Source organism: Benincasa hispida, chromosome 2 (genome assembly GCF_009727055.1).
Source record: "Benincasa hispida cultivar B227 chromosome 2, ASM972705v1, whole genome shotgun sequence".
In the NCBI taxonomy this organism is placed as follows: Eukaryota; Viridiplantae; Streptophyta; class Magnoliopsida; order Cucurbitales; family Cucurbitaceae; genus Benincasa; species Benincasa hispida.
In genome coordinates, this window is record NC_052350.1 from 36,277,438 (window position 1) to 36,349,526 (window position 72,089).

The 72,089-nt window shown below is 34.6% G+C and overlaps 3 protein-coding genes and 1 long non-coding RNA gene across 4 annotated transcripts; 2 read left to right on the top strand and 2 right to left on the bottom strand.

Moving 5' to 3' along the window:
* Nucleotides 1-9,170: 9,170 nt before the first annotated feature.
* Nucleotides 9,171-11,723, bottom strand: LOC120070792. The gene is made up of 3 exons (XR_005480024.1): nt 11,607-11,723; nt 9,582-9,686; nt 9,171-9,308 (listed from the first exon to the last, which is right to left on the bottom strand). It is a non-coding gene; the product is annotated as an uncharacterized LOC120070792 (long non-coding RNA).
* A 28,897-nt stretch (nt 11,724-40,620) lies between these two features.
* Nucleotides 40,621-48,349, bottom strand: LOC120071134 (dnaJ homolog subfamily C member 8). The gene is made up of 9 exons (XM_039023212.1): nt 48,018-48,349; nt 43,663-43,753; nt 43,485-43,545; nt 43,229-43,306; nt 42,392-42,465; nt 41,970-42,083; nt 41,760-41,867; nt 41,225-41,263; nt 40,621-41,138 (listed from the first exon to the last, which is right to left on the bottom strand). Exons 1-9 carry the CDS (start codon nt 48,119-48,121, stop codon nt 41,052-41,054), a joined length of 756 nt encoding a protein of 251 aa, XP_038879140.1. The 5' UTR covers nt 48,122-48,349; the 3' UTR covers nt 40,621-41,051.
* Nucleotides 48,350-56,659: 8,310 nt separating this feature from the next.
* LOC120072068 lies at nt 56,660-57,532 on the top strand. The gene has a single exon (XM_039024490.1). The coding sequence runs from the start codon at nt 56,660-56,662 to the stop codon at nt 57,530-57,532; it is 873 nt and encodes a 290-aa protein (XP_038880418.1).
* A 4,014-nt stretch (nt 57,533-61,546) lies between these two features.
* Nucleotides 61,547-62,016, top strand: LOC120072070. The gene is made up of 2 exons (XM_039024491.1): nt 61,547-61,746; nt 61,833-62,016. Exons 1-2 carry the CDS (start codon nt 61,547-61,549, stop codon nt 62,014-62,016), a joined length of 384 nt encoding a protein of 127 aa, XP_038880419.1.
* The last annotated feature ends 10,073 nt before the right edge of the window (nt 62,017-72,089 follow it).

The window sequence follows — 72,089 nt, forward strand, 5'->3', positions numbered from 1 at the left end:
TTTGCTATATATAAAAACAACCTTAAAGTAAAATGATAAATTTTAGAATTAATTTTGTTTAAAAAAATTGATAAATGTTTTATATTAGGCTTTTAATATCTTAACTTTTGACATTCTTAACATTTGTACATTCTATGGATGGGTTTAGTTTATTAGTTTCAATGCACTTTTATAAACATTATTTTTAAAAATGATCTAACCATAAAGATTTTAAAATGTTTAAATTTAAATTGCAGTTAATAAGTAAAGTATTTAGTTTTAGAATTATTTAAATACAGATATGTGAAAGAGTTTAATTAAAAAGAAGTGGAAAGGATTATTTTTTTAGGGAATATAGAAAGGGTCGTATTTAAATGTGGGTGGAAGGTTTTTTTTTTTTATAAAATAATTTAAATACCTATTTATGACATTTTGTGTTGAAAAATGGAAATAGTTTAATTTAAAAATAAAATAAAGTAAAGTAAATATGAAATTTATTTTATTTTATTTTTATTTTTTAAATAATGTGAAACAAATCTATTAATTCCTGTATTTTAAGAATATTTTCTTTATTGCTTCTTGATTTTAAGAAAATAATTTTTATCCTTATCCTTATTTTCGTAAATTGTTTAGTAAAAAATGACACAAGCATTTGTTCGTTGATTAGTCTATATGTATAATATATAAAATATTTAAAATATTTAAAATATTTAAAATAACATATGTAAAGACTAGGTACCGAAAAAAAAAAAAGGATTAAATGAAGATTTAAAAGAAATTAACGATTAAGATGCATGAATAAAAATTTAGATGAATAGAAGTAATTTAAAGACGAAAAGATTAGAAGAAAGATGAAATATTTAATTAGTTATAAAATACTCATTATCTTAGAAAATAAATGCAATCTAGAAATATAGGATTGTTCGGCCCAATTTAAAGTGGATGGAGTGGACTATTATAGCTCACTCCATATTCTAGGTTCCAATTATAGTTTGTGTTTTTGACTATTATAACCTATAATTTATTAATATTTCAAATACTTCTTTGTTACTATATTTATTATTTGTTGTCGTGTTTACTATTCATATTCACCATATCTTATCTCTTTCTCTCTTTATTACATTGTTTATTATTTCATACTTAAACTAAAATAGTCTACATCTCAAACAATATTATTATAATTCATACTAAAATAGTATTTATTCCGATAATTCTATCTTTTTTTTTTTTTTTTTTTTTTAATTCTTTAGCTACTAAACTTAAGTTTTTTGATATAAAAATGCTTACATTTAGTCTTTTCATAGAAAAATCAAGCTTAAAATAGTAAATAATTCATAGATAACATTTTTTTTAATCTTAGTTGTGGAAGAAAAGTTGAAGTTAGTAAGAAACTTTTTAATTTTGGTATATTCTTGCCGAAAAATCGTTGAAGCCAAATTGCTGCAGCAAAAGCAAAATTAGTATAGCAGTTGGCCATAACATAAACTAATTTTCCATATTCGATTTTGGTCTTAATTTTAAGATTTTCTCGACCAATCTTGGCAAATTAGGGCAACCCATGAGCCCCATCTTCAGCAGCAACAACTCTATAAAAAGACTCCAAGACTCTCCGAAAGGATCCTCCATTCTTCATCCATCACAAGGAAAAAAATTATGCACTTTTGTTCTTTCATTTTAGTTATTGTTTTTACCTTTTTTTTTCTTTTAAGGAATCGATCTTTATCCACGCATAAATCCGATTACATTTGAAAGTTGGGATTGCCATTTTTTGATTCATCTCGACAAAAGATAGAATCAAGAAAGATACGAGGTTGCACCTTTTATTCTTCAAGCTTTTGATTTCTTTGGTCTTGTTCTTCTTTGTGTTTACTTTAGTTTCAGTTTGATTTATGTATCTCATTCATTTTATCTCAAATTTTCAACAACTTAGTTTACATTTGTCCATTCATTTTATAACAGTTAATTCAATAAATATTAATATTGTAAGTTCAAGTTTCTATTTTTATTTTTGAATTCATCTTTCCCTATCTACTTTTCTTAATATAACTATTTCATATGAAAGTTGGAATTTTAAAGCTAAGTTTAAAATCCAAGACCGATTGAGGTGGGTGTACGGGAATCTCTTTTTAGTGTTTGAATTAATTAATTTTTTTGTACATTATTGCTTAATTCTTCACTGATTTCCAGCACTTTAATGCACTGTTTTGGTTGAAATTTTATCCCTTTTCCTTACAAATAATTCCTAATTATGCACTACAATTTATTTCTTTAAGTTTGACTATCATTGAGTTATTTCTTTACCATATAGTTTTCCATTTAAAATTTATTTATTATCATTTTTCCTTCCTTAATAGTTTTTTTTTTATTATTTTTATCTAGCATTATGGTGTTTTGCTTTTCGAGAATACTCAATCAAATCTTTCTTACTTTTGCCAAATACATTAGCATTTAACGAATGATCAATCTTTTGATGGGTCTCGAAAGGCTTGTAATGAAACGTTATAGCACAATTAGCATTTTTGCGGAAGTCCATCTCACTACGGATTGTTTTCTTACTTTCACCCACAAAGACTATCAAGCTTCTTGCTAGATCACGATCATGGAAATGCAAGCCACCATTGTGGTAGATTCTACCACGAAAATCCAGAAAAGCTGGTAAATAAAATTGATAGCCATCGTAAGCTTTTGCTAGATTGAGCATCGATTTCTCAGTATGAATTTATATAAAGTTTGTACTAAGTTGGTATAACTACATACTATTTAAATACTATTATCCATCAAATAGAAATTTCTAAGTTCAACATCTTGAATATTAATTGAAGTCAGAATATTTGGCATGAGTAAACTGTTTGAAACAAAGGCATTCATATTATCCATAATATGTTTTAACAAATTACTATTGATTAGAAAGGGCTTGCAACGTATTCATAACTCTACATCGTCTTGATTTACATCCAATTTGCATATAAAAATTATTAATGTTATCGAAACTTAACAAACGGAAATGATCATATATATCTCCCCTTAGGGTACTTAAGTAACCCCCAGCTAGATCAGACAGACTTTGAGAGAAATAATTACATGTGTTTTTTTACACCCCCAATCTAATGGTTTACATACCATAGGAAGGTTGAATTTGATCAGAAGTAATGAAACATCAAAGCAACAAACAACATAGAGATTCTTCGGAATGAAATATGAACCATTCCTTTTCATCAGTACATAATTTTGATCTTGCAATTTGATCAATTTCCTATCTAACATGAATGTAATTAAGTTGGATCCGGTAGAATAGATTTCTTACCATTAATTTGATCAGTAGATGAAGCGTTCTGATCATAAAGTACCTTTTCAGATGAAGTAAGGGTCTCAAGAGAGTTGGACAACTAAAATAAAATAAAAGTCACACAACTTTTAAAGTCAAGGAAAACCAGTCTTTTCGAATAACATATCTGGCACATGCTTTAATTGAAAGCATATTTCTATTCATCATTTAAATATGTTTTTTATTCTTCCTTTCTTAAGAGACTCCTAAGTCTCAAGCATCTGGTTACCTTTTTGCTGACTCCCTCGCAGCACTATTTCACTTATTTAATCTTTGAATAAAAGAGATGCGGGTTTTCCGGTGTCAGTCTTGCTTCTGCTGGGCTAGCTCTTCCCCGGGAGCTGACCCGAGAACTCTAATAGCTCTATCTTAGTGAGTGTTGGCTAAGAAGCTCTATTCGACAACAAAATAATACTCCTATTCATTCCTATTCTTTCTCGCTGCTTTTCGATAGTGTAATTTCGTACCTAAGGGAAAGACTCTCTCTTGTGTTATTTCATCATAACCTTAACCTATTATGCTTCTCCCACTTAAATGATTTAGGAATGACTAGCAGTGCAATAGCAAAGGAAGAACAAGACTCTACTTAACTATATGTTTTTATCTATACCAGGTGAAAAGCCAATAGACCAATTCACTTTAGCATACCACTATGGCAGAAAATAGTCTATTTGCCATAGGCGCCTTGTAAACTAGGCACTCTCCAAATGATACAGGATTGAAGCTAGTTTACATTCAGCCTTTGGAATTTCACAATGACTCCCAGACTTTGCAAAAGCATCAGGTCTCCCCATAGTTGGCATAAAAGTCAACTCTTCCTTTCTAGGAAAGGAGTTGACAGACACTTTATTTCAGGAATTCTTCATCTGATTAAGTCAGGTTAAGGGGCTTGACTTGGTTCATCCTCTCTGGTACATCCTAGGACATTAGAATGAGATGTCGGTCGTTCCACTCACGAGTAATAAATCTTTACCACTACTACCTACTAATTTCTCGCCTAATCCCTAAAAAAAGTTGACTGACTAAGGCCACTTCAAAGCCGGACGGAGGATCACTTTTTTTTTTTTTTTTTTGAATGAATCTTGCTCTCTTATCTGCTTTTCTTTTGTTGATAATTCATCTGTTGTCGTAGAGGGAAAAACTGGTCTTACAGGGCCTTGAAGGGTCAATGCTTTGGATTCAACTCTTCTTATGGACTTCCCTATCTCAGTTTATGTCTAACTGGGGGTACTCGACCTTTCATCATTCCATTCCTTACCATCTTTCGGTAGCAGCATCCGGAGCAAGAACTGGTAGTCTCCCATGGTCTGGGGGTTCGTCATTTGTTGACGAATTTTTCTTTTGGAAGAGAGATCAAAAAACAAAAAAAATTTCTTATGATAGATAGTTTTTTTCTCTAAAGCTTATGTCGTAGAAGCTGACATAAGGCTATTGCCGTTTTATCTGCATCTTTCTGACCAAGACTCAGAAAGAAGAGGTTTGCTTTGTTTGGGATGAACTCGCAGAGACTCGACCCGGAGACTTCCCTCGTAAAGTGTCATCTTTTATAAGACTCGACTTTCCTTGAGAAGTGGAACTCAAAGCGAACATAAAAAAAAAGTGTTTTAGCTTTTTTGGTTGACTTCTAGCCCTTTCGATAGAGTGGCTATCCGCATGTATCCCAAAGTGACTTCCATTTTTGGTAATGGTATACTCAAGAGAAAAGTTTGGAATTCGACCTCTCTTTATACATTGGGTCATGGACTCCTTTTTAGTTTAGGATCCCTTTTCGACATGAAATTCTTTATTGAGCTTGGTGTGGAATCAAAATCACTACACATTTATTGTTGGTCTGGCTGCTAGTTTAGCAATCCTTCCTAGCCGTCGTCGTCAGTGCAGCTTGCCTATTGAAGACCGAACTCAGTTGCTCTATAAGAGGAAAATGAAAGCAAAATTCGTTCGAATCCTCCCAAAAGTTCAATCTTTTTTTAGCGGTTTCCTCTACATATTCTCTAATTTATTTTTGTATTTTATCATTTTAATTATGAACTAACTTAATTGTGGGGATTTAAATATGTGACTGCCAAAAAAATCTAGAGTAGAAGCCTAATATATAAAAGACTAATTAGAACTTAATTTTTTAGTACTAGGTTTGCTTTTATTGATTTATAGTTTTATTATTGATTTAGATTGATCATCGAAAGATATTATTTGGATGTAAAGCATATTGAGAAAAAAGTGTGCACAAATATCATTGACACATTATTTGATATTTTAGGAAAAACTAAAGATGGATTAGAGATGAGAGAAGATTTGGTTGATTTAAATATTAGATCAAAATAGGCCCCTCAAGTTAAAGATAATCGAATTTTCATACTTCTAACATGTTATACATTTTCACGTGCTCAGAAATTAAGTCTATGTAAAACTCTAATAGAAATTAAGGTGCTTGAAGGATATTCATCAAATATACGAAACTTCATGTCCCTTGCAGACTTAAAACTTTATTATCTCAAATCTCATGATAATCATGTTCTCATGAAACAGTTGCTGCCTATGGCAATTCGTGTAGTTTTACCTAAACATGTGAGATATACTATAATTCGATTATGTTTTTCCTTTCATGTTATATGTCAGAAGGTGATCTATTCTACAAAGTTTCATGAGTTGTTGTTTATTAGAAAAATATTTTCCACCACCATTCTTCACCATTATGGTACACCGTACAGTGCATTTAGTAAGAGAGTGAACTTTGTGGGCTAGTTTACTTAAGATGGATGTATCTATTCGAACGATACATGAAAGTATTAAAAGGCTATGTTAGGAATAGAAACAGATAGAAGGGTGTATTGGTGAGTGTCAAATTGTTGAAGAAGCAGTAGAATTTTGTTCTGAATTTTTATTCGAGATCTAATTGGGTTAAGCTCTAGTCTTAAAGAAAAGTCTGAACAAAATAAGCCATTATCAACTCCTTATATATAACCAGATAAATAACAACTAGATCAAGCTCACCTTTATGTTCTAGAAAACGCAGAGAACGTGTTTCCATTTATAGAGTATGTACACATCCTTCATCTATTAACATTTAACCATGCAATTGCTATACTTATTTAATAAAATAACTTGTATGACATCATTGTAATAGGTAACCCAAGAAATTTTTGTTTACAATCAATGCAATAAAATTTAGAAGTCTAAAGTAGGTGGAAGAGAAACACAATCACACATTCATATGTTGGCCACGTGAGAAAGTAACGTTTCTCGAACATAGATTAGAATGTTTGTATTTAATTATATCTTAAATTGTAGGATAATTACAGGTTACACTTGCACTTGAGGTCCCAAACAATTTCATATCACCTACTTTGAAGTGCTTAGCAAGTGACCTTCAACCAAATGTGTTCACATATGTTGGGTATATAGTGAATGGTTATCGCTATCCCACAAAAGGGTGCAATGGAGTAAGAAATTTTTAAAATATTTGTGTAAGCTTAGTAGCTAAAATGATTTAAGTTTCAAATGTGAAAGACAAAAATTCTATTATCTAAGACATGGTTTTCTATGGAATAATTCAGGAGATATAGGAGTTAGACTATTATAGTTTCAACCATGTTTTATTAAAATGTGATTGGATGGATAACAATAAAGGTATTAAGGTAGATGACCTTGGATTTACATAGTGGATTTCAATTGATTAGGACATATATCTAATTCATTTATCTTGGCAACTCAAGCAACATAAGTGTTTTATGTAAGTGACCCTATGAATCCTAATTAGTCTATTGTACTTACCCCACCTCAACGAGACCACAAAGATGAGTCTAATGATGATGAATTGGGAGACATAGTTCTTGGTTATTACAGGTTATTGAAATCAATGCCTAATATTGATACACTCAACGACATAAGTGAAAACTTTCTTTGTATACTAAAACTAATTGTGACAGTACATGGATTGACAATAGATAGCATTATTAATAAATGTACATGGTTAAATATTTATTACATGTTATCTTTTCAATATGATTGTTATTTTTTCATACTACTAAACATCATATTCTTATTTTGTCTGTGCAGGTTTTCACCATGGCCTCATCTAGTAGTAGTAATGATGATGAATGGACTGTGGTCATTCATGTTAGGAGGGGTGCCATAACCATGCATGGATTAGCTCACATGATGGATGAGGGAAACATAGAGATTATTCAATATAATGAGGAAGGTCGGGCTGTTGGAGAGAGGGCAATAAGGATGCAAAGTTGTATAGGGATTTGTGTATGGAATCAAATCCCCATCACATACTAATAATGGAAGCACATACCACATGATTTGAACGATAAAATCTTTGACTATATCGAGGTAAATGTTTTACACAATTATACATTTATGTTGTTGTATATATATTATTTTGATTTGTTCATAACTTCAATATCATTGCGAGATGTCTTTTGAATTAGATCCACGTTCAAAGCATTCCATATGAGAATCAGTTGGTAAGAAACTTCAAATATTCAAACATAAATTAACTCAAAAGTATGTTATGCTATTCAAGGATGATCCTTCTTGTTTGGTCAATTCACCAAAAAGTATTCCCAAATAGAACTAGCGGATTGGAATGCATTCATTCAATTTGGACTTTCAGATGAATTTGAGGTAACACTCATCTTTGAAGCTTTGATTTGCACAACGTTTTAAATCTTAATCACATGCATGTGAATTATTTTTGTTTCCAGACACTAAGTCATGTGCACAAAGAATGAAGATTGAAAAGAATTATAACCATCACATATCGCATAAAGGGCATGCGAATTTGGTGAAGAGTTGGTAAGTCTTTATTGTTGTAGGACATGATGTTTGATTAAAATTCTTTGCTCAAATAAGGCACATTAATAATTTTTTTATTACAAAAATATATTGAAAAGCCTCTCAATCGTGCAAATTTATGGCTTCATGCAAAAAAAACAAAAAAAAAAAAAAACAAAAAAAACAAAAAACAAAAAACAAGAAAACCAACGATTTTTTTATGAGTTCACAGGCAAAGTTGTGCACAAAATTGTGAGTTTCTTGAACTAAATTAATAGCATATTACGTGGTTATATATATGATATATTTAAACAAAAATATATGACTTCATATGCAATATAATAGGAAGAGTTAGAAAAGGCTCATGAAAGCCAAGATGTTTTAGCTCAAGCATTGGGACATCCGAACATGTTGGTCGAGTGCATAGAGTTGGGGATTTTGTGTCACCCATAACATATTTCAATGTTGTGCGATCAAAGGTAAAGATAGAACAAAACCAACCTTCAAAAACCTCAAAAAAATGAGAACACCCAAGAGTCATTGCCACTCGTTGAACCAAAAGATGAGGGTATTATAAAGAAGAGAAGTTAGAAATTGTATTGTAGCAAAGAGTTGAAAAGGAAGAATTGCTTGAATATGACCAAGAATTCATTTTTCACCTTTAAATGTCCAAGTGTGACAATTATGAAAAAATCGAATTCCTTAGCAGAAGCGTGTGAACGCATGTGCCTTCGGAATTTTTTTTCAAAATTTCATTCATATAATTAATATTTTAATCTTATTCAAATATTTATTTCTCTCATTCAATAAAGTATAATTTTGAATCTTATTCAGAATTAACTTTATATTATAATATCTATATATATTAAATTAATTGCATCTAACAATTAATTCCTTTATTTAATTTGAACAATTAAAATTAATTCAAAATAAATTTATTCTTGTTTTATCTTTAGTGAGCTAGCAAATGGACCTTATGAACCTACGCTCTAATGATACGAGATTAATTAATTAAACTATTTAACTAATTAATCAACATTAATTAATTGCACGTTGAATATACCAATCAATAATAAGTTGACCCTTTACGAATTGCCCATAGTTACAAATTCCAAAACATAACATTTGACTAGACAAAGATCAAAATGCAGAAGCTCGATTCAATTAGTTCCTGACTCATATAATAGCATCCTGTCTATCGCTTTGCATGTCCTTGCCTTACCTGAGAAAAAGAAAAATGAAAAGGGTGAATATTATAAAAATACTTAGTGAGAGACCCCACCATACACAAATGCGTCACACAACCAAACAGATGTGTATGACACAAAGTTTTATAAGACTTATTGAAGGAACCTGTGAAGGCCCTGAGTGAAAACGGGGACATCGTCCCAATTTTATCTTCACATAAAGTAAGTTACAGTACAGTATTATGTAATAAAACATAAATTTACAACATGCCAAAATAAAATAGAATAGTGTTAGAAGGGAGACTTACCCTTGAAGAACGCACAGTCTTCATGAAAATCCTCTTCTCCAAAATGGCTACGAACAAATCACGAACAATCTCCAATGGTCACCATCAATTAGAATCTCCTGTATTCTTTTTAGGGATGAGGATCACAAGAGTGGTGGACTATGTGAATTTTGATAGAGGGAAATGATTGAGAGGAAGAGACGGAGAGAAAATAAAAACTTCTGGGAGATTTTCTTCAACCAATCACACATACACATACATTTTGTGTTGAAGAAAAAATATGTGAAAAATTGCAAGCCTACTCCCAGAGAGCATTTGAGAGACTTGGGGGGAGTTAGTTGAGTTAGTTAAACTAACTCCCTCCATTTTAAATTTCAAATATTTAAAAATATTTATAAATAAATTAAAAACATATTTAAATTTCTATTAATATATATATAATATATAATATATTATATATATATATATAATATATATTATATATATATATATATATAATATTATATTATTATACTATTACTATATGTTATATCCAATATAACATATAACCTATAGTTTACATCGTATCAAATACAATATAACATATAGTTTGAATTCTCTCAACAATGCATGAAATTTAATGTAAATCACATATATACTAAATTTAATTATATGAATCCAATTCACATAACTAATATTTGAATCATATTCAAATATTTATTTCCTCTCAAATAAACTTTATATTATAATGAATCAAATACCTTATATTAATTATATCACATATAATTAAATTATATTAATTATATCATATATAATTAATTCCCTACATTAATTTGAACAATTCAAATTAATCCAAAGTTGATTCTCATTTAATCCCTGTTGAGCTACAGAGAGGACCTCATGAAACTGTAGCTTGAAGCTGCAATGTTACTTGAATAATTAATTCAAACTCCTTTAATTAAATTATTAATTAAATTATTCAACATCCATTAACTGTTAGACACTCCACTAAAGACCGACAGTTGCACTCTTCGCACTATAGATATATTTGTTTGTCCATTGGATATAGTTAATAGTGCGATGACCCTTCACAAATTGCTCGTAAGTACAACTAGGCCAAAATTACCGTTTTACCCATGTAGTTACATCTAACTAGTACCATTGATACCATTGATCCTTCTAATGAATAATAAGTCATAGTCCAAATATGACCAAACCCCAAATATGACCAACCCTTCTCAGGTTAGGAGAGGGTGTGACGCCACATTGTTTAAGTCCCAGAATTAGCCCTTTAAGGAGCAATTCATCTACTTACCTCGATATCGGGGAAGAAGTGAATTTCGTCTTGTGTAGTTGTGTTCCTAGCTCCCCAATAGACGAATCCATAAAATGGTAGACTTATCGAGTCGGCGATCTGGCCACTCTCACCCATACAAATCAAAGGACCGCCTTCACAGACAGGAAATCACAACTCACTCAGGATTCAGGTAATGTCATCTATGGTCATCCTGGTGAAACGTAAGTCTCAATTATGAACGGTGTTATATAATGAGACTAGTCATTTCGTGGTCCAATCTTATACAAACTCATTTGTATAGAATACCCCGCTCACATGTCTCCACATGAATGATCAGGATCAAATCATTTGTAGCAGTTTACAACAATTGTAACATCTACAAATCGGGTTGTATTCGTAGTGTCACCATGATAATAATGTATTTAGCCTTATCCATCTACTACAGACCATTTAGATTATCACTTAAACATGATCCATCTGTATGATTACACAAATTGGTACACATAACCCACTGCAACTCCCTAGATATGACATGAAGTCACACAAACTTATCAAATAGATTGGTATACGTATCCCATAGCTTGGGGTCGTGTCATGCATATTCGCATCACAGATTCATCACACAAATCATCAATGTGCACAACACGCTTCAAACAAATATCATCCATATATCAAAATCGCAACAAATTAATCTATTGATACTAAGTTGAAATCAGTTATGAGCAATACACAACATGCCATTCTATATTCATTGTTAAGAAATCGCTTACCTTGAATCGACGCAAAACCAACGGAGTGACCGCTTCTTTTTCTATCAAAAAACGGAGTGACCACCTCAACCTTATACAACCCACGTCTCGATTCCTTAATCAAACATAGAGATAAAAAGATCCAAACTCACATCAAGAAACCACTTAAATTCCATCATCAAACTTTAATTCCAACTAACATATTAACCTTAGGATGCTTAGAACAGTCATCCAAGAAATCTCTTGATTTGCACCACCAAAATTCCACCAACTATAACTTGAATCTAGGCATGAACAAGGAATTTAAAGTTAACACAACAAAATTCCAGCAACAATAACAAGATTAATAATAAATTCAGAACCAAAACACTTACCGATTCGTCCCTCAAACATTTTTGAACTGTTGGATAGCAATTGTAACCTTCATCAAACTTCAATCCTAACCTCAAACACCAAGAGTGATTTATTAAGCACTGACCCATACCACAAGATCAAGTGCACACAAAAAAACACCCATAAAATGGTACCAAAATTCACTTTAATAGATGCTGGCTGGAACTTTTGGCAACCAATCGGCAGCGACGGTGCGAGCATTAGCAATTGGATGAGTATAATGAACAACAACGTGAGTGACAGGTGTTACACAAACTGTAGTGAGAGAGAGACGTTTATAAAGAGAGAAAAAACCAGAGAGAGATGGAGAGAGAATGAGAGAGAGAGACCCGACGCTTACCTACAGTGGCCACCGGCGGCGCGCGCGACGATCGACATCGAGCGATGGTCATTGAAGGGTGGTTGATGATGGCAGGTGGCGCCCTCTCTTTGGCGACTGATGTTCCAAGCCCAAAACCTCTTTTCAAGCCTAAATTTTCCTACCAAGATTTTAATCGCCTCCAATTTATCCAAATGGGACAAAACCAAAAATGGGATACACTATATACTTTGGATATTTTAATTTAACCACTCCACATCTAATTTATCAAAATTAAATTTCAACATCCATTCAATTTAATCCAATTAAATCCAAAATTTAGTCTCCAATCAACAATCCCAACTTATTCAATTATCATTGAATTATGTAACCAAAGTAAAATTCGAAGTAATATTTCAATTTACAAAAAAAAATTAATTGGACCGAAAAATCTGGGATATTACAATCTTTTTACCTTAAGAACTTTTGTTCTCGAAAGTTACATTTATAAAACAACTCTTGATGTTTAGTTCTATCCTTGTGTTCCTTCTACTAAAGTTGTTTTTTTCAATCCTCTTATTGCACTCTTACTCAATTATTTAATCCAACCTTTAATACCTTGGATTTTAAGCCAACACACCCAAGTCTCCTTTCCCCACTACCTATTCTGATTAAATACACGAGCAAGGTCAATGACAACTTTTCCTAACAATGACACACAAAACATGTCATGACCTGTAGGCCAAAATCAAGTATTACTCAAAGAAAAATCTTAACTCAATTTTCTTGAACTCAGGTTCTCACTTGAGTGCACTTTGTCAAAATCGAACCCCTTAGAGAACTCTGCTAGCATCTCCTAAGCACGAAGATATGGAACCCTCTATGACTGCAAAAAGAGACAGTGACAAAGCTAACGAATAAGCCGTCGAGGTAATCTGCTCCACAACCTCAATAGGCCAAACGGATTGCAACTTAGCCCACTCTTCTCTTGGAAGCCAGAATGCGCTTATAAGCATCACTCTCAAGATTCTTCAATCATCTGTATCTAAGACTATTTTCATTATAATTTAACCATTAAAAGATTAAATAAGTGTCAACTAACAAGCTTCCCTTACATGTATGAACATTGGAAAAACAAAGTAGAACACACATCTACTCCATACACTCACATGTGTGCACCAGTAAAAAAAAAAAAGAAAAAATTGACCTCGCACCCATCAATTTCAGTCATGATACATATGTGAAGAGAGCAAACTGGTAAACACACATGAACACAAAACAAGTAAAACTGCATGTATACACTAGTACGATATGCCATCGCACCGCATTGATTTCAAGCATAGTACATGTGTGAACAAAGCAAAAATAGTAGGACACATATGTATTCAAAATATAATCACATGTGTGCATCAATAAAGAATTTGCTATCACACCACATGAATTTCAAAATAACACATGTAGGAGCAAAGCATAAAATGAAACATACATGCTGATCAATATATCACACTGTCACATAGTCAGTGTTCAATAAATAATCAAACAAAACCACTAGGTCCTATAGTCGTTACCGTAAGAGTCACTTACCTCAAAATAGACTCCAATAACTAGCCAAAATTATATACACATGAAACCTTGTTTCGCACACACGACCAATGCCCACCTGGCCAACCATCTATTTTGAAGCCAATTGAAACCACTACAAATTAGTTTAAAACTACAAATAGTAAACTTCCACATGCTAAAAACTAATCTACATACCTTACTCAAGTCTGAAATGGTTCAAGACATGCTAAAACCGATAGAACCTTAATCAACTACTTCAAAATTGTCCACAAATAACGTCAAAGGCTAACCAAGGTTTCAAAACAACACTCAAACACTTAAATTCAATCAAAAAAAGGAAATAAAAGCAACAATGGGTCCTTATTGAATCTTACCAAAGAAGCTCTAACTTTGCTAGTTGGTGTTCGAAAGCATTGAAACTTGCAAGCCTAAGCCTTCGGCATAATGGACAATCCAATCTGTGGCCAAACTCTATTATTAAAGGCTGGTTCAAGGAGGATTAATCCACATAAAGGGAAAAGATGATCCCTTACCAAACTTTAAGAAAACACCAAGGCACAAGAACCCATCATATGAGTTTTTTTTATACAATATAAATACTTCATGCTAAGGCTAAAATTTCAAACCATTAACTCAAGTGATGCCTTTTAACCATCACATACTAGAGTCCAAAGTTTTTGAATAGTAATGAGAGTTCCTACACCACAATTCAACGACTTGTAAACCCAAAATTCACTTATTACAAAACCAAACCATACTTGTAAACTTGAAGTCTTGACATAATAATCTTATCTTGCCCTCATTACAACAACGACATAGGAAGAATTCACATAATTTGAGGTATCTTGAAGGATAAATTTTTGCTCCAACCCTTACATTTTTTAAAAAATATGGTCCTCATTTCAATTATTTAGCTTTCTACTCCCATCACATCAACTAAGCTAGATATTATAAGAAGAGTTCTCCAACCATCTTAATCTCATACTTAAGTACCTACTTTGTTGTGATAGAATTCTTTTTTTTTTAGCACCACAAATTTCATGATCCAAAGCAAAATATCACATCAACTCTAGCATGATCTCATATGACCAACTTAACTATCAAACCTTAAATGTGTACACAACATACCATCTCATTGTTGTAACACTAAGTGGTTTTATCAAAACCTAAAGTACTAACACCTAAATATCTTTTTTTTTTCTAGCCAAACTGAACAATTAGCACACCGCTTAGCTAAGTCGCACATGCCATAAGCAATAATAAAAAGTATTAGTCACCTCTAATCATTAACAACTCTTTTTTTCTTCTCAGAATTTAATAAAAAAATAGTAAAATAAAGAGTTTGTAACATTTGGCGTACCTGGCGGTGAAGAGGCTCGCTGTAAGCCATGGGAACAAACTTTAGCTTATGATGTAAGCAAGTCTACAGAACCCCTAAACTTGGACTTTGACACCAACTATAATGACCCGACTTGTTTTTAGAAAACAAACCTGGGTTGTTACTATGCATTTATGGGTTAGAAAACATGCAAAAAGTTGACTAAATTTGAAGTTAAAAACAATAAGGAACACATTCTTGTTATTAAAAAAAGTAAAAATAACATTTTAGTCACTTGAGAACCCTTAAAATTTTAAATTTAAAATAGAATAAAAATTCCAAAACACAACATTTGACTAGACAATGATCATAATGCGGAAGCTTGACTCAATTAGTTCCCAACTTATATAGCAGCATCCTTTCTACTGCCTTGCACATCCTTGCTTTACCTGGAAAAAAAAAAATGAAAAGGGTGAATGTTATAACAATATTCAGTAAGAGACACTATACACAAATGCATCACACAACCAAACAGATGTGTATGGTCTACCATATACAAATGCGTCACATAGTCAAAAAGATGTATATGGTGCTCACAGAAGAAACAAAGTACAAACTTAAGTTTTGAGACATTTGCATCACATAGACTCGTTACATAGACCACCAATGTGCACAACACGCTTCAAATAAATATTACACAGATATCAAAATCGCAATAAATCAATCTATCAACACTAAGCAAAATCAATTATGAGCAATACACAATGTGCCATTTTACATTCATTGTTAAGAAACCCGCTACCTCGAATCGAAACAAAACCAACAGAGTGACCACCTTAACCTTATACAATGCTAACCTTAGTTTAAATGTTTACCCTAAATAAAGTCCAAAAGCTCTTTTCAAGCCCAAATTCTCCTACCAAGATTTAAATCACCTCAAATTTATCTAAATGGGACAAAACAAAAAATGGGAGTCACTATATACCCTGAATATTTTAATTTAACCACTTCATATCTATTTTATCAAAATTCGATTTCAACATCCGTTCAATTTAATCCAACTAAATCCAAAATTTAGTCTCCAATCAACAATCCCAACTTATCGAATTATTATCTGAATTATGTAACCAGATTTCAATTTGCAAAAAAAATTAACTCAACTAAAAAATCTAAGGTGTTACATGACAAATCTGGCCACTCTCACCCATAAAGAGTTGGTGATGGGGCCGGGGCGGGGCAAAACAGGGGGAGGGGGTCCTCATCCTCGACCCCGTGGGGGGGGGGAATTCATTAATGGCGGGGATTCCCCATCGGGGAAATGGGGTCCTCGCGGGAGCCCATTCCCGCATTTCCCCTATTAATCCCCGCGTGGATTTCCTTGTTAATTTCCCGTAGGGATTTCCCTATTCATTCCTCAAGGAGATTCCTTTATCAATTCCCTGCGGGGATTCTCCTATTAACATTTTTTTTAATTCGAGTCACTTCGTTTAAAATTGCACTAGTCCACACAAAATAAACAAAATTTAATAGACTTATCCATAAAATAAACACAATTTAAAAGCTCACAAATCCATTTAATAAGTTTACAACTTATATTAAATAAAGTTTGAATAAAAGTTGGAACTAAAATAAAGTCAAATGTCTTATACAATTACAAATACAACAACCACAATCATAATTTGCTCGTCTTTCTCTCTTCACCGATGATTTTACATTCAAAATATTCTCCTTTCTCGACATCATCCCATCCTTAGTTGTAAGTATTATTTATATATTTAAAATATAATTAACAAATAATGTCACAAAAAATAAGTAGACAACAAGCTTTAAAAAGTGTCATAAAAAAAATAATGTTAATCCTTGAGCATACCTGAGTCATCACTCCATCTTCATCTTCTAAAACAGTTACTAAATGTTTAACCAAAATTTTCCCATGCTAGTACCTTATGTTGTTACATATTTATAATAAAAAAAATATATTTATTAATATACTAAGTGTTAAAGATAGGTAAAATAACATAAACAAACTAACATACCTGTCAAGACTCCAGTTACAATCCAATTTTGAGTGCACATCAAAACCTCTATTGTCCTCGAATGAAGTTTGTTACGATGTGGGCTTACAATTCTACCACATGTACTAAAAGCAAACTTTGATGACTTTGATGCAACACTAGATAACAGGATAGCTAATATGTCTCTAGCAATTTCTTGTAAAATGGGATACTTGACCCATTCCATTTCCACCAACTTAGCATGTCAAAATCAGATGATCAGGGTAAGATAGGTTCATCTAAATATGCATCAAACTATTGCTTCTGATTCATCTTATTGAAATTCGATACAAACAAGTCATAATCATTAAAATCTTCAAATTCTATAATCTTTGATGTTCCATCTAAATTTTTAGAGCGAGAATCATCACATTCACTTTCATGCTTCGACTGATATTCTTTTTCCAAATCTGAAGAAAATATTTTAGTCCTTTCCACCTCAAGAAAAAAAAAGTATCTCCATAAATTCTAGGGAAGTAAGACTCAATCAACTTCAATTTGTAACATGGATCTAAAACTGCAGCTATGACCATTACCCCATGAATTTTCTTCCCATACTTATCAAACTTTGAAATCATATTTGAAGCCATGTGTCTTATCTCTTGAAAACTAGAATTCGTCAACTCAGAAATAGCCAATTTTAGTTTACAAACTTTTGGGAAAAAAAGATTAGCAGTAGGATATTTAGATCCAGAAAATATTTTAGTCATGAAATATTTTCAGTTTCTCACATATCTCTTTTGCCAATACCCAATCTTAATCCAAAGGCAAACACTTGTACTTTGGTTCTTGTTGTTTTAATTGATAAAAACTAACTTTGTACTTTAATGCAGTGGCTATCATAAAATAACTAGAATTCCACCTAGTACAAAAATCAAGACTCAACATCCTACCATCATAAACATTTAATTGATGAACAGTTTCTTCAAATTTCTCTCTTTCTCTCTCTCTCTCTTTTTTTTTTTTTTTTTTTTTTTGTGTGTGTGTATGCACCCAAAAACCCACACTACTACGAGCTCTTTCATCCTATTTCCTGCCAATCCGTCTTTCACAATTAAATTCAGAATGTGAACACAATACCGCATATGAAATAAACCCCATCCAAGATTAAGGTTCCAGACAGATTATCGACAAACATATTAATCATGGAGTCATTTGTACTACAATTATTTACAGTTATAGATGAAAATTTTCAATCAATGTTCCAATCTAACAGACATTCCATTATTTCTTCATGAAGCATCTTAGAAGTGTGTGAAGAAGGGACTTATATAAACCTGATTACTTTGTTTTGCAAAACCCAACTATCATCAACAAAATGTGCAGTGACAGTCATATAACCCTTTGTTTGGTGGTTGGAAGTCTACATGTCCCTTGTAAGGACAATTTTTCCATTGATCTCATTCAACAATGTCATAGTTTTCAATTTCTCAATCTCCTAAATTTTCAAGATCTCCTTATTTATTGTGTTTCTTGACACCATCTTAAATAACGGTTGGACGACATTACAAAATTCCCTAAAACCTTCATGCTCAACTATTGAGAGAGGATATTCATGTTTGATTATCATCCTAGCTAATTTTTTTTTTTTTTTTTTTTTTGCAGCTTTTTGATTGAAGTTATATAAACCCAATGTATTGTTCTTCTCTCTATTAGGATTCAATAGGGATTGTCGTATATCCCTTTGTCCTTTATAGAGACATATCTTGATATGGCCATGCAAATGTTTGGTTCCATTTTTACTTTCACTCCCTAATTTTCGTTTGCAATAATTACAAATTGCTTATTCCATTTATTTTTTGCTTTTGAAAATGGTTTCAAACAAACAATGTCAATCTCCTCTTTAAATATCCCTTCTCAGTGTCCTCACTAAGAATAACACAATCATGAACATTCAAATTATCGTCTTTGAGGAGCATGGAGTTAATTTTGGTGTTGAATTTGGGCTTGGGCTTGGAATTGGACTTGAAATAAAACTTGGAGAATCTTTATTCGTAGAAGGTGATGAAGACATTGTGTTTTCGAACCTAACAAGTTATACAAAATAAAGCAAAGATAAGCTTGTGCATAATACCTAATTTTAGTATTGTTTTCTCGGACCTAATTTTAAAGTCTATCTATATTCGGACCTAATTTTAAAGTCTATCTATATTTGAAGATATAATTCTAGTTTTTTAAAATATAAGCTTGTGAATAATACCTAATTTTAGTATTATTCTTTTGGACTTAATTTTTAAAATCTATCTATATTCGAACCTAATTTTAAAGTCTATCTATATTCACCAAAAACTCTTAAATTTTTAGATTTTTTTTTTGGTTTTAGTATTCAATTTTATAGAATTAACAAACTTACATTGGTTTAATTCTTAACAACCACCACCAATGTAACAAACTTAAAAATACAGTAAAGCACAATAATAATTTCAAATTTTAAATAAATTCCAAATTATTAACTGAAAGAACGGTGGAGTTCCATTGTGGAAGCAAGGATCGTCCAATTTTCATTTTTTCACATAATGAAGAATTTTAAAGAATCAAAATATAATTATGCATTAAGACAAATTAATTTTATAGTATGTTTGAGAAGGGAAAAAGTAGAATCAGGGTTAGAGAAGACTTACCCTTGAAGAAACCAATTTCTTCATGATATCCCCTCTCCAAAAACGATCAATCATGAATGATAATCCAAGAAGGGCACCACCACAAGTAAGACCTCCGTATTCTCTGTAGGGGCTGAGAATCATAGGGGGTGTGGACTCTGTGATTTTGGAAGATGAAGAGAGATTGAAAGGAGAAGAGAAGACTTTGGGAAATTAACGAGAGATCGTAGAAAAACACAGAATGTTAGTATTGATGATTCTTTGACTTAAAGAATCATCCCATCTCAATTGAAAACGAAAATATCTTTTTAGGACGAAATCAAGCTCCGCTTCCGTGTTTTTGTTGTATTCCTTTTTATTTATACGTTTTTTCACATCTGCTCCCGCAGAATCGTCTTGAAGATATTTTTTGTGGTTTGAGAGAAGTCAAGATCCTCTTCGGCCACAAATTCCTTTTCTCCGTTATTTCCATTTTCGAATTCAAGAGTTTTTTCCTTCGCTGATATAAAAAGAGATCATTTTTTTCTTTCCAATGAGTTTTTTATTTTGACTAAAAATTTCTCTCTCACAATTCATAGTTTTAGAAAAAAAAAACAAAAAAAAAAAAAAAAAAAAGCTTCCCCACTCTCCCGATCAACCAATAGAGAATTAAGGAGAAAGAAATTATTTTCCTCCCTTAAAATTTAAAATTAAAATTAAAATAAATCAATTTTAATTTAAATGAATAATATATATATATATATATAAATCCAATTCATATAATTAATATTTGAATCATATTCAAATATTTATTTCCTCTCAAATAAACTTTATATTATGTATCAAATACATTATATTAATTATATAATATATAATTAATTTAAATTAATTATGTCACATATAATTAATTCCCTTATTTAATTTGAAAAATTCAAATTAAACCAAAATTGATTTTCATAAATACCTGTTGCAGAGGGGACCTTATGAACCTGTAGATTGAAACTCCAAAGGTACTTGAATAATTAATTAAATTCCTATAATTAAATTATTCAACATCTATTAACTGGCAGTCACTCCACTAAAGACCGATAACTGCACTCTTCGTATTACAAATATATTTCTGTGTCCATTGGATATACCTAGTCAACAATGCAATGACCCTTCACAAATTGCTCGTAAGTACAACTTGACCAAAATTACCATTTTTCCTCTGTAGTTACATCTAACTTCTTAATTACTACTGATCTCTCTAATGAACAATAAGTCATAGTTCAACTATGACCAAACCTCTTTTGAGCCAAGAGACGGTATGGCCACATTGTTCAAGCCCTGGAATCAGCCCTTAAGGGAGCAATCCGTCTTATGTAGTTGTGTTCCCAAATCCCAGAAGAATCCCCAAAATGGTAGGCTTATTGAGTCAGCGGTTTGGCCACTCTCATCCATACAAATCAAAAGACTGCCTTCATAGATAGAAGTTCACAACCCACTCAGGATTCAAGTCATATCACCTATGGTCATCCTGGTGAAATGTAAGGCTCTGTTATTAACGATGTTATATAATAAGATTAGTCATTTCATGGTCTATTCTTATACAAACTCCTTTGTATAGAATACCTCTACTCACATGTCTCCGCATGAACGATCAGGATCAGATCATTTGTAGCACTGTACAACAATTGTAACATCTACAAAGCGAGTCGTATTCATAGTGTCACCAGGATAAGGTATCCAACCTTATCCATCTACCACAGACCATTTAGGTTATCACTTAAACATGATCCACCCGTATGTCTCTACATACATGTTTAAGCTAAGGATGATAACCTTGGATGTTAGTTTATTGTTTTGTGGGTTAATGCTACTAAATGTCGAATAAAACATCTCATATTTTATTAAATAATTATTTGTACATTATGATTACAAACTACATGACCCACGAGATTTAAGGTATCAACCCCAACATTAACAACAAATAATTTTAACATTTAACAAACAAGACTTGAGTTTAACAAAAAATTTAACAAACATTAATTTCAACATGTTAACAAAAAAAAATCTATTAAAAAGAACAGAGTTTGTAACTTATAGTGATAGAAACTTTAATTACAGCTTGTTCTAGTCTTGAACGGCAAACGTGAAGAAGCGACGACAGCTTGAACAACAAATGGACAGACTCTAAACGGTAGCTTGAATGGCAGAGTGAAGAAGTGACTGAAGGAGACAGAAACTTGTCTCTGAACATCGAATGAGAAGACATACAGACTTTGTTTGACATGAACGGCTCAGAACCGGCGCTCACTAATAATTGAAGAATGGAAAGAATGGGCTGCTCGACAGTCAGTGGATGACGCTTGCTGATTGCTGAAGAAGACGAACAGATCTGAGAAGTGAAAGGAGGCTGCCAACTGCCAAATAACAATAAAAAATGAAAAGTGTTAGTTTAGGGTTTTTAGGTTTGGGCTTGGGAGTAGGGCTTGGACTTTGGGCTTTTGGGTATAAGTATTATTTGGGAGTTGGACTGCCATACCTATATTATATTATATATTATATGTATCTAAATATATATTTAAAAAAAAATAAAAATATTTAATCAAGGTCGGGATCAAGGCGGGGATACCATCCCCTTCCCTGCCTTGTCCTCGGATGGGGACTCAAATAAATTTTCTAATTTAACCCCATCCCCCGATCAAACCGAGGATTCTCTGACCTAACGAGAACCTGACCTGCAGATTTTTTTGCCAACCTTACACCCATACAGATCAAAGGACTACCCTCATAGATAGGAGTTCATAACTCACTTAAGATAAAGGTCAAGTCACCTATGGTCATACTATGAAATGTTAATCTCTTCAATCAACTGTGTTATAAATAGAGATTAATCATTTCGCGGTCCGATCTTATACAAACTCTTTGTATAGGATACCTCCATTCGCATGTCTCCACATGAACAATTAGTATCACAACTTTTGTAACAATTACAAAGTAGCTCGTATCCGTAGTATTACCAGGATAAGGCACCTAATCTTATCCATATACTACAGACCATTTAGGTTATTATTTAAACATGATCCACCTGTATGTCAACCACATACATGTTTAAGTTACATAAAATAACCTTGGATCTTTCTGTAATGAATTATTGCATATATAAAATAATCAACCATTATTTCAAATAATATATAACTACGAGGCTTTAGGGCATACATTCCAACAATCTCCTACTTGCACTAAAGCATGTGAGACACAAGTCGATGAGACATGTATTCTAGGGCATACTCTATACCTGGCATGCTCTCCAACTTGTCCTAGTGCACTAGAGACATGTCTTGTAGTCTTAGACATTCTAGGAGGTCCTCTCACATTTTAGCCTAGAGAATCTTTTTATATAGTTCAAACTGTTATGTCAACAAAAATCATCTGGTCACCATTGAAATGTTTCTCTCACTCTATTTTATTCCTTAAACTTGGTGTTTACTACTATCATCAAACTTAGCCATTGCACCACACTATCTCATAAAGTGGATAGACTAATACATATCTGAAACAACTTCCAAATATTTAAATATATACATGATTATGAAATTATTGCTTCATAAGCAAAATACTGCCCTGTAGTCCAGTACACACTACTTAGGATAAAACATGGATTTCTCTAAATCTTGTATGAGACAGTGTATCTCGTAAAAAAATCAAATCTTTAACCTTATACACTAACGTCTCATTAATTATAAGTTTTAATTTTCAAAGTCAATGGTCGTACCATCGATTTAACCGATTTAACTAACCAATTGTATATTAAATGTTAATTAAGCCTAATTTAAGAATTACATCCCTTAACCTTTGAGATGTCTTAGGAAACTTTTCCTTTAGACATACCAACTTCATTGTAGAATGGTACACTACCATTCCATCTGAAGCTATTGCATCGAACATTAAACAACTTTGCAAATGTAAGATGCATGAAACAAACTTAACATCATGTCCTTATAATCTCCATGTGGACATTTAATATAAAAAAATCATTTCATATCAACTATTTGAAATTGGTTAACTAGTCAAACTTTCATAGTGATTTTTATTTCATCCATAATGTATAAATATCAATATAAAATAGATAAATACCCACTTTTAATATTCTTGTATGTACAAGAATATTGTAATAGTTTAAAGTCATAGGGTATGATACTATCTCAAACCCTTATTCTCAAATATCCTAATTGTGAAATTCATTTCTCAAATGAACTTCACAATTTTGCAAACCTTTTGCAATTCAATCTCTAAAAATTTTCTTGATTTGTGTAGACGCATTGAACTTCTTTCCATAAAAGGATTAATTCATTTTTACATATCTCATATGCAACAATGAATCAAATAATGCATAAAGATTCTATTATAGAAACTAGTTAGAAAATTGACTTACAGTCCATTTTCATCCACCAGTTCTAGTGCTGGTTTTCACCTTACGCCAAGAGACTTACTTTAAAGATCTTTGTCTTCAAATTCTATACTCCCAGATCTCCTTTTTGTAGATCGATTCATATTCTGTGGATTTTACCCCATCAACGAAAATCTACAAAAATTGACTAAGATTAAGTACACAACTTTATCTCAAATTTTATGATTTTGACATAATTTCTTTTTGTTAACCTCCTTCAATTTTTGTAATCCATTATGGAAACTTTGACTTTCAATAAGCCGTAGCAGAGATAGAGTCATCTCATAACCCTGGCACTACTTTATAGGTTTATAAGTTTTCATCTCGTCATCTAATATGATGACGTAGACTTCAAGTAAGCCTTTATGAAGGTTAAGTTATTGAATAACTCTCTCACTATGATGAAGACTTATCTGGTTAATAATTAGAAATTGACTTTCAAATGAAAATAATGGTTAACAACACTTGTTAACTATGAAATGGTTTTACTTGGAACTAGTTAATCAACATAACTTAACCTTTTACAGGCCTGCAACCTTTCACTTTGACTTTTCAATAATTCTAGTATTTGTCACACAAACATATTATTTCATTTTGGACTATCCAAAAGGTCATTTTATAAACTCCTTAAGGACTACCTACACTTAGGTATACTTTTGAACATTATTTCCTCCAAAAATATTTGAGAAATTTTTTTGGATCAACTACAATCTCTAATGCACGTCCTTAGTGATTCTGGCATTAGTGTAACTTTCAAAAGATTAGGACCATGTTTAACAAAGTACTTAAAATGGACTAAGTTTAACAAGGCCACATTTTCCTTGTTGCGACACAATTTCATCCATGCCTAATTCTTGAGGTTGAGATTCTTATCTTATCTCTATCAATTAGGCATAGTATAATAAATTTCATGTCCTAATCATTATGACATGATCATAATATCACAATACCCTTTCCTAAATGACTTAAACTTTAGTTTAATTTCTTTTGAACATTTCAAAGAAAATAAGACTTAAGTTGCATTAAATTAAGATACGTTCATTCATAAGTACTCATCAATTATATTAATGACATAGATGTTAGACTTACTCTTTCAGTCACTAGACTACCTAGATCAAACTGCATAAGCCCAAAGAATTTTTTGGCTAGGTAGCCTTATTAAATAAGGTTCAGTGACACTCTTGCATAAAAGATAAAATTTTTTATAGGTAATAATAATTTAACTCTAACTTTTAGAGAATCACCCGTAACTGTCATTTAAATGCCAAAGACAAGTATTCCTTTAGGAGAAACAAATTTGTCTTTCTTTCGAGATTCATTAATCCTTATACTTTCTCAATTTAGTTAAATGTGTCAACTTTTAACACACAGAAAAATATATTTATTTAAAGTTGAACATATTTTCAAACTACCTTTGAAAACATGCCTTATCACTAAAACCATTCATACTCTATGAATTATTTAGTAATAGAGTTTGGAGAAATTAATTTTCTCTTATGGTGAGAAAATCACCATATTCAACATAAATAAACGACATGTTTCCCATTACTTTAAGATGAGCTTTCCATTGTCCACTAGTAGAACTATTCTACTTAATTGAGTATTTGCCAAGAAACACAATTTAATTGTAGTGAAGAAAAATTCTAATAGTGAATCCTTATTCAGTTATCATGGTGTGAATCTTTATTTCCTACAAAAAACTTAGTGAATCAAATTTACTTTATTCTTATTTTTCTTTCTTTTTAGAGTATTTCTAAAAATCCTCATTGTGCCACATCCCAAGCTAATTTAGAAACATCTTCCTCGTTGGCTTTAGTCACAAAATACTTTCTTGGATTAAGATAATACTTAATATTGGAGGTCATTTAGCTTTCTATGACTCCAACATACAATATGTTTTTGTCATAACTTTATCTTCTTATCCAGACACATCATATGTTATCTAGATGATAGAAGTAAGCTATCACTTCATCTATTATTCATGAAAACTTCATGAATTGGCACATTTAAAAATACACTGCCATTAAGTGTTGATGACATTTTTTCGAGTAACATATTTATCAAACTTTTTGACTTATATTGATAATTAAAAAATAACAAACCTTAGAGAAAATGACATGACCTTGAACTATATAAATCATGTTATTTGACTATATGCAATCTATTATCCATTCTAATTCAACACAAAAATAAAAAATGAACCCAATAGATTTAATATAAATCTTATTCATATTAATCTAAAATTTCTATTACTATGATACTCCTATGATTTAGAATAAAATCCACCTTAGGACAGTCGGTTACTCCTCATTGGATTGAGATATTCTCAACCAAATATTACACCAAAATAACTCTTATATTTCTATAATATTTAGTGTTGGGAGGAAAATTTAATTTGTTTGCATTAATGGATATGCATTGATGGTCATGCGTTGATCATGCGTTAATCTGTTGAATATGCAATATGCGTTAATCGTGTATGCGATGACCATGCGTTCCTGTCATAAGTTTTTTTGCTCTTTCACCAAGTATAACGAGATCACAAGTTTCTCGGGATGATCCAAGGTCGAACACGGGGACTTGCAACTAAGAGATGATTGTAAAGTAATGCGTTTGAGTTGGAGAATAAAAATAAAAAGAAAGAAGTTGATTACTATGCGCTACTCCTACTCCTAGCTAAACAGACTGAACAATTGAAGTTTGACTATGAGAATCGATAGAAATGCGACAACTGTTAACGCGTAATAAGATGCATGGAGAAGTAGAGTTGTGGAGGAGATATCATAAAGTCCTTAAGTTTGGTCACAAGGGTAATCCTAGCTCGCCAAACTAATGCTTCGCACACCTCTCGGTGGTCAGCCACATGCTTATATCTCGATAACGCATAGTTGCGCTGAACATAAGGTTATTCCTATCTCTAGGAACACTGCTTACTTTGCTTAGTGAATTTCACTACTTACCCTCGTGGGCAGTTGGTTATAGCTACTCCGCTCATAGACAAGCATTGCGACAACCTCACACTAAGCAAACAGGATCGACTCACTATACTTGAGCAATGCACACCTCTCGGTGGTTTGTTACATGCGTCATATCTTTATGTCGCATGATTGAGTATGCGATAATTCTTGCAATCTACACTTAACTCATTGCGGTGAAAGGAAAAGATGATAAAGTAGAAGAAGATGATGAAAATGATGTCGAAGGAATTAAAGAGATGCATTGATTACAAAATGTATTAATGTCCTAAGCCAAAATGTAATACAATACAGAGGTGAGAAGAAAGATAAATGGCTAGATGTAAGCGATCTCTTGTTTCTATCAGATGTGTGTCAAGGCTGTCAGTAGAGCAATGGATGGGTGGTGGAGTAATCCCTCTCGAGATCTATTTCTGGCAAAGCTCCGATCGTCAATCAGAGGAATTGTGGAAGTGAAGAACTTTCAAAGACTTTCTAGCTCATGCTTTCGTCTGTGATCATAGGAATCTGCCCAAGGCAGAAGTCCCGAATGCTTGAATTTGGACTCCAAGGCTCTATTTATAGAGCTTAAACGTCGACAGCTTTGATAATCCCGCTCTAAATCACTGCCATTACTGATGCGGTAGGTGAGAATATCATCATGATCTTATCTCTTTGATACTCTCGAGGTATGCGTTCATGATTGTTTCTTCTGAAGTATCAACACATTCCACCCACTTTTCGATAATTCTTCTATCACGACTATCACTCTGTAGTTGCGGCATTTCATGCAACCAACATTTCTCCATTAAGATCAACACATACGATCAACTTTGCGATGGTTTGGGATCAATGCATGCAATCGACTCTTGTGACAACTACAAAATAGACATTTTGACACAAGATAACGCATGATATAGGGTTAGCAGGGATTTTATTGCTAATCAACACAAGTTCATTATTCCATATGAGTCCTTAGCAATATTAACGCATGCTCTGCCTATCAACCCTCATAATTCTAAGTAAAAAGCTGCAATAGCTTGTATTTCTACAAGCTATCATTTAGTTACCATAATTTTGGTCAGAATTTCATTAACCACCTTAATGTTCTGATGTTTGTATTATAATAGTTACAAGACCAGAAAATTTCATCAGTGTAGTTTCTCTTCCTCTTCATATTCCCCATGAAAATTAATATTTTAGCAAGAGTTGACAAATATCTCTATGTGTGAAAAAATAATCGGTCTTTTGTGTTGAAATTTGGATCCACGTCCACCCCAATCTTGTGCATTATATGTCTTTGTTACAATTTTGGCTAATGAGTTTCCTTGATTTATGTATTAGAATATACTATTTTAGAGTTGGGTCGTAATAATAGAGCTACTAATGTCAGCAAGGAATACCCTATCACGAAGGCGAAAAGAAAGATTAGAAATCTTGTTGATGAAAAGCACTACTCTCCTATAATGATTCATCTTGCATTTGTTTCTGTTGCGAAATCGATAATTAAAGAACACAAAAAAGGGAACGTAGAGTGGGGAAGATCGACACACAGATATACGCGGTTCATTAACAGTGTGTTAGCTACGTCCACGGGCAGAGAGAGAACAATAATATTTCGAGAGAATGTTTTCAGAATTACATCAAGAACGGCGCCTCTAGGTTAGAGAGTTTATATATCGCACTGCTCTAAACCCTAGGGTAAAAAATGTAAATAACTGCAAATAAATAAATATGCTTAATACAAAAATCTGAAGGGTTTCGGGGCGTTGCCCCCGAACCCCCACCAGGGCGCGCCGCCCTTGGACCCCGGCTCGTTGACCGAGCAGTGAGACCCCCGTACTAGGTTGTTCGAAGTGCCAGCAAACACATTCAAGGTATTTCAACAAATCTCCACCTTGACTTGAATTCTCTCCCAGATAACAGATGTACCAAATGCAACATAAATCAATATCGCTAGACGTACCTAGACTTCTCCTTCATGCCTTAAAGTGTCTCACAAAGAGGATCACTAACAATTCAAAATATTCAACAAGTCCAAACAATGTTGGAACTGTCTCTTATACACATCTAGATGTGTATAAGAGTAGAGAGTTTATATATCGCACTGCTCTAAACCCTAGGGTAAAAAATGTAAATAACTGCAAATAAATAAATATGCTTAATACAAAAATCTGAAGGGTTTCGGGGCGTTGCCCCCGAACCCCCACCAGGGCGCGACTATCTAATACCTGTCTCTTATACACATCTAGATGTGTATAAGAGACAGCTCTGCTCACCTCTTAAGAAGTGATATCTTACATCTATGTGCTTAGTTCTCTCATGATGAACTCGATCCTTGGCTAGACATATTGCACTCAAACTATCATAATATACAATAGCTTGGTCATGATGCAAACCAAGATCACCAACTAACCCCCTAAGCCATATTCCCTCTTTAGCAGCTTCTGTCAAGGCCACGTACTCTGCTTCAGTAGTAGACAAAGTAATAGTAGGCTGTAAGGTTGCCTTCCAGCTAACAACAAAACTACCCAGAGTGAACACATAGCCAGTCATAGACCTCCTACTGTCAACATCTCCAGCATAGTCAGAATTAGAATAACCAGTCACCAAACACTCTGTGCAATTCCCATAAACAAGACCAACATCAGATGTACCTCTAAGGTAACAAAAAATCCTCTTAACGGCTTGCCAATGCTCCTTCCCAGGTTGACCCATGTACCTGCTGACAACACTAACAACATGGGCAAGATTAGGCCTAGTACAGATCATAGCATACATCAAACTTCCCATTGCACTAGCATAAGGAACTCGAGACATGTACTCCTTCTCAGCTTCAGACTGTAGTGAAAACTCAGATGACAAACGATCATTTACAGCACTAGAAGTATCTATAGGCTTAGCTGATGACATACCAAACCTGGACAATATTTTCTGAATATATCCTTTCTGTGACAAGAAGAGCTTACTCTTACCTCTGTCCCTACAAATCTCCATACACAGAATTTTCTGAGCAGCACCCAAATCCTTTATATCAAACTCAGCACTGAGAAGATTCTTCAATTTCAGAATATTAGACTTGGACTTTGCAGCTATGAGCATATCATCTACATATAAAAGTAGATAAATCATCGAACCATCATCAGCTTTGTTGTGATATACACAACAATCATACGAACTCCTGTTATAGCCAAGTTCAATCATATAGTTGTCAAAACGTATGTACCACTGCCGTGGAGACTGCTTTAACCCATACAAAGATTTCTTCAACTTACAAACATAATCTTCTTTACCTGGACACTGGAACCCATCTGGTTGGGTCATATAAATCTCTTCCTCCAACTCTTCATGTAAGAAAGCTGTCTTCACATCTAGTTGTTCAAGTTTCAAATTCTGATGTGCTACTATAGCTAGTAACACCCTGATAAAAGTATGTCTGACTACTAGTGAGAAGATCTCATTATAATCAACTCATTCCCTTTGTGTGAATCCTTTAGCAACAACTCGAGCTTTATATTTAATGCCCTCTGAAGGTGATATTCCCTCATTTTTCTTGAAGACCCATTTACAAGCGACAATTTTTCTCTCCTTAGGTCATTTAACTAATTCTCAAGTCTGATTTTTGTCAAGAGATACCATCTCATCCCCCATAGCAGCAAGCCATTTAGCAGACTCACCATATGACACAGCTTCTCTATAGGTGGATGGCTCATGAGGATCCACCTCTTCAGCAACCTGCAATGCAAAAGTAACCATATCTTCAAAACCATACCTCACAGGAGGTCCAACACCAACTCTTCTAATTCTATCACGAGCTATACTCGGTTGATCTACTCGTGATCTAGAATTCTCAGGTAAATCAACTTCTGACGTTCTAGGCACATTAATTTCTGGTTGCACATCAATTTCTGTAGTAATGTGTTGATCTTCTCCACCTTGATGTTGTAATTCATTCACAGCTGAAGTGAATTGCGTCTCCACCTGTTTATCAACACTACTACTTTCTCCCACATCAGTAGACGTCACAAAAGGCTTTACAGTTGAATTAAGCATGGAATTTTCATCAAATATCACAGTCCTACTAAGTATGACTCTATTCTCAGAAGGTGACCATACTCTATATTCCTTAACTCCATCCCCAAAACCCACAAATATACCCTTTTTAGCTCTCGGTTCTAATTTACCCTCATTAACATGATAGTAGACAGTATAACCAAAAACTTTTAATAAAGAATAATCTGTAGGCTTACCAAACCACACCTCGTATGGTGTTTTACAATCAATAGCTGTGTGAGGTCCACGATTGCTCAGATAACATGATGTATTTACTGCTTCTGCCCAAAACCTTCTAGTCAACCCTGCATTAGAGAGCATGCATCTTGCTCTCTCTAACAACGTCTGATTCATACGTTCTGCAACCCCATTTTGCTGTGGAGTATTCCTAACAGTATGATGGCGAACAATCACCTCAGCTTTACAGAACACATTAAATTCAGATCCACAGAATTCCAGACCATTATCAGTTCGCAGCCTTTTGATCTTCTTCCCAGTTTGATTTTCAATCAATATCCTCCACTACTTGAAATTCTTGAAGGCTTCACTTTTATGTTTCATCATAAAAACCCAAGTCATTCTTGAGTAATCATCAATTATAGACAAAAAATACCTACTACCTCTAATAGATTCAACTTTGGAAGGTCTCCAACAGTATGAATGAATATAATCAAGTGTCCCTTTTGTACGATGAACACCTCTTGGAAACTTGCTGCGATGAAGCTTCCCAAATACACAATGTTCACAAAATTCAAAATTATGCACCTTATGCCCACAAAGAAGATCTCTTTTTGACAGAATTTGCATCCCTTTTTCACTCATATGACCAAGTCTCATATGCCATAACTTAATCATATCATCCTTGTGAACGACCGACGGTGCAACAGCAACATAACCTGTTATTGTGGAACCTAATAGAAAATACAGTGTTCCACGCTTTATGCCTTTCAAAACTACCTCAGAACCCTTATAGACATACATTGCTCCACTTTTACCTTCAAAACTGTAACCCTTGCTATCGAGTACACTAAAGGATATCAAATTCTTCTTCATTAGTGGAATATGCCTAACCTCTTTTAAAGTGTAGAAGGCACCATTATGTGTTCGTATCTTGACTGAGCCGATTCCAACAATCTTGCACACAGCACCGTTAGCCATGCTAACATTTCCTCCATCTATTTGCTGATAGGTTGAGAACCACTCTCTATTTGGGCACATATGATAAGATGCCCCAGAATCAAGAACCCACACATCATCAGAATGTGACTGTTCATTCACAACTAAAGTTAGGTCTGCTTCAGAATCGATCTCGACTTCTTCAGAATCAATCTCAACTTGTGCAACAGAGGCATATGCTTCCCTTTTGTCACTCTTTTCCTTATTTTCCTGATTCTTTTTTATCTTATTTCTTTACAGTAGTTACAAATATCATCTGATCTAGAACCCTTTGACTTCGAAGATATTTTATTTTGGTTCGACTTCTGCTTACCAGAATTCCTATATCCCTTGCTTCCTGTAGCAGCTAACCCAGATGCCTGATTTCCTGTAACTGAACTTCCTGCATTCTGACGGTCCTTTCTCATAAGCAACGTGGACTTTGTATCTTCTAAGGTCAGAGTTTTTTTCCCTCCAAAATACGAGTCAACGAAAGTCTCATAAGACGGAGGCAAAGATGTCAACAAAATTAGGGCAGCATCCTCATCATCAACCTTAACCTCTACATTATACATATCTAATAAAATTTTATTTAATTGATCAAGATGGTCTCGTAGAGACGTACCTTTCTGCATACGTAGATGATACAAACATTTCTTCATAAATAACTTCTTGGTTAAAGATTTCGTCATGCAAAGACTCTCCAACTTCAACCAAAGACCGCAACAGTTTCTTCATCTGCGACCTTGATGATGACGTCATCAACCAAGCATAGCATGATCATAGAATGAGCCTTCTCCTCAAGAGTCTGCCACTCTTCGTCATCTACGACAGTCTTCTTTGACTTACCCATCAACGACGCCCACAGCCCTTGCTGCTTTAGCAGGGATCGCATCTTGATCTGCCATAAACCAAAACTATTTCTCTCAGTAAATTTGTCGATCTTTACATTCACGCCAGACATCTTCGATTGTCACACAAATGCGGAATTTCGAAAAAAAACCCTAACAAGGCTCTGATACCAATTTGTTGCAAAATCGATAAATAAAGAACACAAAAAAGGGAACGTAGAGTAGGAAAGATCGACACACAGATATACGTGGTTCACTAACAGTGTGTTAGCTACGTCCACGGGCAGAGGGAGAACAATATTATTTCGAGAGAATGTTTTCAAAATTACATCAAGAACGATGCCTCTAGGTTAGAGAGTTTATATATCGCATTACTCTAAATCTTAGGGTCAAAATTGTAAATAACTGCAAATAAATAAATATGTTGAATACAAAAATTTGAATAGGTTTTGGGGGCGTTGCCCCTGAACCCCCAGTAGGGCGCGCCGCCCCTGGACCCCAGCTCGCTGACCGGGCAGCGAGGCCCATGTACTAGGTTGTTCGAAGCGCCAGCAAACAAATTCAAGGCATTTCAATAGTTTCTCTACTTCGATAATGATTATTGATTATGATTTTTTTATTATATCATGGCGATGATTTACTGTGGATTTGTAATTTCAGATGGTATTCTACCGGAATGTTTGACGTTAAGACTAAATTGGGAGGTCCATTAAGCACAATGAAGAATGCAACAGAACTTGCTCACGAGGCTAACAAAGGCATTGACATCGTTGTTAATCTTTTGGAACCAAGTAAGGAATAAATGTCGATCCTTTCATATAGTGACTTCTACTAGTTACGATATTAAGAATACGATCATTATTTTTGCACATTTCGTAAATGATAATTGTGAAAATTTGAAATCTACGTATTGAATGAATTGTGTAATGTTTGATTCTTCTTTTAATATGTATTTTTGTTGTACGATAGCTAACTAGAGTTGTTACTATTGAAGTTACTGGTGGATCCGAGATTCTGTTCCATCCTAGCCAAGAGGTAGTTTAAATTAAGTCTCTTTCTATGTTTGTTTTGTCTTTATTTTGGTTGTTCATATAAGTTTTAGTAAATTTGTGCTCAAATTACTACGTAGTTGGTTTAAATATTATAATATTCTAGAAATTTTGGTAGTTCTGTTGAGAGAAGATTGTTGTTTGAATGTTGTGTTAGTAGTGCATTTCTTTGAACAAGTGTCAAAATTAAAAAAAAAAAATTGGTTTTGTTGTATAGTGATGTCATGCTGCCGAAATTTTTCTAAGCATAAGAGTTATTAAAGTTAGTTACAAGTTAAAATATGGTAATGTTCCCTAGGTTCTTTATGTTCTTGCTTCTAAATTTCATTGCAATTGACCCAGTTGGAGGGTGAGTTTCATAGTTGACTTCTTAACTTGAGTGAATCTTCTTCACTGTGTACAACCCTTGCATAAAATATGCAGAAGATTTCTTCTATTAAAAAATTGATGGTTTTACTTTCAATTGCTTGCTTCAATTATTGTGAAATTTTTGCAATTAGGTAAAGGAAAAGATAAACGACTTCCTTGTTGCAATCATAGGTATTTTGTAGTTAGAAGTGCTGATTTATTAGTTAGCTTATGGGATATCTCTCAAATGCATTGTGTGCGAACATTTACAAAACTCGAGTAAGTTTTACTTATACAGTGATTTTGTTTTCTTCCTTCCTCGATTCATGTTTTGTTAATCGGAACACACTGAGCTTTGTAGCTTAAATCTACAACCAATCCTTTTAATTTCATGCATAGAAGGTTTTACTTTAAAGATACTTCACAAAGTGTTTTCTTCATTTTCTTGTTGCAGGTATTCTAAGGATCTTTGGGTTTGAAAGTGCATGAGAAATGGATCAACTATGAAACATAACTTTGATGCATTTTCCAATTCTTTATTACGTTCTTTCCTTTCTGGAAAAGGTCTTGAACTCAATTTTGTTAGTGGTTGTTATGATTGTTTGGACAAATTGATACATCAACCTGTGGACGTGTTATATTTCCTTTGTTATCTAGTTTTATTTCCTTATTCTATTAAGTTAGTTAATTTTTGTGTTTGTTGAAATCATAATATATAAAAGAAATTAAGATTTTATTTTGTATAGGTATAGATAGGAGAAACATTATTGTTTTAAAAAAATATTATTAATTTGAACGTGCTTAAGAAAAAAATATATATGTATTTTTTTGTTAATGTCGGTTTTTAACTTTTTGATCGACATTAAAAATGGATTGGACATTTAAAAAATGAGGCATTAAAAAAATATCGATAATTATTGAAAAAAATGGATAAAAAATCGACATAGAAGATGGTGTACAATGTCGGTTTTCAACTGACATTGAAGATGGTGTACAATATCGGTTTTCAATGGACATTGAAGAATATTGGCATTGAAATTTCTGTCAGCTGTATTGTCGATTTAAAACCAACATTAAAGACAACTGACATTAAAGACCTTTTACAACACGATCTTCATTGTCCGTTTTGAACCGACATTGTATCCCTATAATAGCAATTTTAAACCGACATTAAAATCCAATTTTGTAATAGTGAGAAGTCTTCTTTCATTTTAGGGGTCTAGAAATTGAAAGCTCTAGAGAACTTCGAGAGAATTCAATTGAAATTCTTTGAAGACGCAAAATATTCTTCCAAAATTTCAAAATTTAGAACATTTGCGTGCTTCATATCCCGAGTGAAGTGTATGTATTCAAGAGAGAGAATCATAGGATCAAGTATTAAAGATCTAACCACATATGCATAAGTCTACATAAACCTAAGTTGGACTCCACCAATTTCTACACAAACCTCAGACAAACATTTTCTTTTTTTGAGGATATACAAAATGTTTTTCATATATATCATCCAAAAAAACCATTTTATAATTTCACCTTATTATACTTTTGTTGGGGTATATGTCCTAAAGTCTTGTAGTCTTATTTTAGTTAAATCAATGGTTGATTAATTTTGTATTATTTGTGCAATAATCCATTAATCTAAGATCTAAGGTTATCTAATGTAACTTAAACATGTATGTGGAGACATGTAGGTGAATCATGTTTAAGTAATAACCTAAATGGTTTGTAGTATATGGATAAGTTTGGGTGCCTTATCCTAATAACACTACTGATACAACTCGCTTTGTAGTTTTTACAATTGTTTTAAAGTACTACAAATGATTTGATCCTGATCATTCTTGTGGAGACATGTGAGGCGGGTATTTTATACAAAAGAGTTTGTATAAAGACTGGACCATGAAATGTTAAGTCTATCTTTATAACGTCGTTGCTAGAAGAGACTTACATTTCACTAGGATGACCATAAGTGACTCGACCTTAATCCCGAGTGACTTGTAAACTCTTGTCTATGAGGGTGATCCTTTAATTTGTATGGGTGAGATGGCTAGATTTGCTGACTCAATAAGTCAAACATTTTAGGGATTCGTCTGATTAGGGAGTTGGGAACGCAACTACATAAGAAGGAATTCACTCATTCCCTATAGTTAGGGTAAGAAGATAAATTGCTCTCTTAAGGGATGATTCCAGGGCTTGAACAATGAGGCGCCTCACCTTCTCCTAGCCCGAGAGGGGTTCGGTCATAGTTGAACTATGACTAATTGTTCATTAGAGGAATAAGTGGTACTTAAGAAGTTAGATATAACTGCAGGGGTAAAACGGTAATTTGATCCAGTTGTACTTACAAGTAATTTGTGAATGGTCTACGCACTGTTGATTGGTTATATCCAAAGGACACAAATATATATCTATAGTGCGAAGAGTTCAGCTATTGGTCTTTAATGAAGTGACCGATGTTGATTAATTTGATTAAAAGAGTTTAATCATCTCGTATCATTAGAGCTTCAATCTATAGGTCTATAAGGTCTCTTCGTTAGCTCAATGAAGACTGATGAGAATCAAACTAATTTTGGTTTAATTTGAATTGGTCAAATACAATTAAATAATGTACATCGATATATTATATAATATAATGTATGTTGATACATTATACAATTTTATGAGAGAAATAACATTTGAATACGATTCAAATATTAATTTTATGAATATGATTTGTATAAAAACTATATGTTATAATTTAATGTGAATATGATTCATATTAAATTTATATATAGTTTTATGAGAGAAATAAATATTTGAATATGATTTAAATATTACTGATGTGAATGTGATTCATATAGAAATTATATGTTAAAATTAATATGAATATGATTCATATTACATTTATACAGTCTGATGAGAGGAATTATTATTTGAATGTGATTCAATTATTTATATGAATGTGACTTATATAAAAATTATAAGTTAAAATTAATATGAATATGATTCATATTAATACCTTAGGTTATTTGAGAGGTATATGTGATATAACATATAATTTCTATATATATTAAGTGGTTAATATATATATTAAATTCAAAATTTTGAATTTGAATTCAATTTAATTTAAATGAAAGGGGAGGGAGTTATAACTCCCTCACTCATTATTTTCTCAATGGCTCTCACATAACAAAAACTGAAAAAATGGAGGAGAGAATCTGACTCTCTCTCTCGTTCTCTCTTGTTCTCTGGGTAATGCAAATGAGTTTAAAGAGAAAAATTCTCTCATACTCCTCTCTACGACAAAAAAAAAAGACATATACTCTACCAGATAAACTAATAAAAATGTATACACTTTTTTGTTTCTAATCCCTTTACTTAAATTATCATTACTATTTCTTCTCAATATATATATATATATATAATTATTATTTGGAAAGGAAAAAAAGAAAAACAATTTCAAATTTATCTCCCAAAAATGTTGAAAAATAGTACCAAAATAGTACCACGGATTCTTTTAAGATGCTTACGGGAGAATCAATTCCTGTTGTAAATTTCACATGGGAGGAGAGAATTCATGTTTATATAAATATTTTGTATGATTACTGACTTTATTTAATTATAAAATACTAAGAATGAATAAACATTATAACCTATATGCGGTTAAGAATAATATTAATATATAAAGAATAAGTTCAGTCAAATCAATTATATTCATTACAGCCCTTATGCAATTAATTTATATTAGTAAACTAGACTAATGATCATTAATTTTTATTGAAAAGGACTAATGATCATTAATTGATTTGACTGATTCTGTTCATTATATATTAATATTATTATTCTTAATCACTTATAGGTTATAATTTCTATTCATTCTTAGTATTTTATAATTAAATAACGTTAGTAATCATATAAATTAAAAAAAAAAGACAACATATCACTATTTTTCAATGATAAACAACAATAGACACTGATAGATATTTATCAGTGTCAGTGATAGATGTCGATCGTTGTCTTTCACTATTTATCATCGATAGACAGTAATATTTTATTATTTAAAAATATTTTCAACAGTTTTATCATTTAAAATAAATACTCATTCATATTTATTATCAATTATATTTTAGTAGATTATTTTCATGTCCAATAGCAATGCATCATTGATATATCATTGAAAAGTATGCATAAATATTCCAAAACACTAAGGTTGCATTTACTATCCCATAAACCTAGTAAATACAGTCCAATTCCTGTCTCTTATACACATCTAGATGTGTATAAGAGACAGAGTAAATACAGTCCAATTCATGGAAACGGGACCCACTTGATTACTTTTGTAGTTGTTTACCTAATTCTATAACGTAAAATATTGGTGGGGTCCACGTTTTAACATTACCCTCATTCCTACAATTCGATTGCTCCCACAAGAGGTGTCAATCTGATCAAATAGATGAATTACATGGGATCCACTTGGATTTTGACTTACGTTTCCCTTGCCTTCCCTCAATCTGTACACCTCGATTTGAGCAAAAACATACTACTTTTTACTATGAAGACCAACAAAACCCAAAAATATCAAATTTTATATGCATTTTTTCTCTTTGTCCTAGCACCTTTTCTGAATCCCTCATTTTTTTGCCCTTGCTCATGCTTGTCTCGCTTACGATCTCACTCTTGCTCTTTCTCTAACCCTTATTGTGTGGCCAAAACCAAGCACGCTAAGTACTTCTCGCCGTGGTTTAAGATTGCATAGCGAAAATATGGTTATTTTTTGGGCTTCCAAACTTGAATTTAAGTTCTAGATGTGTGATTTCATTAATAAATTCTTCTCTCGCTCTCGTTCTCACTCAAGCTTGATCTCGCTCTTGTTCTCACTCAAGCTTGATCTCGCTCTTGCTCTTGCTCCAAACCGCTTAGTTGGAATCAAACACACTAGGTATTTCTAGTTCTAATTTAATATTTCAAATCAACGTTATTGTTATATTTTAAAAACAAAAAAGAATATATTTATATAATTAAATATTTTGTTTATATATATATACATCCAAAAAATATCTGTTAGAAATATTCTTAGTTAGAAAAAAGATTATTTTGAAAAAGTAAATCTATAATCAAATTAAAATATGAATTAGATTAACGTAATTTAAAATAATTACTATGTCCTTTTTTAAATCCTTAGTTTGGGTATTAAATTTTTTAAAAAATTGAGGATATTATGGTAAAACATCACAACAATTACACATGTAGATAAATATAATAAAAAAACAATCCCATTACGTTTGAACTCATTATTTCTCCACGATCTAAACACAACCAAAAGTAATCCATTTACTAATACATTTCAATTATTTTACGATGCAATCCAATTACAATTACACCCAAATCTCAAATAGGATAATAAACAACACCTAAAATCTATTCACTGCACTACTCTTAGCATATTGTACACAATTAATTCATTCATCACCTCTTTTAAGGCTTTGGTTTTCAAATCAAAGTTCAAATTCTAACTTCGTATATTGACTTAACTTTTATTTAGTTTGGCTTTTCTACTATTAAAACTAAAAACATCTATTACATATACATTAATCTTTTTTTAAAAAAATCTCTATACTTCTAAGGGATCCATTTTGATACTTGTGCTTTTAAAAACCAATCATTTTGATTTAATACAAAGGTATGACAATATTTTTAAAAAAATAATAATAAAATAAAAAATCTTAAAGGGCAGTATTGTCTTGGAATTGTGTTTAAAAAACAAAATGGTCGACAAGAATCAAGCACCAAAATGGACAAGTCACAGGGACTAAAAAACAAAGCTAAAGTCACAAGCCCAAAATAGATCCAAAAAGAAGAAAAAATGAAGATACCTAGAAGGGAAAAAGAGAGAGAGATAGAGAGAGAGCCTACAAGGGATAAGTTGATGAGAAAAACTATCTTTCAACCAAAGTTTATAACTTCCAAAGCATGTTAGTAGTAATACAAACCTAAAAATATCAATGTCCAATCTTTAAAGTCACAATCAACGATATGTAGGTATAAAATTTATCAGCTCCAAGTTTATGCTTGATGAACTTGATCAACAATATCATGGTTATGAATAACCTCATGGAAGGAGGCATTCATAAAACAGGTTCAACATAAAACGCAACTATCAAACATGTTACCTTTAAGTGGACGCGTCGTCAGGTGCGTTTTCTAACATCTCAGAATTTGCATTTAGTTCTCTGAGCTGACATTCCATCCTTCAAATGCTCTATTTATATAACAAAATCAAACTTAAAAGGATTTTGCTGCTTTGATATTGTATAAATAAGATTTGCATTCTAACTATGTAGTTTACAGGCGAGTCATAAGATTTGTCAGCCTACATCCAGTCTCCCTAGAACTCATCGGATCTTGGCTGGCTGCAGAGCAAATTTTAAATGAAATAGATCCAATTAACCTCGCTTTACTGGCCGCTGGACGTACGATTTGTTGGGGTCCTCAGTCTTCAGCTTTGGTGGTCGAGTTTCTCCTTTCTTAGCCTGTGCCACAGGGAAAATTTCAAATTATGGCAACTTTAATCACAAAAATCTGTCAGTACACTGAAAACCATGTAATACTAACTTACCTTCTTTCCACCCTTCATAAAATCTCTCCAGCTTGAAACCTGATGATGACATCGACAAAAGGAAGAGCATAAGTGCAAATTAAACAATTAGTTCCATTCAGAATATGGTAAAGAAATCAGAGATTTGAAACTCCATGTCCTAGCTCGAAGTTGAACATTTAGCATAAAGATACCAATTCTTCCACGTGTTTGTCACATTAAACATTCAAGTTAATCACTCAATTGTCAGCAGAAAACTTGAAGGTGTTGGATCAGATAATAGAACCAGAAAGCTGGAAGCACAAATTCATAAGCTTTTCCCTTATAACTTAGTAGTCCCCCAGTATCAATTTATCATATAAACAACTTCAATATATCTCAACCAGGTTCTCTGTCTCATTTCATTAAAATGACATTTCCCCAAGTGAAAATTTTGAACGGTAAACTGGCAAAAGTTCACATTCTACAGTCTTAAAGAACCAGAATGTCTAAGAGACCTCGTGTTAAGACGACTAGATATCTTGTGTTTATCATTACAGAAAAGTTAAAAACTAACCCTCTGTTCTCTGGTTCCTTCCCACTGCTCCTCATGCTCACGCTTTTTCTTCCACATTTCTTTTGTTTCTTCTTCATCTTTTTTCAATCTGCCTTCTTCCTCAGAAATCTATACGTAAGAAAAGAAATATAGATAATGAACAATCCTTCCCAAATATTAGAATTTAAAAGAATCCAGAGGAATATCAAATTATCTGAGCATCCTGCATACCCTCATCTGCATCTTTCTCCTCCTCCATTCTTGTTCTGTTAATATTTCTCGAACCTTCAATTTTAGCTCTTGCTTGAATTCTTCTGTATTCTCATACTGTTGCTCATATTTTCCCTGTGCCAAATCAGCATGGCATAAAAGGTCATGGGAACCAAAATACAAAATTCTGACATATACTATATATAAATCATGTGAATACATCAACTCATAGTATCATAATTCCAATGGTCCAACCAATTCGTGGTGGGACAATCAAAATTCTTGTTTTTTTTTTTTTTTTTTTAATAACAAAAAACCATGCTTTCATCGAGAAAAACACAACTTTAGGGAAATAACAATCATTTGACTCCATTGTTATTGCAAGTAGAACACAATGGTAATAACAGCATATGAAATGTGGAGAATAATGGAATTCAGCTCACCTCTTCAACCAATGACTTTATTTTAGAAGCTGTATCTCTCTTCAAATGTTTCTTCCTCTTTGCTAGAAGTTCTTCTGAAGTTCAAAATACATACAAGTGAGAAATTTTCTCAACTCCATAAAGCTCCAGAAAAGAAAAGGGAAAAACAAGTAAAAACACTGAAGAAAGAATATCCACGGGCCATGAACCTCAGCCCATGAGAAATTTCAGGACCTAGGTCACATAAAAGAACCCTTGTGACTAGGAGAATTTAGGCTCTACATGCATTTCAGCACAAGTTCCCATCTTATTGAAGTTTTTTTGGAAAAAAAAAAAAAAAAAAAAAAGACCCCACAAAAGGATTCCTCGCCTACAGGAGGAAAGAACTCCAATTCAAAAGAATACAACCAAGCTGAACCAAGCTGACAACTGACAACCGACAATTACAAAAAATACAATTAACGATGGCCATAAAGACACCTACACCGCATTACATGAAGGTTATATTTTTCATTGCCGAGTAGTTCTAGGCTTTATTTGTTCTCCCGAATGAGTATAGGATTATGATACTTCAAACAGGATCGGGTTTATCTAATACAGGCACAATGCATGGTGTAATAGAAATATGTATAAACATCTATTCTCCTAACTCATATGTTGGTATGAGTTTGTACCTACGTACTTTGTGGTCTTGATCAGATGTACGTGTATCTACTGCATGTAATGCAATCAAGAAACTCTGTCCACTAAAATGCAATGCAATGATGAGATACAAAAACGTGTAGGCATAAATTTTATTTTCCCCAGCCTCCAAGCCCCATTATTTTTTCATCTCACTAAAAGCATTGGTTCACTTGCCTTTTGCTGCATTGACTTGGCTAAGAATATAATCCCTTTCCTGCTCATCAAGTAATAGCTGCTGGGCTTTTGCCAATGCTGCTCAGTATCAGACAAACTGATTTTAGTTGGACATTTCATGTACGGACAGGTAAAATACAATATAAATAGCATTGAACGCAAAAACATTACATGCACAGACAGTTAAAATAAAATCTCAATTTCCTTGAACGCAAAACATTAAACCGGACAAAATTAATACCATAAATCAATATACCTGCAAATGCTTCTTTCGATTGTGGATGCTTACATTTGTCAGGGTGAACCAGCAATGATAACTACAAATAATTCGTCATTTTTAAGTGAATTAGATGATTGCCAAAAACTCAAGGACAAAATTAAACAACCTATAGAACAAATCCTGTACAAGATCAGATTTCAAACAAAGCAATTACCTTACGATATTGTCTTTTCACCTCTTCTGGAGATGCATCAAATGGTAACTTTAGATACTCATATGGATTCAATTTGAAGCAGGACAAGATCCTACGAAGATAAGTCCCAACAGTTATAAAAGATAAAATACCAACACCATAATTGTGGATGGTACACAAAATAATATTGATTATTATTATTATAGAAACAATTATTTTCATTGAGAATAAATGAAAGAATACAAAGGCATATGAACTAGAAATTCCAATTCAGACAATCAACATTCAACATAGTAATGTAAAACAAAATTAAGTACTAAAGAAGGAACGAGGTACCCTTGTACATAGAGGCAGAAGAAGATTCCCAGAAAAAAAGCTTTTTAATTGGATTAGATTTTAAAAGAAAATAAATTAAGTTGACCAAAATGGTTATACGTGTTTCCCTTTAGGCTTCAATCTCGAAGATTTTTTTGTAATTATTCTATAGATACTATTTTGGATAATGGAGCACCTTTCTTTAGCAAGGCTCCTTTTTGTGGGTTTGGTTTTTTTCTTTGTCCTTGTATTCTTTTATTTTTTTCTCAATGAAAGTTGCTATCAAAAACAAAAATCGGTCCCCAACTTCCTGACCATCCAACCATACGTACACTGGTAGGATGCAACCTAACTAGAATTAATATCTAGAATATATTGAAATATAAAAGAATAACTACAAGATAAACCAAGTATAAAAGCACTTGGAACCTCCCCTCTTGAGTATGCCAACCCTAGATCACTCAACAATTACCTACCTTCCCTCACTCACCCTCCTATTTATAATAAGATACACTAACTAACTATCTATCTAATTACCTTTATGTCCCTTAACATCCCTACCTACGTACCTTACATACTCCTACCTTAAAATTTATATTTTCCTCCTCATTCCCTCAATGTACAAGCTTTTTATATATTATGATCTCGGGTCCCACAACATTTTCCCTCCCATTTATAGGTCACCTGTTGGATACTCGTTGATTTCTATGCTTCCCTCATCTGAGTCCAACACATGATAACTTTTTGCTTTTTTAATCTTCTTTTAGACCGAATCTAGAAGAATGAAATCTAAATGATAAAAGTTCTTCACCGATCTCAAAATTTTTCCAGTACAAGTGGCCAGTGGAGATGGCGATTTAAACCTTTAACCTCAAAAGAAAGAGTATGTGCCAATTACCACTAAGCTAAACTTGCTTTGGCAACCAATCTCAAAATTTTGAATTCAATGTTATTCTCCATGATTCCTTGTCCCACTCTAAAAATCGGCAGCGAGATGTTAAGGCAGCAAATTTCACATAAATTATACCTTCCGTCTCACGAAACCAAGTGGACTTTCACAAATAAGCAAATCATTGCCCAAATGATTTTTTTTTCCAGTGAGAAACCAGAAACCAGCTTTCATTAAGAGAGGTCTTCATATTCAATATCAAGCTGATGGCTTGTCATGTACTTCCTTTGAGTAGACTAAAAGGTTGTCAATTACATTGAGGAAAAAGAATCTTTCCTGTATTAACACGTAAAAATGGCTAAAAACTCAACCTAGCATTGTTGTTGTTCAGCTCCATACTTGCAAAATATAAGCAAGCACATTCATCTAAAGGGAAAAGATCAACTTCATCCCATTGGTCCTAGATTACATTCTCACTTACCACCTCTCTTTTGTTCAAAATTCCAAGCAAAACTGATGTAGGTAATCTTGAGAGTTCTTGTAAATCATGGTTTTTCTTGGTCTCCATCTGGTCTTCTTGGGTTTCTCAAACAAACTTCCTGAATCATCTTCCTCCTCCGGGTAAAGAAAGATCTAGATCATTAGTCTCTCCTGCCTTCTTTCTTGAACATTGGTTCTTGTACTGGCTGGAATTCTTGGGATAACTTGGATAGAGGCTGTGAAGGTTGAAAATTGATGAGTGAGTTTTTCTATGGCCCTAGTGAGAGTGGAAACGTTTTTGTTTTTGTATATGTCAACAATGGCCAATTCTACATCGTGCAGACGGCCTTCAAAGTTGGAGGAAGCCTCTGCGACCATAGTGTTTGAAGGAAAGGGGTCCAATTTGAAAGGAAATTTTCAGCCTTGGATTGAAGTGAAGCTCTGATACCACTTGATGCACACAAGTGAAGAAATACCTCAGAACTTTTATTAAATCTTCCTTCAAATACAAGGGCTGCCTCTTACTTATAAGAAGAGCAAGGAACTTGGGTTTAAAGGAAAAGGGTAACCGGTATAGAAGGTAATTTGGGTGGGAGATCTAAATAACCGGTTGATTAAATACAAGATTTACAAGATTATGAGGTGGTTGGATAACTAACCTAAGATTTACAAGGTTGATGGTAAAATACAAAAGATTTGCAAGAACTCTAAAGAAATTAACAAAGATCCTAAAAGACTTTAAAAAAAGCCAAGATTTACAAGAACTCTCAAGATTACCTACATCAAAAACAGCTAAAGAGTCACAAAAAATGCTTCCAGCTGGAAGATTTGAAGGAGTCATGAGATGAATAGACTTCGCTAATGTTTCACTTGCGTGAAGTCAAGAACGAGAACAAGAATCAAAACCAAAATCCTCATTTCCTTGTCTGGTTTGTCTGCTTGTGATAGAATTCCTTTTTCCCATATTCCCAGTCCCCAAGTCTCCATTCTTGATAGGCAATGACAGCAATTCCTAACGATGACTGATGATGATATTCTGTTTGCCCATCTTCAAAAAAGAAAAAAAAAATACAACAAATGGATCTGAAGCCAAATACATTTATACACATTACACATCTCGCAACAAAACTACATTTTTCCAGAAGACAACCAAAACACAGACTACATGATCTCAAACTCAAAGTTGTTGGCATTCTCCTAGGAAAATTTTCAAATAGCATAGCTTTGTGGTTAAAGCAATCAAGCCGATGAAAGGATCATGATGAAAAGAAAATCTAGAACTTAAACAGACACCACAAAATAAGAGAAGTTCCCCACACTAAATATCTTCTAAACTAAACGAAAGAGTGACTGACAGGAGGTATTTCGAGCAGGGAAAAAAATGAAAAACATTTTGGTATGAAGTTCCAAGGATCCGGATAGGAAAATCTACATGTCACTCAAAAATACCACCTGCTTTGTGTAGGAGCTCACAACTATACTTGTTAACATCATAGATTCTTATTCTAAGATTCAAGAAGGGATGCTAATCTATATGATAGAATCCAAATGTATTCAAAGTTCACGAGATTATGCATTTATGTGCTTAAAAAATTAGATTTTGCTCTCAAATTTAAACAAGTGTTCCGGCTCCATGCATGTATAGCAAATATTGGACTTACTTTTGACTTTGTATAGCTAGTGGCTAATTACATCTATTGCACATTTGTACTAACAAGCATATCCAATACGTATCCAACAAATGCCGTAGTGTCCAAGCATCTGACATGCGTCGGATATGGACACGCCAACTAAGCTAAAGTGCCTGGGCCTTATAGCTTACAAGTGACAATAAATTTGTCCCACAACGTGTCTCTTCTCAACCTTGAACCTCCACAACCATTTTGCACAAATGGAATCTCTATTGATAATATAATCTCACAAATGTTCCACCCTTTTTTTACTAAATTCCATCATAAATCCATCTATGCCAAGTGCTGTATATGATCCTATGTCTTCAATTGCTTTCTAAACTTCCTCTTCAACGAAGAGTTATGTCAGATTTCTTCTTCTTCTTTTCTTTTTTTGAAAATATGAGATTGGGTCCCAAGAAAGGCCCCATGAGCTTCTTAAGAAATCCACAAAATCTTCCTATTAACTTCACCATCAGGAAATTCACTGAGATGAAACTTTAGCAATAGAATTTCGTCTTCTACATGACAGATGAGTTCTTATCACCCTACAAACTATCTGAATTGGCATTTCTGTCTCCAAAAGGATTCCATACAATCAAAATCTACTAGTGAAAAATGCCCTGAAAGGGCAGTCCCGTTGGCTAAGGTCCCTTGATGTTTCCAAAGTCTTGGCCCGTGGGCAACAGGTGCAGACTTTTCAGGGAAAAAAAAATCCAATCTAATCTATCTAAGTGTTTACAAAGCATCCCATAGCCATACCAATACAGGTTCTCATTTCCCAGGAGGCACGAGAAAACCAAAAATACGATCAAGAAACTATAACAGAAAAATTACACAAAACAAATGCGCACACTCCTGGGTAAAGAACTAAAAACACGAGCATACAGATGATAGAACACAAGAAAACCCCAACAAACCCTAATGGCTCTTTGACTAGAATTAATGTCATACACCTCCAATACATGACAGGAAAACGATGCTTGGGGATAAAGAATTGGGAGAAAGAGATAGAGAGAGACCTGATAACTTCATTATCTCTTTCAACTTCGCTAACCTCTGCGAAGAAGCTCTTGAGCAGCAAGTCCTCCTCGGCGGTGGAGGTGGATTTATTGGCCTCACCCATAAAAAGAAGCGTCCTGTTTCAGCCTCCACTCGAATCGGAGAGTCGAAATTGATCGTCTTTTTGCAGAATTATGAAGTTATCGGATCAAACTCAGTTGGAGTACCTGAGAAGAAGTTGTATGGTTGAACTTTGAAGAAAGGGGAAGGGATGGACTGTGAGGAACTCGGAAAATCCGATACCCGAAATTCGAACATAATCAATCCAGTTCGGGCGATTTAGGTTGAGTTAAGGGACAACACTACAAAGTTGTTTTAATAATTATTTTTTAGGTAAAAATTACATTTTAAAGGTGTTTGGGGCAATGAGCCCGTTATTATAGTAGATGATTATTATATTTTGGATATCATAGTAATCCATATTTGAGATACATATTATTTTAGTCTGATTATAATAATCTGTGTTTTTGTACATACTATTTTAATTTCAGTATAGAAAATAGTAAATAATGCGACAAAGATGGAAAGAGAGAATGAGTAGGAAATAGTAATAACAAAAAGTAAACACTAAGAGGTGTTTGGGGCACTGAGTTGGTTATTATAATTGGTGATTACCATAGTAAGTGGGTTATGAAGGAACGAAAGAGTGGGTGTCATAAACCCTTTCTCTGCTGGTCACATAATATTTATAATCACAAACTAACAATTTATACTAACTAATAGCACAAGTGGTAAGTCTGGGTCAAACCACAGGGAAGCACGGAAGATTAGTTCCTCGAAACCCATTTTTAGTTATGTAATTACATGGAACGACCTAGCTTAGAGGACCGTAATTGTCCAATGTAACCTCGATCACCGAATTGTCTAAATATAATTTTACCTTCTTGACTATGTCTAGCCCAATTGATTGAAAATCTAACCAATGGTCCTAATTACCTAATTAGCTAAACATGCTAGATGAATCCATACTAAACATGATTAACTAACCGCATTACGCTTTAGGTCTTATGCTAGGATGAACATTTAATTTCCATCGTTTAATTAAATATTCATTACGGTTTCCCCTAAGTCAATAGGAACAATACTCTTCGTTATAGACAATAAAAATGCAAGCCCATCTAACCTATTGCTTCTCAAGGATTAACCCAAAATTACATGTCACATATTGCAAGTTGCTTCAAAAGCATTCAAATTGCATAATAAAGCATTGGTTGTCAATCAATAACAAAATCATGTCATTGATAAACAATAAAAATCAAAATAAAACTTATAGCCAAGATGAAAGACTACAATCAAATAAAACTCCTAAGATTTACGTTGTTCCAAAATCCTCTAAATTAGAAAATGGCTAGAACTTACCTTTCCATGGAGATGGATAGGATAATTTTAGGCATTGTTATATTAATTACATGAGAGAAAGGAAGAAATACAAGTGGAAGAAATTTGGTTGGGGCCGAATGGGAGGTAATAAACTACCCTAAAAATCGAAGAAGGTCATTTATACCAGTTGCGTAATGTTGCGACACTAAAGACTGAAGGGTTTCGAATACCCACAACAGAAGCACGTGAATGCAATTGAGTCCCAATTTACATTTTACAGAATGTAGAATAAACTAGAGGACGTAAATTGATAAGCAAAATTCATTGAGCATCCTATTCATTATTCTGATTTACAGAGGAAAAAGGAATCGAGAATTTACCCTTCTTGAAGAAATTCAGTTTTCTCACTTTCTCTCAGCATTCCTACGTGCTCCTCCTTGCTCACCGACTTAAGAATCTAAAGGTGCCCCAGACTTCTGCCTTTTTTTCTTTCTTTTTGCATTCCTTATGGCCCTNCTACGTGCTCCTCCTTGCTCACCGACTTAAGAATCTAAAGGTGCCCCAGACTTCTGCCTTTTTTTCTTTCTTTTTGCATTCCTTATGGCCCTCCGCTCGCACAATCTAATTAGTTCTCCAGGTGAAAAACCATTAGACATTCCTAACAACAAACTTGTATGAAGGGCTCCCATGGAGACGCAGGAGATGATACACGTAGTTTTAATGCTTTAAAGAAAGCCTCTGGGAACAATATAGTTTACCTGCTTGCCCGAACTAGCATTGGATTAATTCCTTCGATGCTTGCTTGGAGTAGGGTTCTTATCTAGGGTGGGAAAGGCCATGGCATTGGCTGTTAGCGCACTCGAGCGCTGACTCCCCACACGATAGTGACATTTCTATGTTTCAATTCTAAAGTTAATGAGAGCTAGATCTGTTGAGTCGTATGTTCTAAAATTGCAGTTTGTAATATTAAACATTTTCTATTATCAATAAAGATATTATTGACATTTATTCAATAAAACTGTTGTTGAATATGTAAATTGCACTTGTAAAGACTAAATCCAATAAACTAAGTTTCATGGCTATTACATGAATTCTTGAACTTTATGCAAAGACATAAAGATGGATCAAGTTCGAATAAATAGCCAAAACGGTCTATATTATATGAATAAGGTTGGGTACCTTATTATGGTAATACTATCAGATGTGGCCCGCTTTGTAGATAGTACAAACGATGTGATTCTGAATCATTCATGTGGAGACATGAGAAGTGGGGGCGTCCTATGCAATGAGTTTGCATAAGATCAGACTAAGAAATAAGTCACTCTTACTTTATAATGTTGTTTATTGTTTAAGACTGACTGTTTCGAATAAATGACCTAGGTAACTCGACCTTAATTCTGAGTTTACTATAAACTCCTGTTTATTCGAGATTATCTTTAGATTTGCATAGGTGAAAGTTGGCTCAACAACACCCACTCAATAAGCCTCTCATTTAAGAGGTAAGACTAGGGGTGGTCATTCAAACCACAAAAACCGAACCGTTTCTAAAAACTGAATCGAACCGAACCGAAAACTCAGTGAAACCGAAAATTCGGTTCGGTTCGGTTTCACTTTCGAAAACCGAATTTGAAACCGAACCGAATCGTTTTTAACTAATATATATATATAAATATATTAAAAAAGAGTAAAACCAAATTTAAAACCGAACCGCTTTTAAATTAAAGAAACAAAATCGAATTTAAAACTAAACCAAACCGAACCGCTTTTAATTAAAAAAGAATATAACATGGATTTTTTTAAAAAAATGTCAAAAACCGAATTTGAAATAGAACCGAACCGCATCGGTTCGGTTTGACCACCTAAACCGAACCGAACTGAACCGTTTTCCACCCCTAGGTAAGACCAGATAGATAGCTGGGGACATAGGGTGCAAGACAGAATTCACACCAACCCAGCCGTTATTATGAACAACTTGTGAAGGGTCGACTTACTAATTATGGTTAAATCAAGTGGACAGAAATATAACTACAGTGAGAAAAGTGCAACCATCGAGCTATAGTAGTTTGACTCGGTAGTTAACGAATATTGATTAATTCAGTCTAAAGAGTTTAGCCAATTAACCTCAAATCGTTGGAGCTCATAATCTATAGGTCCATAAGGTCTCTCTACTAGCTCGTAAAACATTAACACCTTGGATTAGTGAATTGAGTCATTTTGAAATGTTCAAAAATCAAAATTAAATTTCAATTTGAAGTGTTCAAATTGAATTTAAGGATTACAATTTGAAGTGTTCAAATTTTCAATTAGGGTTGGAATTTGAAATGTTCAATTTCAAAATAAGGGTTGGATAATTATATTTGATATAATTAACGTTTAATTTTACTGAAATTAAACAAAATTGGAGAGTTTAAAATATTTAAATATTGATTACATGAATAGGATCATGTTTAAAATTAGATGTTTGATTAATTTAATATCGGATATTAAATTATTGATGAATGAATTAATTAAAATCAAATTACTTTATCAATTTAAAATTCAATTTTAGAAATTGAATTTAGGAATTGATTAATTTTGACTTAAATCAATGAAAATTGGAAATTAATTTGGTTGAGTGGAAAAATCCACAAAACTTGAGTGTTTTGGTGGATTGATCTAAAATTAACACCTCTCCCACTTTGTGAGTACTCTTTGAAGTGTCAAAGTGACTGAAATTCAAAGCTTACATGTATTATGATACATAAAAGCTCAATAATTTCAGAGAGGAAGGGGAAAAATGCTAAAATTTGATGAAATTCTGCAGAAAATCTTTTCTCTCTCTCAAATCCTCTCAATCTTATACTCAATTCACTTCAATATTGAGTTCGAGCACTCAAATCCAAGGCTGAGAATAGTAGAGAAGACATTCTTGGTGGTCTACTACTGATTTGAAGGTCAAATTCGTGGAGAGTGGCTTGGATTTGGAGGATTCATCACAGGAATAAGTTCTGAAAACCTCTTTTATGAAAAACGTTTTCATGCATGCTTTTAGAACTCAAATTGAGTGTAATTAAAGTGCTTATTGATTCTAATTTCTTCCGTTGCATGCTTGTTTGTTCCATCAAGATCGTCATTTATTGCAATACATTCATCATATTTTCGAGGCGAAGTAAGGGGGTGAGAGAAATGGGAGTTGAAAGATGGGTGAGTTTGGTTTGAGTGTTCATCAATTGGGTGGATCCATATGCTTCGGGAGGGGTGAGACAAGGTGTGCAAGAGAACGACATATGTTGGGATTTTCATTAAGTAATGACGAATCGACTTATAGAAGGATTCCTTTACATACATAATTTCTTACTTAACAAAGAAGCATATTAAAGCTCTTTGACACTTTTTTGATCAATGAAATGCCATGATCGGTTCCAAAACCAGGGGTCTTCGAGCCTGTTGCGTATGATTAGCCAGCCTTGCGGAATCCAGGCTGGTGGACTCAACACTTTGCTTAAAAAGATGCTCTTTACAAAGCTAAGTACTCTTTACCAAGGTACCTGAACAAGCAAGTCATCGGTCTGGAGAAAGAAAAGAACCTCCTTTGAAAAAAAACAGGAACTTGTTCAAGCTCCGCCCAACCTATATAAAACAAGGTGCTGCTCGCTTTTTCCCTTAGCCGTAATTGGCTTATTTATGTAGTGGTCTGCATTCCTACGTGCTCTTGAAAGCAGAAGGAAGGCAATGCCCTCGATTGTTCTAGGATGAGAATCAGAGCAAAGGTGTGGACTCGTTGAAAGTAATTTTGGTAAAAGATGAGGAGAAATTGTCTATTCTTGAGAGAATAATAGAGAGCGAAACCTAGGAGGTTGAAGATGATAAACAACCACTCTCCTAGAACTTTTATGTGCTACACGTTTTTGAGAGATTAAGGGGGGAGAGGGTTGTTATCAAAATAACTCCCTTTCCATTATTTAAAATTCAAAAATAAAATTATAACTCATAATTTTGAATTTTAAATATACGTAATAACCACCTTATTACATATCAATAAAATTGTATGTTATATCACATATATCATATAACCTATAGTTTATATTATATCACATATATCATATAACCTATGGTTTATATTATATCACATATAATATAACCTATAATTTATTAATCTCTCATAGTGCTAATATGAATCATATTCATATTAATTTTAACCCATATATGAATCACATTAACATAATTAATGTTTGAATCATATTCAAATATTTATTTCTCTTAAGTAACCTATAGAATTAATATGAATCATATTCATATTAATTTAACCTATAGTTTTTGTATGAATCATATTCATATCGTTAATATTTGAATCATATTCAAATATTTATTTCTCTCATTAAAACTTTATATTATAATGTATCATATACATTATATTAATTTTCTCATTTAATTAATTCCCTTTAATTAATTTGAACAGTTCAAATTAATTGAAAATTAATTTAATTCTCATTAATCCTAATTGAACTAATAAGGGGACCTTATGGATTTATACATTGAAGCTCCAATGATACTTGATTAATTAATTAAACTTTTTAATTAAATTAATTATCCTTCATTAACTGTTAGTAACTCTACTAAAGATTAACAATTGACTTTTCATACTATAGATATATTTTCGTATCCATTGGATATAACCAATCAACAGTGTGTTTGTTGGGATTGGTGTCCTAATTCTCCCGGAGTCTCATTGTTTTGTAAAGATACCCATTGTTTAATAAATAAAATAAGTGTTATTTAATTCTCTCATTTATTCATATTCAATAAACAAAGCTCCTTGGTTATCTTATGTGAACTTAAGCATGTATATGTGATATACAAGTGAATCATGAAGGATCTCATACCGAGAGTTCCATGAGCGGGCTTAGATTGCTCCGATTTCAGAGTGACCGAAACACAAACGACATAAATTCAACACATATAGTTATGCATATAAACTTCATTATTGGCATACTCAGAATACAATAAAAACCATGGAAAGTGTTCATACCAGATGAAGACACTCTTCGAACGTCTGAACCCTAAGTAGCGGAAAACCTCCCACAGATCTACCANGTCTGAACCCTAAGTAGCGGAAAACCTCCCACAGATCTACCAGCACCCGACGAGTATGTTGACTGCAACAACACGATCAGAACGTACACGAACAATGCAGCGGGGACGACACCAGCACAAGAGAAACCCGGGTATCCTCGACGTCAAAAACCCAAAGAGTGGGCTTTGGTGAGTTTGGTAGAGAACGGAGGAGAATGTGTCGTGTATACGATAAGCAAGTGGGAGATGAAACTCTACTATCGTATAGCGGAAATGCTTATTGACAACTTGTAGAAATACAAGTTATTTATGCTGTTTTATTTAGATATTGCGGCAAAAAGAGAGGAAAGTTGCGTCGATAGTGTAAGAATTGGCTAAGAAATACGAAAATTATGAAATGTCGTAAACGCATCCACTAACGCCATTGCAATGGCAAAATAGAATGTTTCAGTCTCTGTTTTGCAGGAAATAGGCCATCGCATGCGTTATGGCTCGAAGACAAAATGTACAACGTATCTACATCGCATGCACCCATCAATCAAGAATGAAGAGATGATCAACACAATGACGGCACATGCGACAATCGATCAAGATCTTTAACGATTAACGCATTTCAACCGCATGCGGTAATAAAAAACAACACCGCATGCGGCGATAGATAGAAGGTGTAAAGAGCAACGCATTCGCAGACGATTCTGACAAGTGTACAGCTTTTTGTTGTACAATTCTGACGGATTGATCGTGGAATATAAATGAATTTTCCATTACGCCATTGTAGGAATTACTATAATTATATAGTGGGGACCACAATTTAAAAAAGCCAAGGTCTTGTCTATAAATAGCTTCCTCAAATTCGCTGAAAAATATACTGATATGGGGAGAGAGAAGCTGGTCTGAAGAGACTTTACAGAGTAAATCCAGGAGAACTACGAGACAAGGCTGAAAAGTGAGTCTCCGAGCAAGGATATCTTCTGATTCCCGAAGTTGAAGCTCTGTGCAAAAGGAGGTCAATTCTACCGGAAAAGCAAGCCTGGGAGGGAAGCTTTTCTCTCCACCACATCCATACGTCGGCAAGCACAAGTCTCCGATCGGGATCTGTGTCAAGATATTGACACTCTTTCCGTATTTGTTTCTATTCTCTAATTCATCTTCGGTGTTCATCTTCTTTAATCCCTCATTCACAAACATGTATCAAACGCTTAAATTTAGAATTAAATGTTATCATCATCATCGTTATCATCTCTCTGTCTCTTTCCATACATTTATTATCAATTTTCTCCATGACGTGTTCTTAATCCTCGGGGTAAAAAGCCAGAATTAAGTGAGTGAGTCAATTTGTGTCAAGGAATCAATTAAGTTTAACTAAAGCATGCTCGACGACATCTTTACCTGTGAGAGCAGAAGTGAAGATGTTATTCTGCCTATCGAGAGAAGGTTGGAAAAATGTGTTAACTAAAGCGAGAAGTATTTCTAGAGATGGAAACAACCTTGTGTTCATCATGTTCATCTTTGTTTCACCATAGACGTATGGGAACGCGGCCGATCACTGAAAGATGTACGCCAAGGGAAAGCGGAAATTTAGTTGCGTCCTTAACACGATTGACGAACTTGCGATGTTTTTACTCTTTACTCTTTCTCTTTCTGCTTCATTCATAAGACTTGCCATCGCATTCATTGACTCTTTTGTACAACTTCACAGCCAGTCTTCGACCCCTGTATCACGTATCATAGTAGTTTAGGAATTTACTTTATCAACGCATTTTTACCTTCAGCGTAATTTATATTTCTGTACAAACCAAAATTCTTTATTCATTATTATAACTGATCGCATGTATCACATAAGTATCGCATTTAACTACAACAATCCTCGTGTTCGACCTCGGATCATTATGAGAAACTTGCGTTGGAATTATACTTGGTTTCAGCGCAAGGAAACTCATGACATGCACTACTTCATTGCACACTACGAGCATATCACTTTCAAGACATATACTTAGAACGTAGTATCGCATAAAATATCATCAGTAGTGTGCATAAGCGATACAACATAGAATAACACTTTATTTTTATAGTCAACAAGTTTATGGCGCCGTTGCCGGAGACATGAGCTTGTATGATTCATATTCACATCCCTATGAGGAACTATGCGGCGCCAAATTTTTATAACTTCTCGTTCTGAATTTCAAGACCCACGGTTGTGGAGAATGCAAGGTATGAGATAAGGCCGGTCATGCTTCAATTGATCCAAAATGCGGGACAATTCGGAGGTCTACAAGGAAAAGACCTGCATGCTCATTTGACCAGCTTTGTAGAAATGTGCAACACATTCTCCATACCTGGTGTGACTCCCGAAGGAATTAGATTGTATCTCTTCCTGTATACACTGCGGGATAAGGCAAGGAGGTGGGCTGAGTCACTAGAGCCAAATGAAATCAACGCATGGGACCAGTTGGTCGAGAGGTTTATGAATAAATTCTTCCCTCTAGCCGTCAACGCAAGGAGACAGAGGGATGTGTTGAATTTCGAACAGAAGGGATATGAAACTTTGAGCATCTGGGTGCGTTTCAGAAAATTAGGGAAGAACTGTCCGCACATCGAGATGCCCGATTGCGTTCTGATGGAGACTTTTTATAACGGCTTGGATCGATCAACGCAAGCAGTTGCTGATGCCTCCACGGCAGGAGGGTTAATGTACAAGACATATACGGAAGCAAAGATCATCTTAGATCGCGTTTCGCGAAATACAGATGAGTGGATAGATAACGGGTATGAGGAAAGAGCCTCGGAACAAAGAAGAGCAGAAAGTGCCATTGTACCAGCTAATACAATGAACTCCCTGGCCGCCCAGATGGCCACAGTAACCTCGCTCCTCCAGACTATCGTTATTCAGCAAGGACATCTCTCTCAAAGTTTAGCGCAAGCCAATGCACTGATGCAAGTGGCCGCAATAAGTTGCGTTCAATACGGAGAGGGGCACTCAGTGGAAGTCTGCCTGTTGAATCAACAATCCGTATACTCTATTCACAATGAATCATTCGGTAGCACCTACAACCCTGGTTGGCGGAATCACCCAACTTTCAGTTGGGGAGGGAATCACAACTAGGGGGGCCAAAGTAATCATCAGAATAGTCATCTCGGGGATCGAGGTAATCCTTTGATTTTCATTAATTAGAATCACAGCCAAGGTAGATTTCAGAGTATACAATCATACGACCAACCGTTCTCTGCTGATACCTCTTCTAGTACCTTGTCTTTAGAAATATTATTGAAACAATATATTGAGAAGAATGAGGCAATCAAGCAATCGCAAGCTTCCTCCCTTAGAAATTGGAGGTACAGATTAAATAGCTTGCGATCGAACTTAAGAATAGAGCGCTTGGTACACTGTCCAGCAGCTCGGGAGCATCGGGACCACACGGTAAAGAACAATATCAAGCAGTGACATTGAGAAGTGGCAAGACAACGGTCCCTGTGCCACTAGTACCGGATTCAATGAAAAGGCCAGTAGATTCAAGTCATCAATTGGTGACCATTCACCACAAACAATAGAACTACCAGTTGGAAAAAATACCTGCTAAAAAGAATGAACTCAAGCAAGACTCAGATTCAAAGTCACCGCAACCCCAGCTCCTAAAACACAGCAAGTAATATGATTTAATGAAAGCCAATTGAACAGGAAGTACGGCGGGATCCTCCACTTTTCCCATCCAGGCTGAGAAAGAAATGATGACGCAAACAATTCAAGAGGTCCTTCTAGATGTTCTCCGACATTACATATCAACATTCCCTAATAGAAGCATTGGAACAAATGTCGAGCTATGTGAAATTCCTCAAGGACATACTTGCCAACAGAAGAAGATCGGGGAGAATGAAACGATCGCATTAACATATGAGTGTAGTGCGCTTTTTCAGAACAACATCCCCACTAAAATGAAAGATCCAGGGAGTTTCACATTGCCATGCTCAATAGGGGAAAAGAAGTCGAAAATGCGCTGTGTGACTTGGGGGCAAGTATAAACCTGATGCCCTTGTCAATCTTCAAAAAGTTAAATATTGGCAATGCAAGACCCACCACAGTTACGTTGCAGTTGGCCGATAGAACAATAATGCATCCAGAGGGCAAAATAGAGGATGTACTTATGCAAGTGGATAAGTTCATCTTCCCTGCTGACTTTATCATATTAGATTACGAAGCTGACATTGAGGTGCCTATCATCTTGGGTCGCCCGTTTCTCGCAACAGGGCGAGCGCTAATCGATGTACAGAAAGGAGAACTTACCATAAGGGTCGACGAGTTCATCTTCCCTGCTGACTTTATCATATTAGATTACGAAGCTGACATTGAGGTGCCTATCATCTTGGGTCGCTCGTTTCTCGCAACAGGGCGAGCGCTAATCAATGTACAGAAAGGAGAACTTACCATAAGGGTCGACGATCAACAAGTTAAGTTCAACGTTCTCAATGCGTTGAAATACCCAGGTGATATGGAAAATTGTCAATATGTTCGAGAATTGCAGAAAGAACATTGGCATGAGTCTCAAGAAGAATCAGAGGAAGAAGACTTTAGGATTGGCCCAATATGGGAGGAAAATTGCACCGCAATACAAACTGAGTCAGATTTTGAAACAATCAAGTTATCTGAACGAACAACGCAACGTACTAAGCCATCTTTAGAAGAACCACCCATGTTAGAGTTGAAGGCGTTACCACTGCACCTCAAATATGTTTATTTAGGAGGCAATAACACTTTACCAGTTATAATCTCTGCCTCATTGAGCAAAGAAAAGAAGGAAGCACTTATTCAGATCCTTAAGAACAACGCAAAAGTCTTGGGATGGAGCTTAGCGGACATTCGAGGGATCAGTCCCTCGTATTGCATGCATAAGATTCGTCTTGAAGAAGGAAAAATAGGATCTATAGAGAGGCAGCATCGTTTGAACCCTGTCATGAGGGAGGTAATGAAGAAAAAGATTGTGAAGTGGATTGATGCAGGCGTCATTTACCCCATATCTGATAGCAGCTGGGTAAGCCCAGTGCAATGCGTTCCAAAGAAAGGGGGTATGACAGTCGTCACCAACAGCAAAAATGAGTTAATTCCTACAAGGAGAACCATGGGGTGGAGAATATGTATGGATTACCGCAAGTTAAATCTGGCCACAAAGAAGGACCACTTTCCACTCCCGTTTATTGATCAAATGTTAGATTGACTCGTGAGGAATGAATTCTTTTGCTTTTTTGACGACTATTCAAGGTATAACCAAATTGCGATTGCACCAGAAGATCAAGATAAAACAACTTTCATGTGCCTATTCGGCACATTTGCATTCCGTCGCATGCCATTTGGACTCTGTAATGCACCAGGTACCTTTCAAAGGTGTATGATGGCCATATTTTCAGATTTCTTGGAGGAGTCTGTCGAGGTGTTTATGGATGACTTTTTAGTTTTTGGCAACACCTATGACTCCTGTTTATCAAATGTAGAAAAAGTCTTGAAGAGATGCGTTGAAACAAATCTTGTTCTGAACTGGGAGAAATGCCATTTCATGGTTGAAGAAGGAATCGTGCTAGGTTATAAGATATCAAAGGCAGGATTAGAAGTTGATCAAGCAAAAATTGACGCAATATCCAAGTTACCACCACCAGTCAATGTGAAAACACTTAGGAGTTTTCTAGGACATGTGGGGTTCTATCGAAGATTCATCCGCAACTTTTCTCAGATTGCAAGACCCCTAAGCGCGCTCCTCGAGATTGATCGCGAATATGATTTCAATGACGCATGCGCCAAAGCATTCCACACATTGAAAAATGCGCTCATCACCGCACCTATTTTGATTGTGCTGGATTGGATGCAACCGTTTGCGTTGATGTGTGACGCCAATGGACATGCAATGGGTGCAGTCTTGAGTCAGCGCAAAGACAAGATTTTGCATCCTATCTATTATGCCAGCAAAACGTTGAATGATTCACAGGAAAATTATACAATCACAGAGAAAGAAATGCTCACAGTGGTATTTGCACTGGAGAAATTTTGACAGTACTTAATTAGATCAAATGTAGTGGTGTATACTGATCATTCTGCGACCAAATACCTTATGATGAAGAAGGATGCGAAACCAAGACTGATAAGGTGGGTACTACTCTTGCAAGAATTTGAGTTAGAGATTAAAGATCGAAATGGCACTGAGAACCAAGTCGCAGATCATTTATCACGGTTAGAAAATTGCGAGGTTCAAAAGAAAGAGAAATAAATTGAAGAAAGGTTCCCTGACGAGCAACTTATGTCGGTATGCGTCAATGTTCCATGGTATGCGGACGTTGTAAGCTTCATAGTTTGCAGCCAAGTACTAGAAGACTACTCATACCAGCAGAAGAAGAAGCTGAGACACGAAGTCAAATTTTAATTCTGGAATGATCCCTTCTTGTGTCGACTTGGACCTGATCATATTTTGCGTCGATGCGTTCCTGAGCATGAGACTAAGCACATTTTGGAACTTGTCATGAGTCCCCTTATGGAGGACATTTTATGGGGCAGCGGACCGCCGCAAAAATCCTACAGAGTTGCTATTTTTGGCCAACACTATTTAAGGATGCCCATGCCCATATTGTGCAATGCGACAGATGCCAGAGAAAAAGGAACATGTCCAGAAGGGATGAAATGCCTCTGACTTTGATCTTGGAAATTGAATTGTTTGATGTATGGGGAATCGACTTTATGGGCCCATTTTCGCCTTCAGAAGGTCATCAATATATTCTGGTCGCGATTGATTATGTATCAAAGTGGTTTGAGGCCATCGCATGCGCTAAAAATGATGTGGCCATGGTGGTGAAGTTTCTCAAGAAAAATATCTTCACACGATATGGAATGCCCTATGCCTTAATCAACGATGAAGGCTCACATTTCATCAACCGCATCATCACCAACCTGTTGACCAAATTTAATGTCAGCCATAGAGTTGCAACCGCATATCACCCACAAACCAATGGGCAGGCAGAAATTTCTAACAGAGAGATCAAGACTATCTTGGAGAAGGTAGTCAGTACCTCCAGGAAGGATTGATCACCCAAGCTTGACAAAGCATTATGGGCATACAGGACTACCTTCAAAACTCCAATCGGCATGTCCCCATATGATCTGGTCTTCGGAAAAGCTTGTCATCTACCTCTCGAGTTGGAACACAAAGCAATGTGGGCAAGTAAAAAGCTGAACTTTGATCTGTCAAATGCGGGGGAAGTCCGGAAGTTACAGTTGAATGAGCTGGTCGAGTGGCGAATGAATGCCTATGAAAATGCCAAGCTTTATAAAGAGCGAACCAAAAAGTGTCATGAAGACCGCATAAGCAAATGAACGTTCTTCGAGGGTCAACAGGTACTTCTATTTAACGTGTGTTTGCGATTGTTTCTAGGAAAGTTGAAGTCCCGCTGGTTTGGGCCATTCCGCATCAAGACTATCTTTCCCATGGCGCAGTGGAGCTAACAACTGAAGATGGAAGCAGCGCATTCAAAGTCAATGGTCAAAGAATTAAGCCCTACTATGGGGGCAATGTGGAACGACACATGGAGACCATCGACTTAGGCAAGCAGGATTGACTGCTTGCGAGGATGCTATTGCGGTAACTCTGAAAAACTTCTTTCAATCAGCATCCCTACATCTATGTTTAAATGCTTTCTTTACAGCTTTCTTTTACTGCTTTTTGCATTGCGTTATTTACTGTTTACTAAATTTAACCTTTACTACTTTATGAATTTACTTTCAATTTAATTCAATTGCGTTATTTCCATGCCTTGTTCAATTTACTTACTTTTCTGCATTAGTTGCGTTGTTCTTAAATCTTAGTGAATGACTGCCTAAAAGAAAATGAACACCGCAAAGTCTTAGCGACTTGCGTTGTTGATGAAATAAATAAATATAATAATAATAAATTTTAATAAACATCTGGTATGCATTGCAATGATGGGTGCATCTTGCGCTGACAAGATACACTTTGCGTCCATCTTACACAAATGCATTGCACTGAGGAGTGTGTTGCGCGTACGTATGTAATTCTGCGCGCCCAAAGTCCACCTTTTAGCTAAACACGCACTATGTTCGAGGTAAGTGTTTGTGCCAGTATGGTACTAGAGGAGTGTGAATGAAAATAGTTCCCCTTACACAAACTTCTTACCTGTGCCTCGCTTCCCGTCCTCTGATCTTTTCCATAAACACATGTTTCATAGAATTCAATCCAGTTATTAATGCGCTGAGTTTAGGGGTGTGTTGCACTAATGCATGCGTTGTTGCCCATCCTCTACAATTATGCATTTGCGATAATGGATGCATTGTATTATCTTTAACCTTGCGCTCGTCCGAATAAAATAGAAAGGATAAATTCATTTCATTATTCTTATATATAGAAGCTATACCTTGATTTTTGTACATGCTTAAATTTTGTATTGCGATGATTATAATTCTTTGTATACTTAGTTAATTTTAATACAATTGAGTAGCTATTCTTTCCATATGCATTAGCCTCTTTACTTATCATCCTTTGTCAAGTATTGCGATATTCCTTGTCTTGTATTTTGCGTTATTAATTGTGCTGCCATGATGAATAGTATGCATACCTTTAGCAATATTTCTTACACTTTGCACTTTCTAACTAACACTTAGATAATTAATAGCAATAGCACTGCTTTACCTTTTCTATTTCAAGACTCTGCTCAAACCTTCTTTTCAAAATTTTGACTAAGTGTTTTGTCTTTTCTGTCCAAAACAACGCAATGAGAACCTTGCGCATCTCTAAATTTGGGGGTGGGGAAGGTTTGAGCAGATGCGGTCATTATCAGGAAAATGCGTTCATTATCAATAAAAAAAAAATTCATAAAAACTCCAATGTTAGCGCAAGGGAAAATCCCAAACTGATAAGAGTTAAGTCGTGAACGGAACTTGCTCGTAGTTGGATGTTCATATGTCACCCATGGGAGTAAGTCAAAACAAAGGTAGGTTTCCAAGATCGATGCAATATGAAAAGAAAAAAAAAAGAGAGAAAATAAGAATATAAGAGACAACTCCTCTGACCAGCAAAAGTAAAACTTAGCTGAAAATCAAGAGTTGAAGTTGAGATTGGAACACAACCATAGTTGGATGCTCGCATGACACCCGTGGGAGCAAGCCAAAATGAAGGGTGTAACCATGATCAACAGTCTCTAATAAAATGACGCAAACCAGACCATCGCATAAAGACGCACCTAGTTGTTTTTGCAAGAAGAGGTAAACATTCTTCTCAAAACAAAAAGGGAATTTTTGGGTAGAGGTTTGTTGTATAAAAGAATAAAGTAGAGCATGTTGATGAATTGTTAAAGGATAGGAGGAAATTGCATTGTTAAGTAATGTTGTAGATGTGGAGCATTCGAAGTAGCCAATCGACGCAAAGTTAGGATAGAAATTGAGCAAAATTACCTTAGTTGAAGATATGCTTGAGGACAAGCATATATCTAAATTTTGGGGTGTGATAACTTGTAGAAATACAAGTTATTTATACTGTTTTATTTAGATATTGCAGTAAAAAGAGAGGAAAGTTGCGTTGATAGTATAAGAATTGGCTAAGAAATACGAAAATTATGAAATGTCGTAAACGCATTCACTAACACCATTGCGATGGCGAAATAGAATGTTTCAGTCTCTGTTTTGCAGGAAATAGGCCACCGCATGCGTTAATGGCTCGAAGACAAAATGTACAATGCATCTACATCACATGCGCCCATCAATCAAGAACGAAGAGATGATCAACGCAATGACGGCGCATGCGACAACCGATCAAGAGCTTTAGCGATCAACGTATTTCAACCATATGCGATAATAAAAAAACAACACCATATGCGGCGATAGATCGAAGATGTGAAGAGCAACGCATTCGCGGACGATTCTAACAAGTGTACAACTTTTTGTTGTGCAATTCTGACAGATTGATCGTGGAACATAAATAAATTTTCCACTACGCCATTGTAGGAATTACTATAATTATACAGTGGGGACCAAAAATTCAAAGAGCCAAGGTCTTGTCTATAAATAGCTTCCTCAAATTCGCTGAAAAATTTATTGATACGGGGAGAGAGAGGCTGGTCTAAAGAGACTTTATAGAATAAATCCGGGAGAACTATGAGACAAGGCTGAAAAGTGAGTCTCCGAGCAAGGAATTCTTCCGATTCCTAAAGCTGAAGCTCTATGCAAAAGGTCAATTCTACCAGGAAAGCAAGCCTAAGAGGGAAGCTTTCCTCTCCACCACATCCATACGCCGGCAAGCACAAGTCTTCGATCGGGATCTGTGTCAAGACGTTGACACTCTTTCCGTATTTGTTTCTATTCTCTAATTCATCTTCTGTGTTCATCTTCTTTAATCATCATTCACAAACATGTATTAAACGCTTAAATTTAGAATTAAATGTTATCATCGTCATCGTTATCATCTCTTTGTCTCTTTCCATACATTTATCATCCATTTTCAACATGATGTGTTTTTAATCCTTGGGGTAAAAAGCCAGAATTAAGAGAGTGAGTCAATTTGTGTCAAGGAATCAATTAAGTTTAGCTAAAGCATGCTCGACGACATATTCACCTGTGAGAGCAGAAGTGAAGATGTTATTCCGCCTATCGAGAGAAGGTTGGAAAAATGCGTTAACTAAAGCGAGAAGTATTTCCAGAGATGAAAACAACCTTGTGTTCATCATGTTCATCTCTGTTTCACCATAGACCTATGAGAACGCGACCGATCACTGAAAGGTGTAGGCTAAGGGAAAGCAGAACCTTAATTACGTTCTTAACACGATTGACGAACTTGCGATGTTTTTACTCTTTACTCTTTCTCTTTCTGCTTCATTCATAAGACTTGTCATCGCATTCATCGACTCTTTTGTACAACTTCACAGCCAGTCCTTGACCCATGTATCATGTATCATAGTAGTTTAGGAATTTACTTTATCAACGCATTTTTTCCTTCAGCGCAATTTATATTTCTGTACAAACTAAAATTCTTTATTCATTATTATAACCTGTCGCATGTATCACATAAGTATCACATTTAACAACAACAATCCTCGTGTTTGACCTCGGATCATTATGAGAAACTTGCGTTGGAATTATACTTGGTTTCAGCACAAGGAAACTTGTGACACGCACTACTTTATCGCATACAACGAGCATATCACTATCAACGCATACACTTAGAACGTAGTATCACATAAAATATCATTAGTAGTGTGCATAAGCGATACAATAGAATAACATTTTATTTTTATAGTCAAGTTTATCGTGCCGTTGCCGGGGACATGAGCTTGTATGATTCATATTCCATTATCCATATGCTTTAAAGAACATATTAAATTTTAGTCAACACCTATCATATAGTAGAGCTACACGATCGTGTAGGAAAAAATGAACGATCGTTTAGGAAAAACGTATACGATCGTTTAGAGCGTGAGGCAGACGATCGTTTAAACGGATGAGCTTCTATCGTATAGGCTCTCGCGATCGTTTTTATGGATTCTTTTGGGCGCGTACGATAATACGAATGCACGAATGATAAAAATGAAAACGATTTTCATTGTTTTAATCTGCCAGTTACCATAACCATCGCAGCCCACTTCCCACGATCGAACGTGGGTAAATCCATTAATTATCAAATAATTAATCGATTAATTTAATTAATAAATATAATCATATTATATTTATATCCTATAGTTTGATATCATATGTCTACTATAGTATTTTCTCCTCTACTTGATATAAACCATATTTATATCTAATTTCCTCCAAAATAATGTATCTCCTACATTTATCCAATTATATCATATATAATTAACTAGTCCAATTATATCATATATAATTGAACTTCCTTTTGTCAATTTGAACATTTCAAATTAACTCAAACACTGGTTCTCGACTTTATCCAAGTTACCCAGGTGACCTAATGAACCTGTGGCTCGAAGCTCCAACGGTACATGAATAGCTGACTAAACTCTTTAGCCACGAGATCCACCATCCATAACTGTCAGTGATTCCACTAAAGACCAACAACTGAACTCTTCTTACCACAGATATATTTTTGTGTCCATCGGATATAACCAATCATGAGTACAATGACCCTTCACAGATGCTCGTAAGTACAGCTGAGCCAATCTGCCATTTTCCCCTATTGTTACATCTCACTCCTTAAGTACCACTGATTCCTCTAATGAATAATACAACATAGTCCAACTATGTGTGAACATCTCTCAGGCCAAGAGAAGGTGTGTAGCGCCACATCATTCAAGCCCCGGAATCAGCCCTTAAGGGAGCCATCTATCTACTTACCCCTACCTCGGGGAAGAAGTGAATTCCATCTTGTGTAGCTGAGTTCCTAGCTTCCAAATCAGACGAATCCCCAAAATGGTAGGCTTGAATCAACGACCTGGCCACTCGCACCCATACAAATCAAAAGACCGCCCTTAATGGCAGGAGTTCCCAACTCACTCATGATTGAGGTCATGTTACCTATGATCATCCTAGTGAAGTGAAGTCTCTGTCATGAAAGGTGTTATATAACGAGACGTTAATACTTCGTGGTCAGGTCTTATATAAACTTTTTGTATAGGACGCCCTCGCTAGTATGTCCCCCAACACGAATGATCAGGATCTGACCATCTGTGATAAGTCACAACACTGGTGACCATTCCACAAAACGGGCTGCGTCCGTAGCATTACCAGGATAAGGTTTCCCTCCTATATCCATATACTATAAGACCATTTTGGTTAATCACTCCAAGACATGATCCACTTTATTGTCACCACATACATGCTTGAGTCACATACAAATAACCAGGGATTTTATGTTTATTGGTTTGTGGTAAAGCAAATAAAATAAATAACCGAGCAAAACAACAAGATGTGAAGTAAATATCATATATTAACAATCACAGGTATTCGTATATTCTATTTACAAACTACAGGATACGAGACTTTAGGGCATCAACCCCAATAGATCATGCCTTAAGTGATAACCTAAATAGGTATGTAGTATAAGGATTAAGGTGGGATACCTGATCCTGGTGACACTACGGATACGACCTACTTTACAGAGGTTTGCAAGTGTTGTAAACTACTACAAATGGAAGATCCTGACCATTCATGTGGAGACGTGCAAGCGGTGGTGTCCTATACAAAGAGTTTGTATAAGACCTGAACCACGAGATGACTAGACTTTGTATATAACGCCGTTGATACTAGAGACTTGCATCTCACCTAAACGACCATAGGTGACACGACCTCAATCCTGAGTATTTTGGGAACTCCTACTTTTGAGGGTGGTCCTTTGATTAGTATGGGTAAGAGTGGCCAGATTGCCAACTCAACATGCCTACCTTTTTAGGGACTTATCTAATATGGGAGTTGGGAACTCAATCCACAAGATAGAATTCACTCCTTTCCCGAGCAGGGATAAGTAGAGAGATTACTCCCTTAAGGGCTAATTCCGGGGCTTGAACATAGTGGCCACAACTTCTCTTTGGAAGAGATGACTCAGTCATAGTAGGACTATGACTTATGTTCATTAAAAGGATCAGTGATACTTAAGGAGACAGATGTAACTACAGGGGCATAACGGTTATCGGCCCAACTATACTTACGAGCGATCTTTGAAGGGTTGTCACATTGTTGATTGGTTAAGATGAAACATAATATATCTGTAGTAAGGAGAGTTCAGTTGTCAATCTTTAGTGGAGTGCCTGGCAATTAATGGATGGTGGATCCCATGACTAAAGAGTTTAGTAAGTTATTCACGTACTGTTGGAGCTTCGAGCTACAGGTCCATAAGGTCCCCTTGGTAGCCAATGGATTCAATTGAGGATCAGTTATTGGTGTTGATTTGACATGTTCAAATTGACAAGAGGTATTTTTTATTATATATGATATAATTGGTATGATGTATGAGATACATCTAGTGGAGGATTGATGTAAATGAGATTTGCATTAAGTGCCATGGAATAGAAAAAGAACTATGGTTTATATGTTTCATNAAAAAGAACTATGGTTTATATGTTTCATGAGATGAAATATTAAAACTATAGGTTATAAATATAGTATGATAAGTTGGTTATCATTTATATTTATAATAATATTAATTATTGGATAATTAATTCTTTTTCTTTAATAACCAACTAAGTGGGTGGTTATTGGATTTTCATGGTAATCATGAGATAAAAGGAAAATGGTTTTCCTAATTTTAGTAACTGTTGAAAAGTTTTTCATAAAATTTTTTTGAGATTTCTCTCACGGCAAAAAGGATCTCAAGGAATTGTCAAATAAATACAGATTTACTAAACGACAGCTTGGGCGAGCTAAACGATCGTGCAGTATTTGTTAAACGATCGTATAGCTTTTGCTAGACGATCGCTTGCCCAAAGTAGACGATTGTGTAGTGTTTGTAGGCGATAGAAACCAAGCTAAAAGATGAGCTAAACGATCGTTCATTTTTTGCTAGACGATCGTATAGCTTTAGCTAAACGATTGGGCATCGACCTATACAATAGGTCTCCGCCATCTCCCACTTGCCCAGTCGTGTACACGATTGTTTTTTCCTCCTTCATCTGCCTCATTTCAAGTCCAAACATAGCCCACCCTTTGGATTCTCACACTGAGAATACCAAGGTAGCCTTCTTGGTGGTTTCAAACTTAACTCGACACCGTCGAGGTTCTGTGGAGGCCTTTATGTTGCTGCAGAGTTCGTGACCGAGGCGATCATTGAGGACAAGCGCGAAGTGTTCGTGTTATGTTGCGGTTGTGTAGATCGAGCATTGGAGGTTGCTGTTGTTCGAGCGGTCGTGCGCAAAAGAGTGTGGAGACGCATCGCCAAATGTTCATAGAGTTTTCTCTTTATTCATTTGAGTTTTCATGCTATAATTTCTGTATTGATTGTATAACCGCATGTTTTTGTACGACTGTAAATTAATGTTCATTCATGATTGTAATATGGAATGTTCTTAATTCCGCTACTCATGGAAATCTCGAGTTGGATTTCCTTCAGCGTTGACTCTTCACAAATTGCTCGTACATACAGTTGGCCAAAATAATCGTTTTACCTATGTAGTTACATCTAACTCCTTATATCGCATCCCCTCCCAGATTACCTATTTTACCTAAGAGAATGTGTGAAGAAAACAGATGTCAACCCTCTTATAACATCTACTACCAACTAAACCTGTTAAGCTCATATCTTATGAGTCAGTATTACTGTGGCTTAACTCCGCGAACCTACTCTTCAGTAATTCTATCAAGAACACAACTTAACTCATCATCATAACACTCTAATTACAACATCATTATTCAAGAGATAGATTATTACAGGTCAACCCTGACTCTAATTCTATAGAGCCTAACTAATTATCGACCACTTCCAGTTTAACATCCGACTAACAAAGTCTTTTATAATGGTGGCAGACTAAACCTTCTTTGTCAAGCAACCCATAATCCTGGAATCCTGGAACTTTCCTACTACCTGAGGGGGAAAAAAGAAAACATTGGAAAGCATGAGATGAGGAGCACAGAAGTGGCACATTTAAAAATATAGGCTTTTACTATGGAAATCAATTCTTTCAAACAACCCTCTAAATCATTAGCATGTTCTTCCAACTTAAACTTAGAAAACTCTTTGAAACTAATAAAAACATTGTACTATCAAATAATTTAGTGAAAACTAGAGTTCACTTAAATCATAGACTTCCAGACTTAGAGCACAAGATGCTAAACTGGAAGATTCATGGCGCAAATATCAACTGAAAACATCCTCATAGTTTCAGGCTTTAAAACAGGCTTTTCACTAAGCTCATCAAATAATAAAATATCAACTTATAATGATAATAACTCTGAAAACCCTGAAATTATCTTATGAAACCATTATATAAAATCTTTGTACTCTTTTAAACCTTAGTTGGGTAGAGCCCCTTTACTCAACATCCCCAACGTCAAAAACCTTAGCTGAGGTGGAATTCTATATCACCAACAATATCGATAATAATCTTACATGCACGTAGAGATTTTTCCTAGTTACCTTCGTCTCTTTTAGCATTAGGGTGGAATCAACCCTATATGCCTTCATCTCCTTCTATAACGGGGACCCTGATACCTTATCCTAGTCCTTCAGTATCGGGTTTCATAGCTAGGGTACTAAAACATATTTTTCATAAAATATTTGAAATAACATTCCTCATAAAGCATAGCATTTTAAATAGCTATCATCAGAAAATTTATTATCATTTTGAATACTTATGCCTTTCAAATCATATTTAAACATTGCATAACTCATGGTTCATAAACTTTTCTTTGAAATCATTCATGCATTTAAATGAATTTGAAAACATAGGAGCTTCTAACTCAACTAAGAAATATTTGTACATAAACATACTTTAAAGATATTGAAGCACAAAGCTCACGAAAGACCAACTCATTGTTTAGTATGCTTTGAGAACATTGAACTCATATAACTTCAAACCTTGCGTTCAAATCTAACCTTTAGGAAAACTTAAACATGTTTTGAGTACTAACTCATCTAAATAATGCTTTTGAGTTCATCTATCAAACATACTATACTTAGTCATTTCAAACATGCTAAAACTTGAAAACTAGTAAAAGCATAGACTTTGAAATACTTTAAGAGTTAGAAATAACTCACACTTAATTAGTTCCCTTCCTAGTCTTTTAGGCCTTGAGTATTCCTTAGGTCAACGCATACTCCTTCATTCTGTAGCATAGTTGGCCACATAGTCCCTTCTTGGATGCATGGTCTCTCCTTAGACGCATGGCCCATTCTTGGATGCATGGTTCCTTAGTGGGCACATGTTCCTTCCTGTTTTCCTTCATTTCCCAACACTTATAGCATCAATCCAGCTCGTATTGGACAAAACTTCCTTCATGAAAAACTTGTTAGGAATTTTCTCAGTAAGCTTACCTCAAAATTTAAGCTTCTAATTCCTTCTCTAGAACATAGAATGCTCCAAATACCTCCGCCTACTACGAATGCTTAAAATTCTGACCTTCCTCGAGTTCTCTTCACTTTTGGGCATCCTTCTGACCAAATATCATCATGGCAGCCCAGGGTTATAATCCATACTCAAATAGATTCAACTTACTTGAAAGCCTTCTTTTTAGCACAAGCCAAATGCTCTCACCGCCTGCTTCTTTCAACCCTTAGTCAGCTACTTGCTTCTTCATCACCTAAATCTCAGGTTCAACTTGTAGAACATATAACTTGAAATGTATTCATTAAAATCTAAAACTTCCTTCTATGAACTTCTTACATATCTTTTTAAATAACTTACCTCAAAATTGGAGCCCTTAATTCTTCTTGAAACGCTTGAAATTCATCAAATATCACAGACTATCCAATTGAACTTTGAATCTACACTATCTTGATTCTTCTTTAATTTTCAGCATCAATTCGTGGGAGTTTTCATTCAGAAACCCTATATTCTTTTCCTCACTCATTCAGCTTTCAGATGGCTCTAAGATCACCTCTTTTGGCTGAGTATAAAGGGCCAAACCGATTTCCTCTTAACAACCCATATATATAGAAAACTCTACATGAATTCCAATTTCCTTAGTTTTGCCAAGTAACCTCCCCAGCTGGCATCTTTTTCAAATTTGGCTAACTCTCATG

Excerpts from the sequence above, each read along its gene's own strand:
- LOC120072068 (XM_039024490.1), top strand. The coding sequence starts at position 56,660 with ATGCTTCAATTGATCCAAAATGCGGGACAATTCGGAGGTCTACAAGGA.
- LOC120072070 (XM_039024491.1), top strand. The coding sequence starts at position 61,547 with ATGTCCCCATATGATCTGGTCTTCGGAAAAGCTTGTCATCTACCTCTC. Across the intron at positions 61,747-61,832 it reads TATAAAGAGCGAACCAAAAA|GAAAGTTGAAGTCCCGCTGG; the intron begins GTGTCATGAAGA and ends GATTGTTTCTAG.
- LOC120071134 (XM_039023212.1), bottom strand. The coding sequence starts at position 48,121 with ATGGGTGAGGCCAATAAATCCACCTCCACCGCCGAGGAGGACTTGCTG. Across the intron at positions 41,264-41,759 it reads AAGGAACCAGAGAACAGAGG|GTTTCAAGCTGGAGAGATTT; the intron begins GTTAGTTTTTAA and ends TGTCATCATCAG. Across the intron at positions 41,139-41,224 it reads TTATGAAGGGTGGAAAGAAG|GCTAAGAAAGGAGAAACTCG; the intron begins GTAAGTTAGTAT and ends CCTGTGGCACAG.